General features: G+C 39.5%; 5 protein-coding genes and 1 pseudogene across 5 annotated transcripts; 1 reads left to right on the top strand and 5 right to left on the bottom strand.

The window, feature by feature from the left end:
• Positions 1-26,069: 26,069 nt before the first annotated feature.
• Positions 26,070-28,467, top strand: LOC112197374 (tetraketide alpha-pyrone reductase 2). The gene is made up of 6 exons (XM_024338009.2): positions 26,070-26,299; positions 26,450-26,622; positions 26,934-27,119; positions 27,266-27,428; positions 27,822-28,011; positions 28,128-28,467. Exons 1-6 carry the CDS (start codon positions 26,194-26,196, stop codon positions 28,267-28,269), a joined length of 960 nt encoding a protein of 319 aa, XP_024193777.1. The 5' UTR covers positions 26,070-26,193; the 3' UTR covers positions 28,270-28,467.
• A 1,748-nt stretch (positions 28,468-30,215) lies between these two features.
• LOC112197373 (ethylene-responsive transcription factor ERF118) lies at positions 30,216-32,345 on the bottom strand. Its single transcript, XM_024338008.2, has 2 exons — positions 31,935-32,345; positions 30,216-31,818 (listed from the first exon to the last, which is right to left on the bottom strand). Exon 2 carries the CDS (start codon positions 31,608-31,610, stop codon positions 30,567-30,569), a length of 1,044 nt encoding a protein of 347 aa, XP_024193776.1. The 5' UTR covers positions 31,611-31,818; positions 31,935-32,345; the 3' UTR covers positions 30,216-30,566.
• Positions 32,346-39,482: 7,137 nt separating this feature from the next.
• LOC112199664 lies at positions 39,483-42,773 on the bottom strand. Its single transcript, XM_024340641.2, has 4 exons — positions 42,325-42,773; positions 40,721-42,233; positions 40,363-40,552; positions 39,483-40,278 (listed from the first exon to the last, which is right to left on the bottom strand). The coding sequence occupies exons 2-4, from the start codon at positions 42,003-42,005 to the stop codon at positions 39,483-39,485; spliced, it is 2,271 nt and encodes a 756-aa protein (XP_024196409.1). The 5' UTR covers positions 42,006-42,233; positions 42,325-42,773.
• Positions 42,774-48,784: 6,011 nt separating this feature from the next.
• LOC112197463 (alpha-xylosidase 1) lies at positions 48,785-54,110 on the bottom strand. The gene is made up of 3 exons (XM_024338148.2): positions 53,804-54,110; positions 53,011-53,690; positions 48,785-51,099 (listed from the first exon to the last, which is right to left on the bottom strand). The coding sequence occupies exons 1-3, from the start codon at positions 54,025-54,027 to the stop codon at positions 49,223-49,225; spliced, it is 2,781 nt and encodes a 926-aa protein (XP_024193916.1). The 5' UTR covers positions 54,028-54,110; the 3' UTR covers positions 48,785-49,222.
• Positions 54,111-61,072: 6,962 nt separating this feature from the next.
• LOC112199666 lies at positions 61,073-64,890 on the bottom strand. Its single transcript, XM_040518815.1, has 3 exons — positions 64,718-64,890; positions 61,890-62,265; positions 61,073-61,603 (listed from the first exon to the last, which is right to left on the bottom strand). Exons 2-3 carry the CDS (start codon positions 62,262-62,264, stop codon positions 61,073-61,075), a joined length of 906 nt encoding a protein of 301 aa, XP_040374749.1. The 5' UTR covers position 62,265; positions 64,718-64,890.
• Positions 63,180-68,789, bottom strand: LOC112200798 (annotated as a pseudogene).
• Positions 68,790-71,719: the final 2,930 nt, after the last annotated feature.

Below are 71,719 nucleotides of genomic sequence, written 5' to 3' on the forward strand. Positions count from 1 at the left end.
CCGAACATCATGTAGAATGGTGTTTCGCCAGTGGCGGAAGTTGGGGTGGTCCTGATGGCCCACAACACTTTCTGGGAGTTTCTCCGCCCATAAACCCTTGGCGTCGTTGAGCTTCTTTTTTAGCAGCTTCTTGATTATCTTGTTTGCTGCTTTGACTTGGCCGTTGGTTTGAGGGTGAGCAACAGATGCAAAACTCATCTTGGTGCCAAGATTAGCGGTGAAAGATATGAGTTCCTTGTTGTTGAACTGTGTGTCGTTGTCTGTGATGATTGTGTGGGGGACGCCGTAGCGGCAATAAATGTTCTTCCAGAGGAAGTGAGTTACCTTGGCTGTAGTTATGGCCGTCAGCGGTTCCGCCTCTATCCATTTACTGTTGTAGTCGATGGCGACGATGATGTATTTGAACTGGCCCTTAGCGGTTGGGAATTTCCCAAGCAAGTCCAGGCCCTACGTGGAGTGGATCCATAGGCCAATGATGATCGATAGGGGCTCCGCCGGGGCATAGGGGAGGTCAGCGTATTGTTGACACTTGTGGCAGGATCTGGAAACCTTTTTGGCTTCATCGCCGAGCGTGGGCCAAAAGTAGCCCTGTTGCATTGTGCGATTGGCTAGAGACCTAGTGCCCGAGTGGTTTCCACATTCCCCAGCGTGTATCATGGCAAGAACGATCTTTCCCTCCTCTAGGGTCAGACACCGGAGGTTGGGATGGGTGAACCCCTGGTGGTAAAGCTTGCCATTCTGGATGTTATAGCGGGTTGCCCTCCGCTTAAGTTGCCTTGCCTCGATCTTGTCAGTGGGCAGTGTTCCATTGCGCTTGTACTCTATGATATCATCCATCCAGTTGGGATTGACCTAAATATTGAAGATCTCCGCCAGGGTTTTGGTGATACTTGGCTTGTCAAGGCACTCCACCCTTGTGTCAGCTGGACTTTGGTGTGGTTGAGCGGTTGCTAGTCTTGCCAGTGAATCAGTCTTGGCGTTCTTTTCCCTGGGAATCTGTGTGATGGTGTGAAATTTAAATTTTTTGAGTAGTGTCTTGACGTACCCCAAGTATGTCACTAACTGCTGGTCCTTGGCCTGGAAGCTGTCGTTGACCTGGTTAACGACTAGTTGAGAGTCACTGAATATGTTGACACTGTCAGCTCCTGAATCGATGGCGAGTAGTAAGCCGGCAATGAGCGCTTCATACTCCGCCATGTTGTTTGAGGCTTTGAAATTGAATTTTAACGCGTATTCCACGTTTAGTCCCCCTGGTCCCGTCAAGATGACTCCGGCGCCGCAGGGCTTGGCGCATGTGGAGCCGTCCACGTGGAGGTTCTAGTTTGACTGCTATTGGGGGGCTGGTTCCTCAGCGGTTATTATTTCTGTGCTGGCCTCTTGTGTCCCTAGGTTGGGTTCATCTTGACGCTCGGTGAGCTCAACGATGAAATCTGCCACTGCCTGGCCTTTCATGGCGGTCCTTGGCTTGTAGTCGATGTTGATCTCCCTGAGCTCTATAGCCCACTTGCTGAGGCGCCCAGAGTGCTCAGGGTTTTGCATTACCTGCTTCAGTGGTTGGTTTGTTAAGACATGAATGGTGAGGGCCTGAAAGTATTGGCGGAGGCGTCTAGCGGAGACAATGAGTGTGAGAGCGAGCTTCTCTAGGGGGGTATATCTTGTCTTCGCCCCATTCATGCCTCTGCCGGCGTAGAATACAGGGAGCTCCTCTTGGCCCTCTCGTCGCCTAATGGCGCAGCTTACTGCTGATAGGGATACCGCCAAGTAGATGTACAGTACCTCTCTTGGTACAGGAATGGAAAGAAGTGGGACTGATGCCAAGTATTCCTTCAAGCTCTGGAATGCCGCCTCAAAATCTAGTGTCCAGTCAATTATCTTCTTGTGGGTCCTCTTCAAAACTTTGAAAAATGGGAAGCACCTGTCAGTGAGTCTGGAGATGAACCGAGAGAGGGCGGTTAGTTTGCCCTGGAGGCTCTGAACGTGCACCTTCCACTCCGGAGACTTCATGTTGAGGATGGCCTGCACCTTGTCAGGATTGGCCTCTATGCCTAGTTCACTAATGATGTAGCCCAGAAATTTGCTGGCTGTGACGCCAAAGAAACATTTTTCTGGATTGAGGCGCATGCCATAAGCCAAGAGAATGGCGAATATGATTCTGAGGTTTTCCACGTGTCCGCTGGCCTTGATGCTCTTTACTAACATGTCGTCCACGTATACGTCTATTATCTTGCCAAGATGCTCCGCGAACATGGCATTCATCAGCCGCTGATAAGTTGCACCGGCGTTCTTCAAACCGAAAGGCATGACATTGTAGCAGTATAGGCCCTTGTCGGTGGTGAAGGTCGTCAGGTGCATCTTGATCTGATTATAGCTGGAAAAGGCGTCCATCATGCTGAGCAGCTCGTGTCCAGCGGTTACATCGACCAGTTGATCAATGCAGGGTAGCGGGAAGATATCCTTTGGGCATGCCTTGTTAAGACCCTTGAAGTCGACACACATCCACCACTTTCCGCTGGGCTTCTTGACTATAACCAAGTTGGAAATCCATTGACTTGGTGGATGAACCCAATGTTCTGAAGTTTGGCGACCTCTTCCCCTATTGCACGATATCTCTCTTCATCGAATGCCCTTCGCTGCTGCTTGACAGGATAGAAGGACGATTTTATGCTCAACTTGTGTGTGATAATCTCAGGGGAGATGCTCGGCATGTCAGCGTAGGATCATGCAAAGACGACGGCGTTGTCACTTATAAACTGGGTGAGTTCAGCCGCTATCTCTGGGGCTAGTTGAGCGTCGATGCGGACTGTCCGCTCAGGGTGTTCGTCGGAGATGCTGATATCCTTCAAGGATGTTTCTGGGTTGACAAGCTCTTTTTTGACATACTTCTCGTCATCCCTAGGATCCTCGAAAATACTTTCCGACGGTCCCCTGTTTCCTACCGTTAGGATCTCATGGCGGCTTGTCGACCGCGCCACAGTCTTTGAGTAGCACTCTGGTGCCAGCTGCTGACTTCCTTTCACACATTCCGTCCAGTTGGGTGTGAGGAACTTCATGAGAAGCATGTATCCGGCTATGATGCACTTGAGCTTGTTGAGTGCTGGCCGACCGATGATGGCATTGTAGGAACTGAAGCAGCCGACGATGATGAATTCCGTATGAATCTCCACTGTGAGTGGACTAGCGCCGATAACTAGTCGCATGTAGTCAGAACCGAGTGGTTGTGTGACGTCACCGGAGAAGTTGACCAGCGGCTTATGATCCGGGAGTAATTTTATGTTCCGTTGGAGTTAGTTGTAGCAGCCATTGAAGATGACATTGACAGTGAATCCGCTGTCAACAAGGATCCTTCCCACTGACCACTTGTCGAGTATGGCGTCGACCAAGAATGGATGGTCGTGGGGCAAACGTACTCCGCGCTCCTCCTCCTATGAGAAGGTGATGGGTTCCCAGCCCGACCTTGGGAGCTTAGCGGATCTCTCATAGCGGATGTTGCAAACTTCTTTGGGGTGGTTAGCGCGTGCATAGCTCTTTTTTTCCCTATGAGACATGTTGGTGATTGGAGCTCCGCCATCGATGGTGTTGATTCGGCGCATGAGTTCGATGTTGGCGACCACAGGTGGCGGTTGGCGCACTTTGAATTGTTCCAGCTTACCATCACGGTACAGAGTCTCAATAGCTGTTTTGAGAGCATTGCAATTGTTGGTGTTGTGACCGTTGTCCTCGTGGTATTTGCACCACTTGCTGATATTCTTGGGCTTCCCCACCCTTGGGTATTTTCTTGGTGGTGGTGGCGGAATCTGGTCCTTGCACTAGTCGTATATCTCCTCATATGAGGCTGTGAGGAATGTAAACATTGCGTACCGCTGAGAGGACTCCGTCGGTTTGTTACGGTTATCCCCATGGGATAAGCGGTTGCCCTTGTTGTAATGTTGGTCCTTCTGCCGCTTGCTCTGGTAGTTGCTCTGTTGCCACTCTCTCTTCTTATCAGTTGGCGGCGTAACAGAGGTTTTGTTAGCAGTTTCCTACTGGCTGAAGGAGGGCTGAGCGGACTTTGCCGGTGTTGGCGGCGATGGTGGGGTTTCTCCATATGTGATGAATTCTGCCTGTGCATGGATGACTGCCTCGCCCATGACGTGGTCATACGTGGCATTTGGGTGATTGTAATTGAGGTGGTAGATAAATGGCCCCTTGAGGAGTCCTTGCTTGAAGGCTGCCAACGCCATTGTTTTGTCAAGATCGCGGCACTGAGATGCTGCCGCCCGCCACCTGGTAACAAATGCCTTCAACGCTTCCTCGGCCCCCTGTTTGACGTTGAACAACTGACTTGTGTTGTGATGTCCCGCGACTAGGAGGATGAACCAAGAGAGGAAAGCATTTGATAGTGCCTGGAATGAGTAGATGGATCTCGACGGGCACTCAAAGAACCAACTCATCACCTCACTATCCAATGTTTCGCTGAACAAGTGGCAGAGGGTGGCGTCATCAAATCCCTTGTTGTTAGTGACCTTCTTGAAGGTGTCCATGTGAACGAAGGGGTTGGTCATGCCGTTGTAATGTGACATCTTTGGTGTCTTTGCATATGCTGGTCTGACGGCTTGCAAGATCCTAGCGGTGAATGGTCCTGGTCTAGACGCAAATAGCGGATTTGGGATTGGCGCTGGGGCACCTGCCTCTGCCCGGATTAGCCTTTGCTCTAATTACTACATCCTCTCTAGGATTAAGGCGGTTGTGTCTCCAGCGGGCCCTGCCTGGAGATTCCGCTGAACCAGCTCCCGCCTGGGGACAGGTGGATTGCCCTCGATCCTGGCCCTAGCTGCCGAGCAGTTGGTGTGCGGCTGTGACTCCGCTTCCTGTTCCATCATTAGGCGGGGCAGGGGAGGTAGGCCCATTCCCAATAGTTCTGGTGGGTTCGACAGTACCTGCATTTGTATGATTGGTACGGGTACCAATCCGCCTGTATTGGGTCGACTACGTCTGGTGCTCCGCGATTACTCGCTCTGCGCTAGGTTAGCGTTTGCCTCCAGCGCCCTTTTCAGCTCGTCGAATTTTGACATCAGCGTGGCCACCTGCTTTTGGGCCTCGGCCTTCTCTCTGCGCTCTTGTTCGCTCTCCCTATTTTCCTTGTAGAGGTCCACCAATGCCAGCTCATACATAGCGGCGAGATCCCGGCCTGGTGGGAGACTGCTGCTTGGTCGTGCCTCCGCTGCAGTCTGGGTCAGCGAGACCTGGGATGAGCCCTGGGGTTCCACGCTAGGGTTGACCGAAGTGTTGAATAGTGCTCGGTTAACGTTAACCGCTGGATTAACGTTAGCCGCGGGGTTGGTGGGATGGGGGTTGGCAAATTGATCCGCTTGCTCCTCAGCGTTTCCCCCGCTACCGTTAGTCATGGTGATTGTTGTGGTGGGATGGCCTTTTATTCAAGGATTCCCACAGACAGCGCCAATGTTAATGTTTAAGATTAAGTGGTGACCCAAGTCTTTGTTAACGCTGGTTCCATGGGCGGACCGCTACTTGCAGTGTTCTCAGAGCTTCCGCTACCCGTCAAGTGAAATACAAAGCGGCATCAGAGGGAGACCGCACTGGGCGGTCTTCTCTTCTCTGATGCCTAAGTTAGTCAATGTATTTATGTTGACAGAATAACAGTAGGTAAGTAGTGAATGCTTAATTAATGAGGAGAGATGAGAGAACCTTTTATAAGTGGGGAAGAGGCCGAGCTCTTCCATGTTTTCGATGTGGGACTGATGTGCTTCAGTTCTGAGCTTCCGGAGCTTCTGATGCTATCTTGGCGCGGCGCGTCAGCGGTGATCTAGGGGTGAGCCGGGGCTCAGGCAATAGCCTGCTTAGCTGTGTTTCCGTAGGTCACACAGTTGGAAGTAGTTGGTACCGTTGGCGGTATCATGAGCGTGGCTCATTATAGCTAATTATGCTTGCAAATGCTTATGTAAGTACACAAGGTCTATATTGTCGTCGAGAGTAAAAAAAAAAAAAAAAAAGGGTCTACAACGCACAAGAGAAGCAAGAAACCATTGAAGCAACTCAAGGAGAAGAAGTAAAGTTTGGAGCCCAGAAATGATCGATCACTGGAATCTGGAGATCGATCGTTTGCCTTGTTTTCCACCTTTTTTATTCTTTCTTCTTTCCAAAACTCATGTATTTCTTTTGTGTGTTTTCTAAGATGATGAGTAGCTAATTTCCTCTTAGTTAGGGGCATGCTTTCAGCCCTAAACATTGTGTAACTATGATGTTGGTGTTTATTTAATAAGTTCTTTGAATTTCGGATATTCATTGGTTTATTGTTTGTTCATTGATTAACTTTGTATGTTTATTGATGGTGCACAACATTAGTATGCATGCTAGGTTGTAAGGCTATGAGTGTCTTGTATGATCATCATGTCTACTTGCATTCCAGAGTAGCGAGTGAATGACTTGAGCCCCATTCATATAAACCAACGTCTAGGTTGATTAGCCGAAATTGCCTAGCCTTATTTATAATCTTTTAGACCTTAATGACTTCTAGGTGAGAGCTGTGCGAGAACATCACTCTAGGTTCCATTCTAGAAGCTAAGTTAAGTTGAAAACATCATTCTCTTAACATACCAAGTAAGAAAGATTGATAGGTTAAGTACAACACATCATTGGCTTAGCTTGAGTAAGGATATCCGAATGAATTGAACATGTTAGTAAATACATCATAGGTGTAATTATTCTCTAGTGGTGAGAAGTAGTTCCTAGCTAGTTTTCTCATATTTGATCAAAACCAAAATCCCCAGATTGTTTTCCATTTTCGTTAGTCTTGTGTCCTTCGTTTTCTTCATTTTATTTAGTATAGCAATTCAACTCCAATTACCCCCAAATTTTGTGTGCGTCTTTTTCTGTGTGTCTAGTTAGTGTGTATTTAATTTTATAATTTTGGTTGAGTCTAGATATAGTTTTTATTTTCGTCTTTGTCTAGTGACTGTTTCAAGTTTTCAGAGTCTGTCTTGCAATTGTTGAGCCACAATCCTCTGCGGGAGACACCCTCTTTCCTATACTACCATTGATAACCATTGAGATTGCAGGGGTTTATTTATACACCTATTTTAGGTGTATCAACACTCTTGTGCTGCTCTACTTACACCCATAGTTACTTCAATAAACCCATAACCTATTATTTCAAATGTTGAAATCTTCAACACCCAAATAAAAATCTACAATTAGATGAACCATTTGAAAAAGAAACTTGGTGTTTATTGATGGAGAAATCCTAAGTTAGACAATTGATAAAAATCATCAATAACTATAAAGTGTATATAGAATTGGATTGTATGTGAAAACTAAGGAGATACATTGATTTAGAAAAATCTGATGGGGAGGGAAGGGATGAAGACTGTTGGGTACAGTTATGGGGTTAAAATTGGAATTTAGATAATTATTTTTTACTGTTGGGTATATTTAGAAATTTACTGGGTACATTTAGAAAGACTCATTTGATTACATGGTGACTCAAAAAAAAAGAAATTTTGCTTCACAAACTTCATGTTATATAACCCTATATAAATTGAAATGATGTATATAAGCAGTAAATCCTACTTGAGTGTGTAGGAGTTTTGATGTTTATATCTGTAGATTTTGTTATCAAATTAATAAGATGGCAAACAAATGACTCTAAAATTTAAAAGTTTTACATTTAGAATACCGAAATACATACCTTCATGCATGCTATACTTAGACAACATGCAAAACATATGTTAATCAACTGATAACAAGCCGGCAAATAAATGAGTGAAACTCGAATGTTTCACTTTTAAAGTACCCGACAAGGTACGTTCATTCATCCTATACCAACATGCAAGCCATATATACTTTAATGTAGTCATGACTTATGAATGCTAGTCCTTCTCTCGTACATACGTCTATACGCAAGTTGTGAATCACATTACACCATTAAATCGTGTATTGAAGCAAGTAATAACGTTAGCTAAGATTGTCAAACAGTACATAAACATATTACTTATATATCCAGTTGATCACGACAGAAAAAACTTGAAAGCATCCCACGCTAGTACGAGAGTGCAGAGCTAACTCTGACAGCCTTTTCTTGCAAATCAATTCCTTGCTTTCCCTTCTTGGGCAAGCAATTCCCATGTGCCATTGAAAAACCTAGTCCATAGAAAGAATGAAGCCATGTGTGAACCTGATCAACAACACTATCTATCATGATCATGCGACCATCACGGTCCTCCTCCGTTCTGATTGAGACATGTAACCGATGAGACGAATCATCTCCCAACAGCTAGCTTAATCTAATCCTCCCTAGAAGCTAATTGGTATTGACATCTCCCAACTGCATAGTGGTTATACATTGTATCATACTATCATATATGACACAACCCGCAGCTAGCTAGCGCCCAACCATCTTAGCTCTATCTTCTTACTAAAACCCCAATTACTATACGACTTAGTTTGTAGAGTTGCAACTTCAAATTTGGCTACCTACCCTCAGAGAAAAATATGGAAAGTTTGACTTTCAAGCTGGAATTACGTTAGGGTTTGGCAAATTGTTGGCATACGAGTGTAGTAGATTGAATAACATGGGGAGATAATATCAGCATATTGTTCTGCTGAGGCCCATATTATGAGCGATCAGTAGATGAGCCTGACGGGCCTGTTTATATAAAAGTCTATAAGTGAGAAGGAGCAACTCTATTTTGGTGCCCAAATATCAAGACCAAAGCGTGACAGTCCATCTTCCTAAGGTTTGTCCTCTGTTTCTTTAGTTTCAAACTCTGAGCTTCCATAACTTCTCTGTCAAATACAATATTTGTTGCATTACTTCTGCAACTTATACTCTTTTACACAGAGCTTAGATTTGAGGTGAGCCAGGAGAGGCGACCACCTAATTCCTCCATGATTTTCTTATTAAACTCTTAACAGAGGTTGTAAATGCAATAAATGGCCATAATCATTTGGTGTTGGAGAGTAGTCAGTAGTAAAGAATACTTCAATTCAAAGTTAATTCGATGATTAATATTCATCTTACAATAGGAGTATATATACAAGTACAAATGAGTAGTCTAACTCTAATAGGAAACAATTTTTCCATAATTACAGGATTTTCTATAATTACAAGATATCCTAATTAAATAAGAATCCTAATTACATACTAATTTACAGCGATTCTACACTCCCCTCAAGTTGGTGCATAGATGTCTATCATGCCCAACTTGTCAATCGAGCTGTCGAATATCTTACTGGACACTCCTTTAGTGAGAACATCAGCTAATTGTTCTTCTGAGTTTACAAATGGAAAGCGAATAACCTTTCTGTCAAGATTTTCTTTAATAAAATGACGGTCAACCTCCACATGCTTTGTTCTATCATGCTGAACTGGATTATGTGCAATCTCAATGGCAGCTGTATTATTACAATGCAAATCCATAGACCTTTTTAGCTTGTAACCCAAGTCTTTCAGGACATTACGGATCCATAACATTTCACAGACTCCATGTGTCATACCTCGAAATTCAGCTTCTGCACTTGATTTGGCAACGACTTTTTGCTTTTGCTACGCCAAATGACAAGGTTCCCACCAACAAAAGTAAAGTACCCAGATAAAGAACGTCTGTCAGTTTTATCACCAGCCCAATCTGCATCCGTATATCCAACAACTTCCAATTCATCTTTTTTCTCAAACAGTAACCCTTTACCTAGCGCCATCTTCAAGTACCTCAAAATATGAAAGACTGCATCCATATGCTCTTCACTAGGACAATGCATAAATTGGCTAACAACACTCACAACATAAGCAATATCTGGTCTAGTATGTGAAGGATAAATCAACATTCCTCCAAGACGTTGATAACTCCCTTTATCAGTTGGAACTTGATCAGGATAAATCAACATTCCTCCAAGACGTTGATAACTCCCTTTATCAGTTAGAACTTGATCAGGATAAATAACAAGTTTGTGATTCATCTCAATGGATGTCTCCATTGGTCTGCAGTCCAGCATCCCCATTTTAGCAAGTAAATCAAGGATATACTTCCTTTGTGAAAGCAAAATCCCCTTCTTAGACCTTGCAACGTCAATACCCAAAAAATACTTCAGTTGTCCCAAATCCTTCATTTCAAAATCCTTTGACAGATATTTTGCAATTCATTCATCTCTTTCAGATCATCCCCTGTAACAATCATGTCATCAACATACACAATTGTAGTGCCCCAGAAATTCGTTATTATTTTTTGAGGATTTTTAGGAATCTAAATTGTAATTATTGGACGGATTCGTGGCTCGTGGACGGAGCGGAAGTGTTTCGGATGAATTTTAATTCGAAAAAAATGGTTTTAGGGGGGGTGCGAAGGTTGACTTTTTATACGTTGGGTTTCTCCGAAAACTTCCTTCACGAAAGTTGTAGAGCACGTCGATACGAGTTCTTGGACATGCGGAACTCGAAAATCGGAGTTCATATGAGGAAGCTATGGCCATTGGAAAAAATTTCCATTTTGGTTAAATAGGGAAATTTCCGGAAAAAAATATCAGATTTCCATTTTGGGAAATATTTTCTCTCTCTTCGGTCCCGAGTCCGGTTTTGCCCATCCACTTTCACCGGCTTCGTTCTCCACCGTCCAGCCACCAATCGACCATCCGTTTGATCCATTCTCTTCGCCTCGGTCCCATCTCCAAGTCTGGGAAGTTTCACTGCATGGGTCGGCCCGTGCACAACGCGCAGCAAGGCCAGGAAGTTTGGCGGCGAAGCTGTAAATCTCCTTAATCGGAGTCAGCGATTCCGGCCACCTTTGCCGGTGATTTTTGAGGGCTTTTGGAGCCCAGAGGACGTAGAAGCTTTCTCCTAGGGTGGCTTGCAACCATTCAACTTGTGGAGATCGAATTTTGGAATTTGGGATTCTAGGGTTCATCGGAATTCAGAGTTTTCGAGGTAAATTCTGGCCATATGGCTTTGATTTAGACTTTGTTCTAGTTATGAAAGTTGTAATTGGAGTTGAGATAAAGAACTTTTGTGTTTGGAGTTTTGTCAAATTCTGACTTTAGGCCGGCAGCGGCGCGGCCACTGTGGTGGTGTTTTCCGGCGGCTTTCGGCCACCTCAGGGATAGTTTCTGTCCCTGATTTTGATCTACTCGTCGATACGAGCATTTCGATATACAACACTTAATTTTTGGAGATCGTATGAGCATGTTAGAGTTTTCACGGTTTCGAACCGTTTGATTATTCTATCTGTGAGGATTCGAGTGTTCGATCGACTTGTGAATTTGACATATAGATCGTAGAAGTATTCCGGAGATTTTGGGTGGTCTCGGAGGTGGTTTAGGTACTTGACAAGTTTGTGTTGAGCGAATTGCGGAAATTTTTGCTTATCTTGGTTAGAATGTGAAGACGCAGCGGGATTCAAAGGTGAGTAAATCTCACGATATTCGTTATGAGCCCAATTACCATATTGTCTTGGAGTTATCAAGTTAACTATGACTATGGTTGGTATTAGTGTCATTCCTGAGTGGATGACTACGTGTGTGTGTATATATATATATATATATATATTTACATGAAATATATATGTATTGGTGGCTTCGTTGTGATGTGAACAATAATTGAAATGGGTTCATTATTGCTCGAGAATGGTGAAATTGTGTATTGAGTTGTGATTGTAGAATTTCATGTGTTAAGATACCATGAGTCTAATATGACCGTCTTATGGGATATTTAAGATATGGTAGCTTGTGTAGGAATATTTGTGTAATGAATCGATGACATCAGTGTGATGAATCTTTGTGACGAATCGATGACATCAGTGTGATGAATCTTTGTGATAATTGTCATGTAAAGCTTGTGTAAGAATATCTGTTGATGAATTGATGACATCAGTGTGATGAATCTTTGTGATGATTGCCATGTAAAGCTTGTGTAGGAATATCTGTGTGATGAATTGATGACATCAGTGTGATGAATCTTTGTGATGATTGTCATGTAAAGCTTGTGTAGGAATATCTGTGTAATGAATCAATGACATCAGTGAATCTTTGTGATGATTGTTATCTGTGTGATGACCAGTGAAATCTGTGTGATGAGTTGAACGATTGATATATGTGTGATGACAGGTGAAATCTGTGTGATGAGTTAGAAGATTGCTATATGTGTGATGACCGGTGATATCTGTGTGATGAGTTGAACGATTACTATCTGTGTGATGACCGGTGAAATCTGTGTGATGAGTTGAACGATTGCTATCTGTGTGATGACCGGTGAAATATGTGTGATGAGTTGGACGATTGCTATCTGTGTGATGACCGGTGATATCTGTGTGATGATCAGTTGGATGATTGTTATATGTGTGATGACCGGTGAAATCTGTGTGATGAGTTGAACGATAGCTATCTGTGTGATGACCGGTGATATCTATGTGATGATCAGTTGGCTGATTACTATCTGGGTGATGACCGGTGAAATCTGTGTGATGACTGCTCGGTAGCGGAGTTGAATTGTTATTAAGTTAACAAAGATTGAGAGGACTGCTGTGAGGGTCGGAGCTACCTACTGATGTCAGAGTGTGGGGTTATGATGATTGCTATGACTTGAATTGCTTGTCTTAATGTGACCTCCTAAACTAAAATTGTACGCAGGGGTTACTATGAATTGTTTTGCTTTTTTGAATTGTGATTGCCTTGTTTTCTTCTTGATTTCATTGATTGATGGTTTGATTGATCTTAAAGGCTATAGTGGTGACGATTGTGCTCTGTGTGAGGATAGGAAGGTGATTCATTGTTTTCACCTTGATGTCATGTTGATGACAAGGGCTTCCGGTGGGAAGAAAATGAGTGTGATCTTTGTGACTAGCCGTTGTGCGTTAAAGGATTTTCAAACATTACTTGAGGAGGTTTTGTTTGACTGGAATTTGTGTAATTGGATGCTAGGTTGAGAATCTGAGCATATGGTTTTAGTCACGAATTGACCTACGTAAGCACGTTATGGAAGGTTATGAAACAGATGATTGTAGTTGTGAGTTATGTGCTTATCATTGTTTAGGTTGAGGTGACTTAAGAATGTGATTCTGCTTTGTGGTGTTGAGTTTACTCATACGAGTTTTCATAAGCTTACCGGGTTTGTTGTGTGGCAACCCGGTGCACTATTCAATGGTGTAGGAGTTAATCCTGTAGGTCAGGACAATCGTGGCTGAAGCTGAGATCGCATGCTTACAGTTATACGGTAGGAAGCCAATTTTGTGACTTTACCGTTTGAAAGACTTCCGTTGTAGTAGCTCTGAGGAGCATTTACGTTTTATTTTGTAATAACAATTTAATTCGTAAGTATGTTATATATGATTCTGTGGAGTGGGTCAATATTGACATAGTGGGTTTCAGGGCATCAATATGTACTTGGGTTAAAGGGAAAAGTTTCCAGGTAAATTGTATTGATGACTGAATCACGCATGTATAATTATGGGATTGTATATCGATTTTTATTTGTGTTAAAAATCAGGGGCGTGACAACAATAAGCATGTAATCTTACCATTCTTGTGTTTGATAAACAAGGTATGGTCAGAATTGCTCTGTCTGTACCCAAAGCCTTTCATGGACTTTGAAAATCTTCCAAACCAAGCTCTTGGAGATTGCTTCAGGCCATTCAAAGATTTCTTCAATTTACACACCTTGCTAACGTCACTTGTGTAATTCTTAACACCTGGGGGCACATCCATAGATACTTCTTCCTCCAAATTCCCATTAAGAAATGCATTCTTCACATCAAACTGGTCCAAGGGCCAATCTTTGTTTGCTGCAAGTGAGATTAGAATCCGCACAGTATTGATTTCTGCTACAGGTGCAAAAGTCTCTTCATAATCAATCTCATAGCGTTGTGTATATCCCTTGGCAACCAACCTCGCCTTGTATCTATCAACAGTTCCATCGGCATTAAGCTTCACAGTAAACACCCAACGACATCCTACCGTCTTCTTCCCAACCGACACAGGTACTAACTCCCATGTTGCATTCTTTTGAAGAGCTTCTAATTCTTCATTCATCGCGTTTGTCCATTTTGGATCCGTCAATGCATCCTGCACGTTACTAGGAATAGATACAGTAGATAATTGATCAACAACAAGTGCATATGACCCAAACAACCTATGGTTAGACATGTAATTAGCTACATGGTATTTTGCTTTGGCCTTGATGTCTGGCTCATATTGTTTCTTCGGAATATCTTTGGTAACCCTCTGATTTCCTAGAATCAATATTATCTACCCCAGATAATTCATTCGAAATTAAAGGTACCTAAGGAGGAACATTCGCAGTGGATTCTTCAATTAATGATGTAGAGAGGGGAAAAACTCTAACAGATGAGAACTCTGAATTATATTTTCTTCATTGGGTGCATCACAGTTGGGCTAGTCAATGGGTAATTCGTCAGTTTGTGACGTTTCATATATTCTATGACGCATTGAAGCATCGTTATCACTTAGGGGATGCATGCTGACGTCGTTGTCACTTTGGGGATGCAAGTTGACGTCGTTGTCACTTTGGGGATGCAAGCTGACATCTTGGCGTGATGCGTCTGTCTTGTTCGATAGATCATGACATCGGCTCGGTTCAAGGGATGGTCCTACATCGTATCTGTCCTGGTAAGTTGGGGATCCCACTGGTCCATCACCAATAGATTCAATGTCCCCATATTCTTTTTCTTTTTCGTTTCCTACTATCCCAATTTCAGTCTCGTTGTCAACTGGTGCTGGAGAATTCCCAACTTCAAATCTCGATTCCAATGCTTCAAATTCTTCAAATTCAAATAAATCTCGAGGATTTCCTTCACGACCTCTCTCCCCTTGAAGGGAAGACTCTGAAACTCCCCCTGTATAATAAGGCTCGGATTCACGAAAAGCAAAATCAAGAGAGACATGTATAGTGCCAGTAAGAGGATCATAACATCGAAAAGCCTTCTGGAATTCAACATAACCAACAAATATACACTTACGGGCACGGAGATCAAGCTTGCTGCGTTAAGGCTTGAGAATATGAACATAAGTTGTGCACGCAAACACTCGGGGCTCCAAATTAGGCATAGAAGGAATGGTCAAAAGTGTATGAAGCTTCTGATGAGGATTCTGAAACTCAATCACCCGTGAAGGAGTACGATTGATAAGATATGCTGCTGATTTCATTGCTTCTCTCTAATAGGACATAGGTACATTCATGTCAAACAAGGAAGCACGAACAACTTCCATTAACTACCTGTTCTTCCTTTTTGCTAAACCATTCTGTTGAGGGGTATAAGAATTTGAGGTTTGATGACAAATTCCATGTGACCGGCAAAACTCAATCATAGGGCCATTCACAAACTCTTCACCATTGTCAGACTGAAACACCCTGATGGATTGTTGATACTGAGTTACCACCATTTTGTGAAATTCGGTAAACATTCCAAATACATCACTCTTATTCTTCAGTAATGACACCCATGTCATGCGAGTGCAATCATCAATAAACGTTACAAAATACCGAGTTCCAGAAAGAGAAGAAATTTTCGCAGGACCCCAGACATCAGAGTGAATCTTCATAAAAGGAACATGACTTTTATTAAGACTTGGTGAATATGAAATACGGTGACTCTTGGCTAGTTCACAAATGTCACAATGGAAATCCAAATCACTGACAACTGAAAACAAATGAGGTTGCAGCTTCTTAAGATAACTAAAAGATAGATGACCTAAATGGCGATGCCATAACCATACAGCTTCCTTCGCATTCTCTACCCCGTTGATCTGATTAGCTTGTCCCAAAAGATGCTTCTGTTTCTTTCCAGTCTCTGTCAGATCTAGGTAGTTTAATTTCCCCCTTCTAACACCATAACCAAGAATCTGCCGAGTCAGAATATCCTGAAACACACAGAAAGACGGATAAAAGGTCACAATACATACAAGAGCTAAAATAATTTGACCAACAGACAGGATATTATAAGCTAGTGATAGAACAACTAAGACAGATTCAAGGGTTAAGGTATCAGATAAAGCAATAGAACCTTCTCCGGTGACTGGAGTTGGAGTACTATCAGCAGTAGAGACAACATTTTGAGGGGAACGTCTAAGGTTTTTCACAAGACTAGGGTCATTGGTCAGATGGTCAGATGCACTTGTATCAATTATCCATATACTATTAAAAGTAACCTTACCCTTCATACCTGACCGCGCTACATTAGCGGAGGCATTGTCTAGGTAAACTTCCTCTGTAGTAGCAACAGCGGCCTTGCCCAGATTCTTTCGTGGTTTCTTGGTGAAGTCCCACCAATCAGGGTAACCAATCACTTCATAGCACCGCTCCTTGCTATGTCCTAATTCCCCACATATAATGCACTTTTTGTTTGCAGATGGATTTGGTTTTCCTAAAGGACGGCATGGAGAAGGTCCTGAAAAGCCTGGAGGAGGACCCTGTTTGCGTTAAGCCATAACAGAAAATTCGGTAGTTACTGAATGCCCCATAGCCTGTTTCTCTGATTGCACCATTGAGGAATTCAGGATTTTCGCAGGTTTGGATTTTCTAGAGTTTCAAGATGGATATGAATATTTTGGAAAGAAAAAAAAAAAATCTTTTTCCTAAAAAAGGTAGGGTGATGGTGGTTTGAAATTCATGGATGGTTTGATTTCAACGGTGGTGGTACGCAGTGGTTTGTGGTGTTCTTCGGGATTCAGGATTCAAAGGATGCAGTGCAAGTTCAAAGGATTTAACCTGCTCTGATACCAAGTAGAAAAGAATACTTCAATTCAGGGTTAATTCAATGATTAATATTCATACCACAATGGGGGTATATATACAAGTACAAAGGAGTAGTCTAACTCTAATAGGAAACAATCTTTCCATAATAACATAATTTTCTATAATTACAAGATATCCTAATTAAATAAGAATCCTAATTACATACGATTTACAACGATTTTACGTAGTCCAGTGGCAAGCATCAGTTTTTTCATTAGTTTCGCCTAAAGCCAAAAAAATATTTGGTTCGGGATTGCTTTTGAAGGTGTATTAGAATTTTTTAAGTACAAAAATGGAATTCACAAGTTATTTCGAAATCTCATATTGTCTGAACATGTGTGTTTTTGTGGCAATTCAATAAAATTTATAGACAACTACAAAGGACTACCAGACAACATTTATTTTAACACAAAAGTCCACAACCTTTTCCCTTATACAATTAAGGACACACTCCACTCTCTTTTACCTTTCTATAAGTTTACACAGTATCAGCCAATATTTTTACTTAGAAGTCTTAACACAGTATCAGCCTAAGGACTAACCTGCAACATGCCACAATTTCGCCTAACGACCTCCTATCTAAGCGGCTACTAACAGAGCGGAATCACTGCTGCCTTAGTATGATAGGGGTTTAGTTTCAAAGAAAAACATAACAACTGCTACTGCAAAACTGTTACTGCTAATAAGTGAACAACTGCAAAAAAAAAAAAAAAAATTTGTGACAGTGTACAGGGCAAAAGCTGAATTTATTTATTCAAACATAAATACAGATATATAACCCAGAGCCTCACTCTTGGGTAAACAGCTAAAAGTTGTTTAGCTACTGCTACTCATAACTTATTACAAGTACTTACTTGGAATGCACACTGCATCAAACGACTTACAGGAAACACTGCTACTATGGCTTTCTTACTTCTTGAGAGAATATGATTCTGCTCAGTTTTCTGATGCCTTACAAACTGATCCTAAGGCTCATTTTATAGGGAGTGGAACTCAAACTAGAATTCAAAACATAAAAATGTACAGGACAGCTCCATTATTTTATGCTCTTGTGAGTGCTCTAGATGATTGAGGTCGGACAACGAAAAACAGATTCTGGTGAAATGTTTTTCACCTTCTCTTTTTGAAAAGCAAAAGCATCTTTAGGGAAACTGCCAAAGTTGCTTTCGGTGCTTTTTTCACCTGCTGCTTCACATGTTTTCATCTGTTTTAGAGTTGTAGCCAGGGACAAAAGAGCTGTTTTCCATCCTAGCTTTAGTTCCATTTTCTTCCACGTCAGTATCTTCATACATCTTGTAGTGGTTGTCGTTTCCAATCTTCTCGATCCTCTGAAAACATGCTAACGTGGAGTCTATCTCTTTTCTCTTGAGAGATAGGAAAAGTTCACTGCTAATAACATCAGGATGATCGTATGCAGTAACAATAATTTTTTCTCCTGCTGCCAGGAATGTATTTTCTGTATCTTCTTTGATGATCTTTTTGATATATTCTAGTGCCATGGCCTTCATCCAAGGAATGCTAGAGTTTGGTTGGCCATTGTATCCAACGCATGCAGGGTGAAGATACTTTCCTTGCTTGAATGATTCTCACATAGTGATATGGAGAAATATAATCAACTTCCCCATTGGTCTTCTGAATCCACTCTAGAGGAGTAGATCTGAATTTCAATCTAAGGATACAGTCATTTTTTCTGATGTTTTTGACTGTATTGACTATGAGGGGTGGCAAACCCTTGAGGTCATCATTTGTTTTAGTCCAGAGATTGTGGACAAAACCATTTTCAACAAGCCAAAGCTTGTGTTCTTGAGGATGTTAAGGACGTTCACTCTGAACATTAACTACATATCTTCCAACATAAGGTCTAGGGACAGTGAAGAGAGTTGGGGGCAGACATGATTCAGAATTCTTACTTCCAATAAGATTATGAAATTCGAACCATTCTGATTCTTTTAGTGCTATAATAGGAATTTTAGCAATCTCAGGATCTTCGAGATACTGGATTTTCTCATTCTAGACAACACTCTGCTGTGTATTTTCATGAACTTCTTCAAACTGTGGTCTAGCATTTTCATGAAGTACTTCAGCTAAGGAAAACAGAGTTGGGAACATGATGCCACTGTTTCTTTCCCGAAAGGCGAATAAGAGGTTATCTAAAATTTCCTTCTGATGGTATGCTAGCCTCCTGCCAGTTCTGAACACAGGATAAGCAAAGGTTTTTAGTTCGTAATTAAAAACATTTATAACTCCATTTGGAGTTGATTTGCTTTTTGGCAAAGCAACAGCCTTCAACGGTCTTGATGAGTCTTTACCATCTGCCGTTTGAGACGGGCTAGCCAATCCTTTACCCTGGGATTGATCAGTTGTGGCTAGTCCTTTTGGACCTAGCAGGAACCTTTTGAGGATTTTTTCTTCAGGAACCTTTTAAGGATTTTTTTCTTTAGGATCCTCAACAGTTTCATGTTCTTTCCCAGTTCTTCTGTTTCTGGGATTGCGACCTTCGTCGTCATCTTTTCGGCTGAACATTGCCATTTCTCTGGTTAGGGCGTCTGGAAGATAGTTCTTGTTTCCTGCAATTAACTCAACATTATAATCATATTGGTTAAGAAATAATTGCCAGTTTGCTAATCTTCCTCTATCAGCAGCTTTATCAAGTTTAAAATTTTTTAAATTCTTTACTCTGGTACAATCGGTGCGTACAGTAAAGGGTTTTCCAAGAAAAGCTGGAGAATTTAAAATTGTTTTCTTTACAGCCAAAATTTCTTTTTCTCCTGTAGGATAATTTTGTTCTGCAGGGCTGAACTTGCCACTACAAATTTTGCAGATCTTTTCAATGTTAGTTTCAGGCGTTTTTGCCAGAACAACACCGGACCAGTAATTATCACTATCATTTGTTTGGAGAATGATTTCATCATTTTCCTCTGATTGTTGGAGAGGAGGGAGATTTTTGCATAGAGCTTTTATCTGCTTCACAATTTTTTCATCATCTTCTGTGAAGTTCCATTTTCTTTTTGAACTTGTTTTAGGATATAACATTGCTGTTAGTCCTGAGATTTTGGGAATAAAATCCCTTCCATAGTTGATGACTCCTAAGAATCTCTCTAGACTCTTGACATCAGGAATTTTATCTGGGAATTTCCAGATTTTCTCAAGGATGTGAGGTTGGAGTTTTATCACTCCATTCTTGATGTTTATTCCAAGGAAATCAACTTCATCCAGGATAAAGAAGATTTTCTTTTCTCCTAAGATGATTCCATGCTGAACTATCAGCTTTACAACCTCATAAAGGTGTTTCATAGGTTCTTCTCTGTTTTTAGAGAAGACCAGGATGTCATCAATGTAGACGACGCAGAATTCAGCAACATGTTTGAACATATCATCCATCTTTCTTTGGAAGATTAAAGGGGCTTGTTTTAGGCCAAAGGGCATTACTAACCATTCGTAATGACCTTGTGGTGTTCCGAATGCAGTGAGAGGAACATTATCTGGATGCATCTTGACTTGCCTAAATCCAGACGTTACATCGAATTTTGAAAAGACTTTAGCTTCTCTGAGCTGGTTGATCAGTACTCTTACTTGAGCAATTTGATAACCGTCTTTAGCGGTCTTCTTATTGACATCTCTGTAGTCAATTACCATTCTAGCTTTGCCTCTGATATTTTCTGCATGATTTCTCATGTAGAATGCTAGAGCATGATGAGGGCTAGTGGTTGGTTGAATTAATCTCTTGTTCATGAGATTTTCAATGTCTTTTCTGAATTCTTTTTTATCTTCCTCTTTGTAGTAAGGAATAGCTTTGACATGATAGATAGCATTCATATCATGTAATCTTAATTCACAGACCACTGGGTCTTTTTCCCCGAATTTCTGAGGGTGGACATCGATATTTTGTTCGAGCATTTTCTTGATTTTATCAAGAGTAGAAATTTTCTGAGACTCAAGCTTATTCTGAAAATGCTTGAGGTTATGCTCATGGATGAAACTAGCTTCTTCATTTTCGCTAATTGTTTTTTTTTCTTCTTCTTCTTCAGAAGAATTTTCGATAAGCAACTCTTGTTGTTGCTTGATTTGAAGCACAGGTTCAAATTTGGGCTTGTACTTGTACTGAGGATCACCACTATTCTATTGCGATCTCTGATATTGAGTAGTAAAGTGTGGACCTACTACACTTTTTGCTTGCGTAAGTCTGTCTGCCCAGAACACTCTGTCTCCTTTTCTGAAGCCTATCACTTCTTCATCTTGAATAAATCTTTGTTGGAGAATAAAGTCATTTCCCAACAAGAAATCAGATCCTTGGCCTTCTGCTGCCAAAGAGTGTTGATAGCAAATGTTCCTCCACCAATGGTGATGTGAACATTTCTAGCTACCTTGTTCATGGTTAGGTGGCTTCCATCAAACTGGACAACAGTAGCTATCCTTTTCTTATCTTCTTTCCAGAGTTCTTCTGGAATTGCAAATCTCTTTGCAACTATAAATCCCGATCCATTATCTACAAATGCATGTAGATGATATTTTCTATGATCAGGGAATTTTAATCCAATCTCTATGTAGTTGCTGTATCTACTAGTAGAGACAATTTTCGATTGTTGAAGCTATTTTTCTTGAGCTTGTTCCCGTGGTATGAATGGTTTACATTCGTCTGGAACATTTTCTGGTGGTTCAACCAGTTCTATAGTTGCATCGATTTTTTCTTCATCGATTGTTTCTTCCTTTATCTTCGAGGAAGAGGGTTCCACAGTTTCTTGGAACAAAGTTTCTATTTCTCTCTCCTTTCGTTCAGAAAAATATTCTTCATATTCTTGTTCTACCAATTTGCTAATAAGGCCATTCTTGGTTTTTCTTCTTGCTTCAGCTATGAAGCATTCTTTGTGATAAGTCTTTTTTGACTCTTCACAAAACATAGGAAGTCCATTCTTTTTATGACATAGACAGTAGTCACAAACGAAAGTACCAGGGTTCACCTGATAAGAAGACGTCATTGCTTATGTCTTACTTTCTTCCCAATTTTTGATTCTAAGAACATTCATCTGTCTAGATTCTAAGTATTCTACTTCAGAATCAGATGATCCTCCTTCTTCAGACCAGGCAGAGTAAACTGACCTTTCATCATCTTCTTCATCAGAATAGGCTATTTCGTAACCCTTCATGTTTGCTATTTCTACTATAGGCTCGTATTCTTCAAATAGAGCTTTCGTAGATCTTTTACCCTTTTCTGGGCATTCATTGGCATAGTGTCCTTCAGCTTTGCATAACCAACATCTACAAGTAGCTTTCTTGCTTGGTTGTTTATTCTGATGGTTGGTTTGATGATTCTTCCTTTTCTTGAAGAATCTCTTTTTGGATTTTCATCCTGTTGTTTCTTGAAATTGGAACTTTTCTTAAATTTCCAATCTTTTTTCTTATCACTCGTTCTGAATTTTTTCGAGTAATATTTTTCTTTTCTTTTCTTTTCTTGTGGAACTTGGATTCATGACATCCCCAGTTGGTTGGCATATCCAGTATTCCATAACAGAAATTTTCAACTCCTTTGAGTTGTTTCTTGGCCATTTTGGCTCTAAGATTTGCTTTGCATTGTTCCTTTAGTAATTGCCTGATTCTGTCAACAATTCCCCCAACTGAAAATCTTTCAATTGGTTTTTCAGCTATACTTTCTCTCACACCTGTTCTCCATGGTTCATGGAGTTTTCTGTGCAATAGGTTGACTAGATCAGTATTCTCTAGTTCACCAATCGTACAGTAATATTCTTGAAATTCATTCAAGTATTCTTCAAAATATCTCATGTCACAAATTTTTAGAGCATAGATATTTGATTTGGCTGTTTCTTTAGCCTTTTCACTCAGATTTGAGAGATCTCCACATAATTGATCGTACAGGGGTACTGCAAAATCATACGGAGATTTTGAATTTTTTATCTCTTCTAGCCAGTCTCTTCCTCTGGCAGTCTCTTTGAAAGACAGATAGTACTTTTTGGCTACTCCTGTGAGAGTAGTTTCATAGTACACCTGAAGATCTGGTGCTTCAAATTTCCCAAGGGTAAGAGCAGAGGCCATCATCAGGCTATCTACCCATTGGTCAATAGCTTTTCTTTTATCTAGAACTTTGTCTAGATTTAGCCATATGCCATAGTTTGTAATTGGCACTCTAGGCATATTGTCCTCTGGGACAAATCTTTGAGAATTTTTTTTCCTCCTTTTTGCCAGTAGGGGCTTTCTGTACAGGGAGTTTCAGTTTTCCTTTTCTCGGATGATGAAAGTTTTGGAGCATTCTCCGTCTTCCATTTCTATATCTTAATAATGAAGGATTTTTCTTACCTTTCTTATTTTGAAACTTTTCATTTCTTCGATTAGTTTTTCTAATCGTTCAGTATTTTCGCAGGATTCTGCTTCTTCATAGAGTTTATAGAGCTTTTCTGCTCTAAGTATATTAACTGGTCTGTTTAGATCAGCTTCTAATTCTTCTTCAGTAATAGACTCTGATGGTTCTTCAGAGTATTTAGTACCACTGACACTAGCTTCTCTAGTGTTGTAGCTTCTTCGAAGAAGATTTTTGTTTATCCTGATATTTTCAGGATAAATGTCACTTTTTTTGTGATAGTCAAATTTGAGACTGATATCTCCAGTCTTTCTGCTTTCATATATTGCCGCTTTGACATTTCTGGAGGTTTCTTCAGACCAGTGTTCTAAAAATCGGCCGCCCAGGCCTCCTAGGCTGTACCTAGGCACTGGGCGGCTACCTCCCGACTCGCCTACTGTGTAATCGATGGCTTTGGGCGGTCATAATTTGAACAGGCGCCTGGGCGGGTGTCTGAACGATCTGGGCGGCCTAGGCGGGTGTCTGAACAGCCTGGGCGGCTATAGGTAGGCGCTGGGTGTTTTGCAGAGAGGCCGGCGAATCTGAAGCTACAGTGAATAATGGCGTAGATCTCGACGAGCTCACTGAGTTTTCTTTGAATGCCTAGACGGTGGACGCCGATACATTTTGTTTGATGCAATCTGTCGGTTTTGAATGTTTTATTTGAACGTTCCAGACCATTAAGAACCACCAGTTGGTCGCAGAGGAACTAGATAGTTGTTCCAACTTCCAAGAAGGTTTTGCTGGTGTCCATGTAAATTTGTTGAGTTTGTGTTGAATAGGATTACGAAACCCATCAGGTCATGTTTGACTTGCATTGGTATCCGTTAATAAAATATTTGTTTATATATATAATTATTATATATATATATATATATGTATATGTATATGTATATGTATATATATATATATAAACCTATATATATTGGTATATGTTATAAAAATCAGTTAAAAATAAAAATAAATAAATAAAACCGCATAGGCGCCTCCTAGGCACCCGCCTAGACGCCTAGGCGCTAGTCCCGTGGCTACTGCCCGACTAGCTCCTAACGATTTTTCGAACCTTGCTTCGGACCAGATAATTTCCATTCGATAGGAAAAGTTACGTCATTCCAAGTAACCTTGTGAATCTGTTGTGAATGGTTCTTCTGACTGGTGAGAAATCCAGTAGTAAGACCAGGAATATTTGATATCCTCGTCTTCGGTTCTACTGTGGTACTCATCCGTTTATAGTATATTCTGTATACTATTGCGAGTTCTTGCATATCTTTTTTCATTGATATGCCATCTGTCTTGACTCTCAGTCTTAGACAGTGAGCTGCATCTTTCAAACTGGTTGAGAAGTTTGGGAAGCAATTGAAATATGCTACTTGATTGCATAGGGATGCTTCAAGGGTTCCCAACAGACTAGCTTGAAAATCTGTTAGTCTATTGTCTTGTAAGACACATAGAACTGAACAGTTTATGCCTTCTTGGGCAAGAAGTTTTATGCCAACTTGGACTGCTCCAATATGCATGAATTGATAATTCTTCGTTCTTGCTCGGGCAACTTCTTTAGGAGTGATCATCAAGAGATCTGTTTCTCCTGTTGTAGAGGAGGTTGTAGATTCTAATAGTTTGAAATGGTGGCTATCAAGTAGTTCAAACTTTCCCCTTTTGTAGATTTGTTTAAAATCTAACTTTAGAATTATGGAGTTTTTTACCTTCTGTTCAATTTCGTTGTATTCAAATTCTTCAGCATTTAGCTACCAAAGCACTTGGTAGCTAGAGATGTCAAAATGATGAGCATATTAGTCAAACTAGTAGAAGGTTCTAGAAACATCATGCTTGGTGTAGGATTCTTCTCAGGCTTTTCTAATGGTTTGAATCCATTAGCTTTCTTTGATTTTACTGGAGGCTTTTTCTTATCTTTCAGTATATTTTTCATAGAATCCAGCATTTCTCGCTGTTCATTGATTTTTCTGCCAACACTTGTTAGCTGCTCTTTTTCCCTTTTAGGAAGTTCTTTGATATAATCTATTTTGTGCTCCAATTTTTCTAATTGGGCGATTATATCTAGTACTTTTTCTAGATGATCTTGACATCTAGATACTTCTTGTATCAGATTCTGATGTTTCTCATCAGAAGATTTTAGTAGAGAATTCAACTTCTCTAATAGTAATTCTGACATTGTCCCCATTGGGGATTCCCCTTTTTGAGCTCTTTGCAAGCTCTGATACCAATGATGTGCGGATCTAACCGATGCTCAGATAATCCAGAGGTTTTTGTTGCTCTCGGAGAATATATTCGAGATCTCCGATTGATTTTTCAATTTTGTAAATTCTCTTCTGGACTATGAAGATAATATCCCAATAATCGAGAGTTTCTCTTTTAACCCTTGACCTGTAATCTTTTAGTTTTCTTAGGTTTTCTTTTACTTTAGCTAATTCTTTACTTGTATTTTTGCAGATAGCAATCAATTCTAATCTGTCGATAATCAAAATTATGAATAGTGGAAATAGTTATTTACCTTCGAGTATAGAGGATGAATTCATACTTGCAATATGTTAAGCAAACAAATTCAAAAGCATGGGCCCACTACGCTCCGTCAATTTTATTTTTACTGAAGGAAAAGATTTCAAGCTAAAGAGGAAGTAAAATTCTACTTAAAGACAAAATGTCCTTAAGTGTTTAAAACCAAATGTTGTGGAGTTTTTTGTATTTTGGAATCTTATCAAGAGAGTATATGTAGTTTGTTATAAAATTTAATTACAAGCTTATTGTAGAAAATTTAATAAAATTAAATTGACTGAATTGTGATTTCACAGTATTAAGAGAAAAAAAATAGTGTCATAATGCGGAACACGTGGACCCATTACATAATTCGACCGACTTTTAGGTGGAGATATATGAAAAATATTTTATATGAATCACCGGCCACCTCGTTGTTTGAATGAGCTATCTGCCAAAATTCCTCTCAACTTCAAACCTGAACAATGTTCTGTAAACTAATGAGACAAACGCAAAATGCATAGCACATGACGCTCCATTCTCTTTATTTTGGCTTCACACTTTCACATTTATATGCAACTCTAACAAAGTAAGGAACAGCTTCCTAGCTGGTTAGCAGAGAAAGATGCCTGAATATTGTGTGACTGGAGGTACAGGGTTCATAGCTGCCTACTTGGTGAAGGCTTTGCTAGAAAATGGCCATGTTGTGCGGGCCACTGTGCGAGACCCAGGTAGCTTACCAAAAATTCTATAGTGCTCTGGAGCTTCAATACTCAAGAATGCATACATACTCAAAAAGTTTATGTTAGATTTAATTACAATTACATATGTGACATGGCTATGTAGCTTTTACAAAACCCTTCTCATCTGTTTGACCACAGAGGATTTGGGGAAGGTTGGTTATCTGCGGGAGTTGAATGGAGCCAAGGAAAGGCTTAAGCTGATCAAAGCTGATCTAATGGTGGAAGGAAGCTTTGATGAAGCTATACAAGGCGTGGATGGGGTTTTCCACACCGCATCACCAGTGCTCGTTCCGTACGATAACAATGTTCAGGCAAAGCTACTACTTGACATTGCAACTTCTTATTCAAATCAGATATGTTTTCAATATCATTCCCATTAAATGTTACTCAGTAAAATTGATACTTAAAAAGCTCATGTATCCAGGCTAAAAGGGAAAAACTTTGAATCTTGATATTGCAAGTTTGTAATCCAATCCTATTATGTTTTCAACTTCATACCAATTAAGTGTCTGATGATTCAACAGTGTGCTGAAAGTTGGTTAAACTGTTAAAGTCATGAAATCCAGGAAAAAAACCTTTGAATCTTGAATGAACTTTTTTCTTGTTTTAATTAATGTGGCAGGCGACTTTGATCGATCCTTGTATAAAGGGCACCTTGAATGTGCTGAGTTCCTGTTCGAAGGCACGCGTGAAAAGGGTTGTGCTCACATCTTCTTGTTCTTCAATAAGATACCGTTACGATGCCCAACAGGCCTCTCCTCTCAATGACTCACATTGGAGCGATCCTGAATACTGCAAACGCTTCAATGTAAATCATTTCAAAGCCTTCTGTGTTAAGTAGCATGCTTACATGACAACACAGAGATGTTGTATGCAAGTTGAGATTTTGCCATTCATTATTTTGGATTGTTGCACTAATGTATTGTGGTGATCGAAATTCTTGTTTGCATATAGCTTTGGTATGCCTATGCAAAGACAACAGCGGAAAAAGAGGCGTGGAGAATCGCAGAGGAGAGTGGAATGGATCTAGTGGTGGTGAATCCGTCTTTCGTGGTTGGTCCTCTGCTAGCACCACAACCTTCAAGCACAATACTGATGATACTGGCAATACTTAAAGGTTAGGTTTCCCTCATCAGCAGAATAATTTCAAGTTATTGTCATGGGAGGGAGTTGCCTTCTATGCACTTTAAACTTTGGCAAAAGTACTTCAATTCTTAGTGGCACTTCTCTCATCATATTTATAGCATATAGAAGGTGTAAGGTAATTATATCAGTTTGTGCAAAAGAGAATAACAAGGAGAATTATCTTTGGAAAAGTGAAAATCCATTCATTTTGGCTCTCATGCATAAGAAAGGATTAACTAATTAACCAAAAACTTGCATAGTTTGTTATTTAAGTGCTCTCTTTTGCACCAATGGCACAAAAAGAATGAGTCTTAATTGGTTGTATGTCGAAGATCCTATTTCGACTAAGAAGTAAACTCTCATAGCTTTACATTTTATATATTAGGTTTAAGAGGGGAATACCCAAATACAACAGTAGGATTTGTGCACATAGATGATGTGGTAGCTACACACATTCTGGCAATGGAGGAAAGAAAAGCATCAGGCAGGCTTATATGTTCAAGTTCGGTAGCGCACTGGTCGCAGATCATTGAGATGCTCAAAGCCAAATATCCATCTTATTCATATGAAAGCAAGTAAGTAGAAAATGCAGAACAAGCAAGTTTTCAGTAAATACCTGTGTGTTTAGCTTCGTCATTCATGAAAGCTATGTTTTCACTTAAATATTAACTATGGCAATACTGTATTGTAGGTGTAGCAGCAAGGAAGGAGACAATAACCCACATAGCATGGACACCACTAAAATTGCTCAACTGGGTTTTCCTCCTTTCAAAACGCTCGAAAAAATGTTTGATGACTGCATCACAAGTTTTCAAGAGAAAGGGTTTCTGTGAATTGATCCCACAAATTGCAGCAAACTTCTCCTAGTTTAATCCGTCTCTATTAATAAGGGTGTTATGTTCTCCTCATCTTTACCCTCTTTCTGTCATATTTTCCCCTACCTTTTTCAAATTTACTTTTTCCCTTTATACTTGGTTAAAGTCATCCCTTCAAGGCTTCAATAGTAAAACCAGTGATAATTTTTTTTTAAAGAATAGCATCATTCGACTCATGAGCACGGCATATGATGTACACAGTAACCCCTAGACACGACAGAAAAAATGTACTACCCAAGCACACTTTTTCTACATGAAACCTGCTGGATCTCGACAATAAAACTAACCTAAAACTCGAAATCTAACGCAGTAAAACTTGTAATAATGAGTCCTATGAAACAGTTCTTAGTTGATTAGGACCTTGAGATTATCATATAGCTGTGAGCTGAAAATGGTATATTTTCCGATTAAAGAACGACTCTCCTTTCAATAGAATCAAACAACAATGATAGAACCCAATCCTATCACCCACTTGATCTCAAGCTCCCTCTGATTGGGGAGTGTGATAGATAATACATTAATATGTAGAAGGGAATGTAGCTGAGTCATTCATATTATTATAATTAGACATAATTATGTTTATTCAGCTTAAAGCATTGTCATAAATTATGCAGGTACGTGATAAGCACCAGTTATTTGTTGGCCTTTCAGTTAACACACGATCACTACAGTAAACTTCTTTTTGTTCAACGTTCCTAATCAAAATCAATCATTTCCAGACGTTCCACTTATTCAAAAGTGATGGGAAAAAGAGGGATCAAAAAAGGGGGATCATTCTTCTTTTGTTGAGAAAATGATATGACAAAAACAAAGAGTAATGGAGAGCAAGTCAACCAAGCAATTACCCACAATTTAGTTAGCCTTAATGATTTGATTAAGCTGTATAATGCGATTCAGTGACTCACAAGTCACAACGCATTGGTTGAGTCAGCTTTTGAGGCTAAACACGATAACACAACTTATTGGGTGAAAACCTAACTCTGTCATCGAAACTGAACTGCACTAGAATAGAATTTGACTTGGTAAAGCCTAAACCTCTAGGAAATCCGAGAATATAATTGTTGCGGCCCTTGTGGCTTCACGAATCTTTTCCATAGTGGCAGAAAAACACGAACTTAGATCACCGTAAGATCACTCACTCATCACTGTTTGATTTTATTTAATTTTTTTTTTTTTCATTTTTAAGATCAATTTTCGTGAGATATTTTATCAGACTCTACACAGTGACGAGAAATGTACAAGTTACCAGATTTGCCAAGACTCACCAGAGGCATTATTAGAGGGCTATCTACCCAAGTCGAAATTAGTAGTAGCAGTGTCACATGATGTCGGAAGATCCATCGCTAAAACTCAAACACGTGCCGAAGAAGGAAACAGACGCATGGAAGCATTGTCACCAAACACCCTTCAGTTAGGTCACTAGAGCCACTAAATGAGGAGCACAGGCGGATGAGATGGGAGTCATGAGTATGAGCACGGGCAGATGGAATGGAATACAGCTAGCCCAGCTCATCAACAAGGATCCTTTTATACTGCCTCTGGTTGAAGATACGCTTTGTTTGGCAAAAGAAACCCCATCCAGGCCCCCCCTTCTGGTGCAACCCTTCGGTACGTTTTGGAAGAAGGAATGGAACCCAAGGCCTCTCAGAGCCAGCCAGCACCAGTGAGTATGAGAGAAGAGTCACAGTCACACTTGGTGCCAGAGAATTTAGTATTGAAAAGACTGGAGAATAAAGAGAGGCACGAGGTCTGTGCTCCTTCACCAGACAGCGATTCACAAAAGGGCCATGAACAACTTGGAGAGCAGCACATCATAAATGAAAACCAATGTAGTTGGTGAAATCTTGTACATCAAATTCACACAGCATTTCAAATTGAAGCTTGAAATTAAAGATGGGCGAAGCTGAGAAAATTAACTGCAATAACTCATTTCATACTTGCTACATCACCGGGGGAAGGAAGAGATAAAGAGAACATGTGCAGAGACTCTCATCTAGATCCAGATAAGCATAAACCCTTTGGAAAGCTCTAATAGCACAAGAAAACCCAAGGGACTTATACTTAAACCCTACAATGCTGCTGCTGCTGCACATGCCTCTAATCTCGCTTGAACAAACAAATTAATAAATAAACTCTCACATAAACCACTCTCTCAAGAACCCAAGTTAAGAGTTCATGGGATTCACCTACAGGCTTTAAAAACGATAACTTAAATGATAATAACAGAGATTAAACTAGATATCTAGCTGCAAAACTTATTGGCATTGTATGTTGGAGGTTTCAGTCATCCAGCAAGCAAAGTCCTCCTTGCCAAGATCCCCAAAGTCACAATCAGGAAGATTGCTGGGCTCATTTCCTTCAAAGCCACCAATATGGACATCATCAATGCTACCAAAATCGTTGAAAAACTGCCCAATTTCATCCAGAAGAAGCGAGTCGATCTCCGCTTGAAAGCTTACTGGTTCAATCCCATCAAAGTTGAGCTCCGGCCCAAATGGCTGCTCGTCCATGAATCCCAAGTCGTTGGGAATTGGCAGCTCCCCGAGGGCATTAGTCCCAACATCTTCAGTCTCCATATCACCACCATTCTCCAAATCACCACCACTGCGAATGTTGTTGGAAGCACAGGTCTCAACATCCAGAACTGAAGCCGGAGACCTTTGGGAGTAGACGCAGTCAGATTCCTCCTCGGATGAAACAGCAGGTTGTTGGGTGTTGTTGACCGACCGAGAGACGACGGCAGAACAAGAGGTGGTGGTGGTGTTGCTTTTCTCAGAGCTGACCTCTGAAGCTGTGGCCAAAGAGAGCATCTTTTCGAAGTAGAGCCTCCTTTCCTCGTAGGCCTTGGAAGCATCCTCAGCAGTGTTGTAGGTTCCCAACCAGACCCTAGTCTTGCTGAAAGGGTCACGAATTTCAGCCGCCCATTTGCCCCATTTTCTTTGCCTCACACCTCGAAAGGGCGAATTGGATGATTTTTTCGAGGTTTTAGCCAAAACCCCCAACTTGGGTTTAGGCGTTGGGGTTTTGACTCCATTGTTGGAAGAACCCTCGGGCTCAACAACAAGCTTAGATGGGCGCGTGAAATTAAACGGAAGAGTGATTTCCTTCACCATGCGTTTGTGAAGTTTTCTATCAATTCCTTCATCTTCGGAAGATGAGTCATCAGTAGCATCAGGATCGGAGCAGATTATCCGAACCTTCCTCACCATCTTGGGCTCTTCAGCAGGAAACAGCTGTTCCCTCTTAGACTTCTTGAAACTATTCCGTTGATTCAGCCGTGGATTACGAGGCTCCGGCATTTTCGAAACTGGTTAAAAGATAACACTCTCCAAAACCCCCCAAAATTTTTATCCAGAAAAAAAAAAATTAAAAAAAAAAAGGGATCAAAATTGGTGATGAGATTCAAGATCAGGGCGGTATCAGGTAAGATCCACTCTCAAGAATAAGAAGAGGAAAGAAAATCGCTTTATATGAAAAGGCTGAAAGCTTTGTAATCCAGAACAATCCCTGCAAAATCAAAACACAAAACCCAGAATTTTAAAAAAAAAAAATACATGAGATTTATCACAAAAAATGAAAAACCCACAAGGGTTTAAGCCAGAAATCAAATCAAAATAACATACCTTATGGGTTTCAAACTCATCGAAACCGGCGGATACACGAGGCTGAATCTCTGCCAGAACCAGCAGAAGAGCATACAGCAGATAGCAGAACAAGCCTTTGAGCAAGAAGAAGAATTTGAAGATAAAATCCAGAGCTGCTGCAACAGAGCCCCAATCAACACCAAATCAAAACAAGCCGACATAAAATCTCTCTAATCAGCCTCCTTTAATCTCTTCTCTCCGTTCCTCAGAGCACCCCAAAACCCTCTCTCTCTCTCTCTATGTTCTTCTCTTCAATACTCCTACTCTGTTTTAGAGATAGAGAAGGCAAAGAAAAAGGGAAGCTTGTTAAAGGGCAGTGATGGCTTAGATATAGAGTGGTAGGTCAAAAGCAAGACGCAAAAGAAGGGGATCACAAATCTATGGCCACGATTGTCCCTCCCCCAAAACGTGACAGTGAGTGGTTAAATAGTTATTATCGATTTTACAGTCGGTGACGACGACCGCCTTGCCCCATTAAACAAACCAAAAACACAGTACATAACCCAACGCAAATCTCCATAGAAGAAGCTTCACAGAAAAATTCAAGAAATTTAATTTAATTTAAGAAATAAATAAATAAAATAATTTAGGATACCTGCGTTTGCTTTCTCGCCCAATATTCTATTCAGTCTCTGTTGCTATCCTCAGTCTCTCTGACTCTCTGCGCCTGCCAACGCCATACATGTACACCTTTTTCCCTAGCGGTCAAAACTGAGAGGTGTAAATAAATATTACCTAGTTCCGTCCTTGCGTGGAAATATTATGAAAGGTGCTGATGAGCTGGCATGGGCCTGGATGTGGGGGAAGGGCGGCCCGTTCATGGTGCATGACCATACCATCTAACATTCATGCATATCATGCCAGCTGTCTAGTTTGTTACTCCCAGGGTTCCGTGCCACACTCGCACTTTCACAACTCTGCTGCACACACGCCAATCCGACGGCTGACACTGCGCGTGTAAACACGCGCTCTAGAGGGGCGTGTTTGGGAATTCAGAAACGCAGCGCCACGAGTCTGCAATAGCTTTCAGATTGGGGAGTGGAGCGAGTACTCCGCAGAAAATCAGGATTAATTAGACAAAATATTTAGTGATTTTCCAAATTTATAAATTTCCAATATAATATTTCCATATATTACGAGATAGCATTTATATATTTTCCCGGAATGAGAAAAAGGTTTGGTGCTATAAAAAGTCAGTCTCATAAAAAGTTTCCTGTGAAAGGAAATAAATTTTTCTGTTTTTGGGAGAGTTATTATTATTATTTTTTTTTTTTTGAGAAAATCAGGACGGTGATTATTTTGTGTGATATCAGTAAATATGCACTGTTGGATTTTAGCGAGAATAAAACATGGGTGAGATGTGAACTTGAGAGCCAAGACAACTGAAATTAATATGCATATATGGGAACGAAGATTTTGTCCTCATTTTATAAGCCTTCAATACCACATTAATGACCTAAAAAACATTGACGGTAAAAATACAAAAAATAAAAACAGTGTTTTTTTAATCAAATTAGAAGGCTTTTCATCAAAGAAATACTCGTAAACCTATATCATCTTTAATATGCAGGTAGTCAGTTACGAGTGAATATAATTATTATCCACTTATAGTTGATATTTTCAAAGCCTCAAAAAAAATCAAAATACAATATCTTTAATGTGCAGTTAGTCAGTTACGAGTGAATATAATTATTATCCACTTACAGTTGATATTTTCAAAGCCTTAAAAAAATCATAATACAATATAAATCTATAACGGCCTCATTAAAGCATTTACAACAGTTTCATTAAGATAAAATGCATACAGAGTAATAAAGTTATGGTTCAAAATAGTCTACGGTTACAACATTTTATGTCAGTGAAAATCGAACTCATGACCTTTACAGTGTTAGAATTATAACCGAACCCATCACTTTTACAGTGTTGGAATTATAATCGAATTCATGACCTTTACAGTGTTAAAATTATAGCTTACCAATAGGTCTACGGTTACAACATTGATAAATGAGCCAATGAAGGTCATCTTTCATCTTGGACTGTCATTTACTTTAGTATTTATAAGACTGATTGAAAATTCTTAATTTAATAAACCGATTTTCTAACGTATGATTTACAGAATTGGTGATGGAGATTGATTTGAATGAAGTTATCACTTCAAACGAGAATTTTTCATGTTTACGTAGTTTAGTGAAACATATGAAGGTCCTAATGTTAGTGACACATATGAAGGTCCTAATGTTAGTGACACAAGAAGATTAAATTCAATGTGGTACTGTAATCAACAGACCAATAGTGCCACTCAAAATTGACAGTTGACCCGATTTTAGGGGCGATCCTTTTTTGGCTATACATATGAGGCAAAAAAAATGTTAATAGATCGGTTTATTGGTTTTTGAGACAATATATCATTTTATTACTTATCCATGGCTAGAAGACACGTTACATAAATTATTGTCTCATACCCAAAAAAACATAGATGACACAAGCAGCCAAATAAATTGACCAGTAACCCTCATTGCAAAGAAAATGAGCTCACTTATTCAGGCCTAAAAACAAAAGGACTCAAACCCTCACAACCTAACTCTTCTTTATAGTAAATCTAGTCTCCTCCTCAATTGGTGTATAGCCGACAAAGACCAGACCAGATCCAGTTGCAAGTAAAAAAATTAAACTAAATTGGGACAAAGCCCACTAGATCCACCAGAAAAAGGCATAGAGAAAAAAGTAGAAAATAAATTTTGCTAAACCAATCAGCAGCTCAATCATGGTCCAAAGGAGAACCTAACCCGAGGTCGAAGCCCAACAAGGCCCAAACCTATCTCCACCCCGTGCAACATGTAAGGCCGAGCAGTAGCCACAACTCCATTAAGATAAAATGCAGCAGCCACAACTCCACAACTCCATCGTTGCCCTTACAGGAAACTCACTTCTCATCGCCGCCGCCGCCCAAGTAAACGAATATACATGCCCACCAGACTCGAGCCGATCGGGTATGGGACTCCCAATACACCCCACCACTTACTAGATGCCAACGATTCTTCCACAACCTCCAACCACCATCCATGTAATTCTGCTGCGACTTGCAATGTCTCCAAAGAGGATCGAAAAAGGGTGAACTCTAGTGAACCAATGTTAGTTTCTTCCTCGTCCAGAAACCCAAGAACTATCACTGAACTCTGTAAACAACCACCAGTCCAGCAGCACCGCAACATCAATGCTACCAAAGGCCAGCACTGACGTTGGGCCACCGCCAGACGAGCGTTGTTCAAACGCTAGAGAAGATGCTAAGGTAGGAAACAACTATGGCTATAGAGAAGACGCTAGGGTTTTCTGGAAGATTGTAAGTTTACGAAGCTGATATAGATCGGTATATTGGTAAGGGTAGTCTCTGCGTGGTTATTGACTTATCATAAATGGCCATTGGTACAGTTCAATCAACAATTATGGTCCGCACAAAATTACATAAATTGTCATTGCTAGCTAATATGAATTGCTCAAATCATAGTAATTGTATTAATGCAATTATACAAATAGGTTGCACATTCCATACTTTTAGAATCCAGTTGATAACCAAATTTTTGATTTGGATTGTATTAAGGGTGTGCCTATTGCCACCCTATAATTTTCTTTGTTCACCACTTCACCCTACTTGCTCACTATACCCTACATTTTAATTTTAATTATTAGATTTACTTATCTAACCTATTTCTCTTTCCAATAATATCCTCCATCATAGGACATATCAAATTAAAAAAGAAATTTTGTTTAATGAAAATTTCTCATTTAATTTATATCAATTGAAAACGTACTAAAATATATTAAAGTTTTCCCGATAAAAAAAAATATATATTAAAGTTTTCTAATAAAATCATAATTTGATTTATTTCTATTTTTTTAATTTTTCCATTCAGTTTCAATGTTTGTTTATTTCAATCTATATAAAAAAATTAGTAAGTGCTACTATGAGCAATGAAGAAAATATTGATTTTTTTTTTCGTGTTTCAAATTTTACTTTCGGTGTTCATAAAGGTATTGCAAAGATTTTGATGAAGTCAACACTAATGGTTTTATAAATTGAATAACAAATTAACGATGAGGAGGCAAAAAAGGACCAAAAAAAATAGTAATAAATTGAAATTTGGGTGAAAAAGATGAAAATTAATATTATCAGATGAGAAATTAAGTAGTTTTGTATTTAACTAATTAGTTATGTATTTAGTTTTCCTTACATATTTGAATTTTAGAAAATTAGTATACCTATTAGTCATTTTGCATTTGAGCAATATAGTATTTTAATAATTTAATATTTGTAGGGTGAACAAAGAAAATAATAGGGTGGCAATAGCTGCACCCTTGTATTAATCAACATTAGAAAGTAAATGAAAATTCCTTTCAGAACAAAAAAATTAAATGAAAATTTTCATTAAAAATATGAGACGGTAGTGACGCAACAACTTGACTTTTTACTACTTCATCTTGTTAAGGGAAAATTCTACAATGTATTAACGTATGAAATGCATACAATTGCCTTAAAAGTGGTAAAATGAGTCCTCAAAATAGTAATATTAGTCCTTAAAGTAGTAACATGAGCCTTTAAAGTGGTAAATTTTTGTAGTTACCGCATGAGTCCTCAAAATAGTAATATTAGTCCTTAAAGTGGTAACATGAGTCCTTAAAGTGGTAAATTTTCTTAGTTTACTATATGAGTCTTGAAAATAGTAATATTAGTCCTCAAAGTGATAACATGAGTCCTTAGAGGGGTAAAAATAGTTGATGTATGAGAAATATTAACATACCATAGCTTTATCCCTTGTTAAGAGGATAATTAGCTCAACGCAAATGAAACATATGAAAGTATCTCCGTTGTAATACTTGTCAAACTTCTCCATTGTAATATTGAAGCACATGACAATTTCTTCATATTCCCTAAAATATGTATATAACATTGTGAAATTTAACATAACACTGCGAACGATAATTGTTATTATTTTTCAATAGATTCTCCTGAAAAGAACGCGCTGCATGAGCTTTAATTATGGGGTCGGTGGCGGTGATGATGGCTTCAAGTGGACTGCATTGATCTGGTTTCTAGGTAAAGTCAGACATGGGTTCGAGTTTGCTTGATTACAGTGGTTGGGGTTGTTTGTTGGCAGCTTTGGGATGCAGCAACGACGAAGACTATGGCAGTGTTGGAAGAGGCAACATTGGGCTGCAGTGCATGACAGAAATGAAGATTTGGGTTGGTTGCTAGAGTTTGGGTGGAACTGTTCTTGGGCTATTCTCATATGGGCCTGGTTGTTTTAGGCTTGGATTATGTTAGTAGCTTGTTTACTTTCATAGCTCCCTAAGCTTATTTATGAAGCTACGCACTTTTCGTTCTTCTAACAAATATTTTAGAATAGTACTGAAAAAGGATTCAAGCTATTATCTACGGGGAAATTCTACAGTACTTGCATGTATGTGATACACTCATTTACATATTTGACGACAATTTTGTTGTCATTGTGGTAAATAGAGTTATTTTTTTGGGTAATTTTAGTTCTATTAGAGGTAATTACTCCACCTACAATATTTTTACAAGTTTATGAACAAATTGTTGTCGATGTGGTAACTTGGTTCAATTAAATGTAAATGTGTAAAAAAAATGTGATAACTTTGTTGTCAATGTTGTAAATTTGGTTCAACTAAATTGTAATTTTGGTTCAATTAGATGTAAATGAGTGTATGATAAACATCCAAGTACTCTAGACAACCCCATTATCTACGTATTTGATGTCTAATTAGTAAACATATTTCTATGTACCATGACTTCTTGTTATGTTTGTAGATAGCAGCGAAAGGTGTATTGGTTATTTTGACTTGTGATGAATGAAATTGCTACCCAATTTGGGCTTGATTAAAAAAAAAAAACGTGACGAACAATATTATGTATTTGTGAAATCTCATTTACAATTCGCTCTTGCAATAACTTTGTAAATGAAATTTTACGTTATTCAAATATTTTTTTTTTTTGGTTTGGTATGTTATTCAAGCATGTGTAAAGTTTGATTTTTTTGTTAAATTTTCCCAATTTTAAATTTGATTTTTTTTCCTTCTTTGTTAACTGATAGAAAACACTAAAAAATGCATTATTAATAACCATATCTACTAGGGTTTCATTCTAGTGGCTAGCGATGGTGGCAGTCTTCCTCCGCTTCGAGTATAGAATGCTCCGCCTGGCATATTGCAGCTTCTCCCTCGTGGGTGCACACGGGGTTATAGTGACTTTGGCGGGTGAAGAAGCTGTGATTGTTTGGATGTAGTCTTGGTTTGATTTTTGGCGGGTCGGTGATAGCACTAAACGTGGATCTTGGTTGATCAATTCACAAGTTTCTTGGACTCGATTTTCAGTGGTTCTTGTGCAATGGAGTAACAGTTCAAACATTGATTTCGATGGTTTACATGGTTTGCTAGTGATGTCGGCCACCTAAGTTCTATATTAGTAGTCTTCTACTTTAGTCGCCAATGATGCTTGTTGGGATAGGCGACCCCTCGACATGGTGGTGGGGCTGAAGGGCTATGCCTCGACTACCTATTAGATTAGGCTTTTGGGCCGAGTCGCAGGGATAGGTTGTAGGTTTGGCTTACCCAGTTTGTGTGTTGGGCCACTTTGGAGGGTATCTTGCCACCCTCATGCATTACTTAGTCGTTTTGGTGATGTCGATTTTCAGTTAGATTTTCTAGATTGGCATTTTCGAGGAGTCCATGACAACTTCAACTCTTGATCAAGATTTTCTACGGGATTTGGTAATTAAATGAGATTTGTTGTTGCTATTTTGAGTTCTCTTTTATGAGTTTTGTATATTTTCATCATACCATAATTGAGTGCTAAGGCGGGCTAGTGAATAGAAGATAGATGATTTTGCCTTGATAAAGCGAGGAGTTCCTAATAATCTACGACTCGTTGCAAAGAGATAATACTTCGCTGCCCGCATATGGGTAGCACTTCCTAACCATCATGACTCATAGTTCAATATTTGTCCATTTTCTCTTCCCCCATCTACTATATATTCCACTTCTTCACACAATAGTGGCATCTTCTTCAAGGATTCAACTAGGTTTAACACATAAGCTATAAGGACCTTGTTGTTGTCACAGTACTTGAAGCTTTTAGCTGCCCTGAGCTTTGAGTACATAGTATATCTTAGCAACAATAACTCTTCTCTTCCACACCTTCCTCGATCTTGTTGTTCTCTCTCTTCTTCCAAGGATGTAACCTCCTCGCAGAGCTGTCTCAAACTTTTCGGAGGCCCTGTGCGAAAGTTCAAAATGAGGCCCTCAAAGCTTCAATCTTATATGAAATTTATACTTGAACAAACTCACAATATAAAATCAAATAATCATAAAGGGATGATCAATATCATTGGATGAGCCTACAAAAGAGGCTAAATATTCAATACAAACGTGAAGTTTGCAACAAAAATTAATTACAAAAAGATGCTTGATCTGACCCTCAAAATAACACATTCTAGTAGTGTTGATTGATATTCATTTGAAAATCCATCTCCTTGCCTTCTTCCCTGCAAACTGATCAATTAGCTTATCACAATTGATTTTTCCAAGATATTCATTCTCAATCGAAATCAAAGCAAGTCCATTTAGCCTTTCTTGTGACATAGTTGATCGCAAATAAGACTTCAATAACTTTAACTTGGAAAAACTCCTCTCAGCTGAAGCAACAGTAACAGGCACAGTTAACAATATTCGATATGCAAGTCTAACAACTGGGCAGGTATTCCTTTCCAGTAAGAAATTCAATATATCACTAGCTGTCATCTTCTGTTTGGGTAATATCTCCCTTAAGAGTTTTAGCTCTCTAAACATGTCTTCCCCATCAACATCTGAACTCTCTCCATATCTCAAAACAGTCTCAAGATGAATACAAGCAGCTTTCAAATCATTATCATTTAAGGAATTCAAAGTTTCAGAAGTGAATAAAAATCCAAAGATATCATCATAACGTTGGTATTGTTCAAACCTTCTATTTAATGACCCCTTAGCTTGATCTATAATATATAAGAAATAATGTAGTCTAAAAGATTCCTCACTTGAAGATGATGGAGATGGCTTACTGCCGCTTTCATCAAAAAATCTTTTTCTTTGAATTTGACGCTTTTCAGGAAAAACAGGATCAACATCTAATGCAGCAGCAATTTCTTTAGCAGTAATTATTGCATCTGTGAAGCCAGTTTCTCTAAACTTATCAAGCCAAGCAATTAGACCTTTTACTTCAGCTATAGCAACACTAATTTGCATATCATGAGACTGCAGCACTTTGCTAACCCTATTAAAAGCAAACTAAATTTCATACCAAATCACCATGCTTAGCAAAAACTCAAGGTCTCCCAGATCATTAGCTGCTATTGACTTTGCACCACTTTTAATTTTGGGATCCTTGTCAATTTCTGCCAATTGAAGTAATGCTTCTCTTATTTCAACGGCGTTGAATCGTAGAGGCTTAACACTTTCAATACGACTCTCCCAACGCGTAGTGGATAATGATTTGAGAGTGAATCCTTTTAGGTTGTCCTTCAAAACCTGCCATCGCTTTGTAGAACCTGCAAACAAGGTATAAAGACGTTGTAATATTCCAAAAAAATCCACTGCTTTCCCACAAGAATTTGCCACATCATAAAGAGTTAAGTTTAAACAATGACAACCACACGGAGTGTATAATGCCCTAGGATTGATATCTAACAATTTTTTTTGCACCCCTTGGTGTTTGCCTTTCATATTTGACCCATTGTCATATCCTTGTCCCCTCACATTGTTAATATCAAGATCCAATGATTGTACCACAGCCTGCAGCTCTTCAAATAGTCCCTGACCAGAAGTGTCATGTACATTTAATAACTCCACAAAGAACTCTTCAATTTGTATTGGACTCTTTGAAGCATTCACACATCTAAGTATCAATGACATCTGCTCTTGGTGACTAATATCTGGTGTGCGATCAAGAATAACAGAGAAATATTCAGCATCTTTAATTTTTTTTATGATTTCAGCTTTGATTTCAATAGCTATCATATGCAGCAACTCATTCTGAATGTTATGACCAAGATAGTGATGATGAATTTCAGAACTATTTATGCGTCTACAATGCTCCTCCATCACTTCTTCACATTCTGCCACCGTTTCAACTAGACCCAAAAAGTGTCCATTATCAGGTTCATAAAGCCTCTCATTAGTTCCACGGAAAGCTAAGTTATTTTTAGCAAGAAATTTGACAATTGCAATTATTCTTTTCAGCACATTCCTCCAGTGTTCTTTCTCTTTCCTAATCTGGTCTTGAAAAGCTTTATCAATGGTTTCATGCCTCTGCAATCTAAGACGCAAATCAGTCCAAGTATTTGCATTAATGAGATGATCAGTGCTCATTTCATGCTCCTTAAGTCTTTTACTAAGGTGATCCCAATCATTGTACCCATCATTTGGTAACTGACCTCGCATTGGCCCCCTCTTAAACAACTTGCAACAAAAACAAAAAACCTTATCAAGCTCCCTTGAGTACACTAGCCACTCTTTATCATATTTCTCTCCATTTCCTAAAAACCGAGTGTAGAATTTTGAACTGAAACGTCTATTGAACTTGTCTGGAGGACCATTTTCTATTGAAAGATCTCTAAGAGGACCCTTCTCTACCAACAAATCTATCAACTTTTTATCCAAACTATCCCAATTTCTTGGGTCAAAAATATTCACAGAAGCATCATTCACATTATCATTATGTCCTGTACCATTTTCATTTTCATCATGACCCAAATTATCAGCAACTACATTACCATCAGTGGGCTCTTCCACATTATCTTCCCTATCAATATGCTCTTCCACATTATCCTCCCCATCAGTGTGCTCTTCTGCATCTTCATTAACTAAATGTCCACCCAAATCTTCTGGTTCCCTAGTAATGAACCTATCAAGACTTCCCCTTAAAGAGTTAACCAACTCTACATCTTTTTTCTTTTTTAAGCGTTTTGCATATCCGGATAAATATTTTCTTTTAGGAGGCATGCTTCTAAATTTTAGCAAATCAATTCAAGCAACATGACCAACATCCCCAGACAATTCAAACAAAATGAGCCAAATCAGCCAATCAATTTGAAGGAGAGAACCTGATTCCCTGAACTCAAAGTATAGTCTGAGACTCTGAGTTTGTTCACTGCTTGACTTCTCCAATTTTCTCAATTCCAGAATCCCACAAAATTGCTAGAAAGGCCTACTGGCTTACACCTTTGCAATCTGGAAACCAAATCAAACCATTAGGAATAACGCATCAAAGAATCATTACGGGGCCGAGTAGATAACGCAGCAAACATTGGTTCAATCATACCTGAGACGGCACCGTTCATCTTCATCTCAACCTTTCCGGAGAATTTGAACTTCAGCAGAAATGAGAAATCAAAAGAGTAAAGTTCTTCACCGGAATCACCGATAGATTCTTCATTTCTTCACTTGATTAATTTTCCTTTACAAAACCCACATCTTCTTCAGTTCTTCTCACTCTTTCAGGCTTTTAAACCCAAACCCAAATCGTCCGAGTCGACTGGCTCAGTGGCTCGTCGTCCTCCCCAAGATCGTCGACTCGTTCACCGTCACCAACCTCACTGGCACCTGGTTCCGTGGTTCGTTGGCTTCGACGTCTTCAACGGTCCTGAGGTCGAACGGCCGATGAGAAACTGAGAAATTGAGAATTGAGGAGAGCTGAGAGGAGAGACAAAACGCGGAAAAAAAAGAGGGGATAAGGTTCAGTTGTGCCACACATTTCATATTATCTTCAGTTTTTAATGTCTATTTATTTAAATATAAAACTATTTAAAAAAAAAAAAAAGGGCCCTCTAGATGAAAAGACCTCTCAAGGAAGTCGTGAACGTCTGAACGAAGCAAAAGAGGTTCTGCCATTCTAGGGCCCCCTATTTTATATTATTTACAGTTTTTAATATTTATTAATATATACATAAAACGCATAAAAAAAAAATTGGGGCCCTCTGAATTAGGGGCCCTGTGCTGTCGCTCACTATGCACACCTTTAGAGCCGGCACTGCCTCCTCGATGACCACCACATCATTCCGAGCACTCACCTCCAACCCTCTGTGAGCCTTCACTCTCTCAAGTTGGTGTGATTACAAGGGAAGAACTAGAACTATAGGGAAGAAGAGAAGGGTTATCAAATTTTACAAAGAGAAATGGGACAAGTGTTAGGTTGTGAGTTATACACATTAGCGGTGGTTAGGAAGTGCAACCCACATATGGGTAGCGAAGTATTATCCGCTATAAAGCTAGCTTCAGAGTGATCTTAATGAATAACATTCGTTAAGTTTAGAGTTTGACCATTTAAAAGTTTAATTTGTTTTTTTAAATGAGATCACACGATATCTTCAAAGATTTCCTAGGTCCAAAGACTAATCCGTGCGTAGGGTCATGTTAAAGCGCTTCCTCCCCCCTGGCCACTAAGAATAAATTGTGATTTAAACTCCAATCAATGTTGGCGAGATTCGCACCCGGGTGTGAGGGTTCCACATTTGGAGGTAGGGATAGGCATTTGAACCCGAAATCCCGAACCCGAACCCGAACCTATCCCATCGCATCTCGTGCGATATGGGATGGGATCATTAATCTTTTTTAGTAATCGGGATGGTCCCGTCCCATCCCGAATACTTCGGGATTAGATTGGGATTGTAATTTCAATCCCGATCTCATCACATCCCATCCCGAAATAATTATATTTATAATTTAAATTTAAATTTTAATATGTGTCAATTTTTGATAGGTTGTTTGTGATAATTTTTAATATTTATATTTGCCAATTACTCAATCTTCTTGACTTATTTGAACTTATTTCAAGTTTTGTAAAGCCATAAGGTTTGGATTGATGGTTTTTGTATGGATATTGATCATATATGTTGCTATTTGATTATTTTGAACTTTGAATGATCATTATGATTTGATACTAAGTTGAATTATACATATTATATTTAGATAATTTAAAAATGGGACGATCCCAAATGAACCCGAAACCAAAAGGGATGAGACGAGACGGGATCAATTTTCAAAAAAGTAATCTCGTCCCGTCCCGTTGTAAAATTGGGTTTGGGATCATGGTCATCCCAGCCCATCCCGTCTCATGCCCACCCCTATCTAGAGGCTTTTACTAACTCGACCACTTGTGGTGGTTACAACAAGTTCAAGTTTGATGTATGTACTATTTTATGAATTTAATTAATGAAAAATTGTATGATCAATACGAAAAAATGGTAAATATCACAAATGGTCACTGAACTTTGACATGTTCGACACTTTGGTTACTGACATTTCAGAAATATCACATTGGTCACTCAATTTTCATATTGTTATTTACTTTAGTCATTGCCGTTAAATCACTTATTACACACCGTTAAGATTAAGGATAATTTTGTCAAACCAGGGAAAACAAGTTTAAACTTCAAAAAACCACCAAAATGGCAAAACCCACATCTCTGACCTGTTTACTCACCAACAAGACCCGATCAAATCTCATCCTTCAAGCCACCAAAAGATGTTACTCTGGTAACATTAGCTTCATCACAAAGCCGCATCGATCTCTAGCTTTTGAATCTTCAACCAAGCTTCGACGAAGGAAAATCAAGTGAAAGAAAGTTTTAATTTGGTGGTTCCGATTGTTTTTCTGCATTTTTCGGTCACTATGATTACCATTGACAAGGAACCAGCCAGCCATCTTCATCCCTCTCGTCCTGATGTACATGATTCAAGCCTCAGATTGGTCTACTTCGCTATGATTTGATTAAGTTTCTTATTTATTTGCATTTCTCATTGTTTCTCTTGATATGTTTCCTGGGTTTCATTCAAGGAAGTATGTTTACCAATTAGTCGTAAGAGAGGAGGTAGCAAGGTTACTGAGGTAGAGATCCAACCTCACTCTCCTGTCACCTTACCTATTCCTATATAAAGAGTTTTCATGTACAATCGAAAATGTCCACCTGGTCAGTTACTGACCAAGAAAATAATGTCCAACCACCTTTGGATGTAAATCCAATGGCAGAGAGAATTATTATTAAGTTGAGGTGTTTTATTTTCCACCCTTGGATGTAAATCTAAGGGTTATTGAGTATAAATTCTTTGGTCAACAACTGACCAGGTAAACACTACTGCATGTACAATTTCAAATACTGAAGGTATTCAAGCTTGCCAAGCCCAGACACTAGAGTCAAAACCCAAGAGAAAAAAGGCAAGTGGTAAGAAGATTGGACAGAGCCCGTATCACCATTTCCAAAGATGAAGCAAATTTTTTCTCATGGAAATCTACCTTCCCTCATAATCAAGCACACTTTTTTGTTTTTTTTTTTTATCATGGGAAATGATCTTATTAAAAGTCAGCAGATTTCATTTCAACCTTTTCTACATCGAGATCATGATTGAAGCTCGGTGAGTTTTTTTTTTTGTCTTTTTCTTTAATGATTTGACAAAACTACCCTTAATGTTAACTATGTGTAATAAGTGTTTTAATGGTTGTGACTAAAGTGAATAACGGAATGAAAGTTGAGTGACTAATGTGATATATTTAAAATATCAGTGACCAAAGTGTTTAACAGGTCAAAGGTCGGTGACCATTTATGATATTTGGCAAAAAAAAAAAACGGTTAGAAAATACTTGTAAATTGGTTTAGTTAGTCAATTGCATTATATTAAGGTTTTTTTTTTTTTAGAACAGAAAATATCCATTAATCAATAAAGTTTACACTGGGTGGACATGAACCTAAACCCCAAAAAACCGCGGTTACAGAGACCATCAGGCCAAAGGGCCCAAACTCTAACCACCAAATGCCCATTTCCAAGGCTACTTTGAGCATTTAAACCCGAAAATTCCAATAAAACCATATAATCAACCGCAAAGAAGGCAACGTCCTCTTCAACACCGTGTCCGAAGGTACTAGACCACGTGTAAAGGATCGCATACCAGCAAATTGACAACAAAAGTAAACAAGAGTTGAACACAATTGTCCTCGTCCTCGGGAATGACACCATTTACATGGCAGACCACCTCCTATCTCAACAGAGTAGGAGACCAACCCTAGCTCAGAAGAGTAAGGACTTATTAAACCTGACCAAACCAAACAGAAAACCCTAATTAAAACACAACTAAAACCAAAACAAAAAGAAACCAAGCCACACCAGCAAGGCCCAACAACAGGGGCCCCGCCCAACACCCCCTTCCCCGAGTAGCAATCCACCAATGCAGAAACCCAATCCCGCCGCCGGCAAGCACCATCAACACCACCCCACGGCCTCGCCGCTTCCTGGTACCGCCGCTCCACCTTGCCAGTATGCATACCGATTCTACACCCAATTGACAACACCAGAATCACGACAGAACATATCCAAACGTGGATCCCTTCTGCCACAAGTTGCCCACATCCACCATAACCCAGATCGCTCCTTCGATGATGCCATCTCCCACCGCCGGCCAGAAGCAAGTTGCTGCATCCCCACAACCTCCATCGTTGCGGATCCGAGAGGGGCAGATCGAGAGATCCACCCAATTCGAAGTCAAGAACCCACCCTCTTCCCCTGGACCGCGACTCTGCCCTGAAAGCTTGCGACTAACCAGCAACAACATCCCCTCCCGGGTCGGAACGCAACGGCAATCACCGATAGCGCTCAGCCGAGAAAGAAACGAAAAACTCCGGATTTTCCTTTTCGTCTGCGCGCGTGGGGCGCGTTCCCTCTCTAGCTTAATTAGACTTCTCAACACCCTTTTCATTATATTAAGGTCTCAACCCTCACGCTCTTGCTGAAACGCGTGGAGTGTGCCGGAGGTGTAAAAATACGTCGGCGCGTGCTCTATTCCCCAATCAAAGGAAACCAAACTGCAGAGGGAATTATTATGAGGCCGACCTCATCATAACCTAATCTCCCTTTTTTCTCATATTCCTATTAGACACGCGCTATCCGCGGGCCCCCACGACCTGTTCTTCTTTGGTGAGATTTTCTCACACCCTGCACGTGACCGTGTTTGCTTCGAAATTCGGGAGAAAGCAAAGAAAAAAAAAAGTCACGTGTCCCGTCTCCCAAGGCAGCCACAGGCTACAGTAGCAGTAGGTAACGGTCTCATATCCATCACTCCCTCTATTGACTAAGAGTCAAGGACCATAAGGGACTTGATCGTACGGCTCAAAATCATGTGGTTAAAGTGAATGCCGTGATGATGGTCATGGTCATGGGCATGATTGATGCATCAAAGTTGACCAAAGACTAAGGGGGATGTCAGAGGAGGCCCTAGTGGGTTACGCTAATTGCTATGAGTGGACCGGAGTGGGCGGCTTTAGCTTCAGTTTCCCGCCAAAAGGGTGCACACCAACCGTCATTCTCCCGCCAAAACACCGCTTTTCCCGGTCTCTCTTCGAACCACAATCCGACACGAAGACATAGAGGTGACAACGTCCTGCACCGGTGCCGTCAGTGTTCTTAGGTGGGCCTCGGCCCGCAATTTCGTGTAAAGTGACTATTAGAGCAGTGTGTATATGCTGGTACATGGAATGTAATACTGTGTAGAATACAGTAGCGAGTGAGTAGTGACGTAGTGTCTACTTTTTGTGAAGATTGATTGACCATCAACTATTAAACTTGAGTACATAGATGAAGCTGGAAATAAAACCGCGATTCTAAGTGCATCGTATGATTCTAATCACGTTAGATAAATATACAAGTAGATAGGGTGAAACAGTGATATAAAATCTCAACTTCTTCTAGATATAGCTAGGACGGTATCAAATTACGGAGTAAACAAAATAAGTATAATAAAAATAGTTTTGAGTTTTAAAAAGACATGAGAATTGCAAAGAAAAAAAATTATATACATGTTGCCATAAAAACTTAAAATTTAGATTGTTAGCGGTACATGTGGTTCCCGATCATAAAAGTATGTCAGAGTGTGTAATCTCAATTCATAGAATGAGAGTGCAGCACTAAAAGTATATTACACTGATAAGCCATATTACGTTAAACCATCTTCCTAGAAATAGTAATCGAAATATGTATGTACGATCATACTGTAATTGTGGTCAAATCTGTCTTATCACTATGTATGTATCATAAACCTTCCAGGATATACTTAATCGGAAACTACATGCTAAAGGAAGGTTCATTATACGTACATTGTGTTAGGCTTTTAATAAATTGCACCCGACCAGATTTGCAAGGCTCCTTAACTTTTTTAGCTGATGAGAAATTCAAGCCAAAGTGAGAGAAGAGGTTTAAAAAGGAACTGAGAGTGGTTGAGGATTCAGATTAAATTGGTGAGCATTGAAAGACTTGACCAATATTGCTTGCTGCTACAGTAGTCCAAATTCACTACAACTTTCAATGTGGGACTTAATTGATATCAAACTTGACTTGTGTACTTGGTGAACTCTTCATAATCACATGCTGCTTCCAGAAACAGAATTGATTACAGATTGGACTTTTATATTCCAACCAAAATATACGACGAATGGTTGTATAATGCTCTGAAACATGGTAAAATTTCAGCTAGGTAGGTAAGCTGCATTATTTAATGACAAGAAATACGCACATAACGTCACTTTCTGAATTGAAGAGTGCAGTGATGACAATCATCACTAAAATTCGGGGAGAGATTGCTGAACATGGAGCTGCGTAATTTGCCAAGTAAGAGAAAGACATATTTGCTGAGGTTGGAAGGGTCAGATATTTCATATTTGCGAGAAACAAAGCTAATCCCTGAGTTTTAGTAATTTGTGTAGCCGCAAAAGAAATGGACTTGGATTGGTCAGCATATCAAACAGGTCCAAACATTAAGGTAGCTTTGATGATTACATCAATTTCTTTTTACATTTCCATTTGAGCCCAAAAGCCGCCAGAAGAATAAGACAAAGAGATGAATCAACCTGGAATAAAGCAGTAACTAGTAAATAAGCAAGTAGAAAAGTTGACAACAGTCTCTTCTTCACTTTCCCTTGAACAGACTTGAAATTTGCCTTATTCCATACATGCTAGCAGCTACAACAATGGAAGACTCTCTAAAGCTCACTTTGTTGGCTTCTTTTACATGGAAAAGGATGAGCATATCCTTGGCTCATCTCCTCACCATCAAAAACCCACAATAATAAACACGAAACGAACAACACCCTCGCTGCTAACAGCTTCAGAAAATGAAAAAAAAAAAAAAAACGTAATCAAGAGATCTAAACTAACAGAAGAGGCTCATTCTCTAGCTCTCAACCTTTGGCACTCATTTTCCAGGACATGGCAAAGTTCTTCCCCACAGGAAGTGATAGACCACTGACCTGGACCATTACAATCTTGGTCTTGTTCTCTCCATCTTCCACCTCCTCTTGGTACTCCTGCTCCAATGTGCTCAGCTCTATCTTCGAAACACTAGTCACTGTGGTTCCATCAACCTCAAGAGCTGATGCTCCTCCAGTTCCATCCAATCCCAGCACGCTCACCTTCTCAACAATCAAACCTTGGTCTAGAGCAAATTTTCCCTCCTGAACTTCTGACCATACTTTCACATATCCTTGACTTACAGTTGCATAGAGATCAACATATGTGGAGTAGCCACTTCCGAGTTTCATTTCTGGGAGCTCATCGTCATCAATGAAAATGTTCCCCTTCGCTGTTGCATTGCTTGCCCCAGCTGGGAAGGTTACTACGAGGCTAAAAGGAGTCTTTCTCGCTTCTTTAGACACGGTTCCACCCTGCTGCATTGGTAGAATAATGTTCTGATACAAATGTACATTAACCACATGCAAAGGTGCATCAAGTGTAACATACTGTCCCTTTGAATTAACAGCCTGTGTCATATCAAATAAACTGTACCAGCTTCCAGGGGGAAACAATGCCTTAACCTCAGATTTTCCTTCCTCAACAACTGGAGAGATCAGAAGACCACTCCCTAGCAAGAATTGAGTACTCAAGCCATAGCATTCAGTATATGTTGGGAATGAGAAGAAAAGTGGCCTTGCAATTGGAGCTCCACTGATATGAGCTAAATAGGTCAAAGTGTAGAGATAAGGAAGGAGCTTATACCTCATACCAAGAGCATTTCTAGCAGACTCAGCTACCGACTCCCACTGATAAAGCTCTTGCCTTGGGGAAGCAAAGTTTGCATGATCCCTTGAAAAGGGGTAGAAAGCACCTACTTCAATCCAACGATTGCAAAGCTCCTCAGTGGGTGCTGGATAGAAGCCACATATATCTGCGCCAACCATCGGCACCCCAAATATTCCAAAATTGAGGACAGTAGAGATTGATATCTTCAAATCCTCCCAAGTTCCCTTATTATCACCTGTCCAATGTGCAGCATACTTGCCTGAACCAACATAAGTGGAGCGGGTTAATATGAACGGCCTCTTGCCTGCAATCCCTTGAAGACCTTGATGAGTTGCAATGGTTTGGGAAAAACCATACAGACTGTGAGCATCGTACTCCAAAACGCCATTGTAATGATATGCACTAGTGGCAATGGTTTTGAACCCTAAGGGGACTTGCAACCCTGAAGCATTTATCTTGTAAGGTGGATCATCCCATCTCGTCTTTGTAATGTTCTTACAATCCAAGCAACATATCCAGCCAGGTATACCAGGAGTAGGGCACGTCGTCCCCTTTGGAATTGTGCATTTCCCAGAACAGAAATTTGAAGCCTCGTTCATGTCAATCCATAACCCATCAACAGGGACAAGTTCATGAAAGCGCTTGATCTCATCACTCCACCATGAAACAGTTTTTGGATTGAGAAAGTCAGGGAAGTTTACAGCCCCTGGCCAAACCTGGGCCAAGTAAGGTTCATTATCATACTTGATGAAGACATCATTAGCAAGACCTCTTTGGTACACACCATACGTGCTATTAACACCAATTCCAGGATCGACAATGACAACGTACTTCATGCCAATCTTATGAATTTTGTCTAGGAATGCCAGAAGCTTTGGCCGGGGGAAGTTCATGGCGCTGAGAGTGAAGTCTTTGCGCACATCCATGTGATCATCATCAGTCCACATGACATCTAGAGGGATTTGAGCCTTTTCATAATTAGCAACAACATCTTCAACCACTGATAAATTGTGGTAACCCCATCTGCATTGGTGGAATCCTGTACAATTAAAACGACACAGATCAATGAAAATGGCTTGGAAAATAATAACCGTCAAGGGGACATACAATCACAGGACACTAAATTGATAGGAGCTAATAGCAGAATGAAAATATTGTTGAACCAGATAAGGAAAACCACCAGTGCACTGGGGCATATGTTGAAGATTAGCAAAAAAAAAAAAAAACAAAGAGCATAAAAGATGCACATAGCATGCACATAGCAGAGTGAAAACCAATAAATAGAAAAAAAGAACTCGGTCTGATTAAGTCATAAAAGAAAAGTTGGAAAAGAGAATTATATAATTAAGAGAAGAGCAATATGACAAAACTCAAAAGAATCAGGTAAGAGAGAGAAAAAGAGATGAATATATTTGATTGATAAAAAGCAAATGTTGTCCTATTTGAAGCAATCTCATGTAATTGTTGCAGGAATTGGGCATACTGTTTTTCTCAGATATTATCAATTCTTTCCAGTACACTAGTAACACATGTCATTTGCCACCATAGTCAACATTTAACAATGTCTAGCAGATCAAGCTAGCAAAATTTACATTTCCTTCAAATTGTCTCAATTCTTTACTGTATCACTCAAAACAGAAACACAAGAAACCAGCAAATAGTCCAAAAGAGTAAAACGACACTGGTGTCATATGAGGCAACAAAAGGTTTTCAAAAGGGCACCGTGTACTAGCATAAATTCCAACTTCTTCTCACCAACTTGGCAAAAACTAATAATGCAAGGGAGACAACAGAACCAAGGACAGTCACCATGCAAGCCATGGCTTGTGAGGGTCAGAATTAATTTTTGACTTGTGACACAAAATACTCCCACATAAATAAGTAATTCATTCATAAGACAAAACCGTATTCACCGACTGTATCCAACAAACAAGAATAGAACAGATCAACTAGCCTCTAAACCATCAGTTAGTTGTGAGGCTATGGAAGAAGCATTATTATTAAATGCTTGCGCTAAAATAGGCAAAAGGAACCACTTTCATAAACTCGGACTTTATAAATTTCTTCCCAGGACATGACAATAGTTGTAAAGTATGAGGGATAATACTAACACGCTGTAGAATGACCAACAACCAAAGACGGTTGTCATTTTCAAAGGGCATGGCAGTGATGTATGGAGATCAGAGAGCATTAAGTTCTGACTGGAATGGCTTTCAACATTACCATCAACAGACCCTTCTAGCAAACACCACAGCGTTTTGATAGAACTTGGAGATAGAGAACTCAATAACCACCTCATATAGAAAAGAGATGATAACAAGTTATTCAGAAGTGAAAAAGATGGCAAGGATACAAAAATGGCTGGAAGAAAAAAACAGAAATCTGTGACGGTGAGGGAGATGATTAAAAATTCTAACTTTACGTAGGATTATGTCTCTAATATGGACTAGAAAGTTACTTTTCATCACTAAACAAGGAAAAGTAACAAAAAGTTGCTTCTGCAGAGATAGGTGTAAAGAAATGCAGGAAAGGACTAAAACCAAAAAATGGACCAGACCATCCCACCAACCGAGATTATAAAAGATAAAGCTAATCTTGTTGTCTATACTCGATTACTCATTACTATTCTGATATTGTTTAGAGTTTAGACTAGAGAATCATGGTCACACGCACACAAGGCATATCATATATTAGGGGATAAATTAAACATTAAAGAAACAACTAATTCCTATAAAATCATCAACTTGAATTAAAATTTATAGAAACAGAGACAGGAGCAAAAAATTTGCAAATTGGGACCACTTAGATAGCATATTATATGTCAAAACAAGACTCTTGATTCTGCAGAAGAACAATAATCCCAAATTCCTAATCCAAATCCGAGCCAGAACAAACATTAATGAAATAAACCAGGAACAACATCAAGGGGATAAGAAATAGAAAAACATACCTAGAGACCAGTAAGGCATTGGAGCTGGTCTGCCAATGAAAGAAGTGTACTGGTCAACCACAGCCAGTGGACTAGTCCCAGAAAAGAAGTAGAAATCAAAGACACCCCCAATGGCCTTATATGTCAAAGAATTGCCTCTGTAAAACACATCCATGCCATTACTGTTGAGCAACAGAACAGCATGAGCATAAGCCTCACCACCCACATTCCTCAGATCCATGTAAACTGGGTGGGAGCCATACAAATCAGTGTTGAGATTGATAGCAGAGACATCAGTGGTGTAGAGGGTATAAGGTTCATTTGGGAAGAGCTTGATCCCATGGGGCTGGGAGTTCTCTCCCAACCCATAGAGGGATGCATCTTTGGGAAGTTTTGTGGAGATCTCAAGATACTGGTCCTTGAACACCATCTCCCCATAAGGGTCTGAAGAATCAGAGCTGGTGTTGAACAGTACTTGCTTGTCTGACTTTCGCTTCACCGCAAACCCGAACGGGTCTGCGGTGTAGCTGAAGACGAGCTCCGAGCTTGAGTACTCGGAGACTGTTATGGGATCCTTTGACCTCCCAATGGTCTGCTTCAGCGACGGAGGCTGCTCTCTGGGTAAGAGGTTGTACGGCACCTCCCACCGCTGCTTCTGAGCATCAGTAATGTGGACCCTCAGCCGTTGATCCGTCTCGTGCCTGTAGCAATCAAAACATCAAACGGTGTCAGTGAGGTGCTCGAAAGAGCATGGATACTCGGCACATGAGATTGTCTAGTGTTTTTTTTTTTTTTTTTTCTTGGTTTTACGTACTTGACAAAGAGCTGTAAGAGTGGGATGTCGGGGCCGTAGGTTTTGGACTTCTGTTTGAGCTGGAGGTGGCCGAGAATACCGCCGTCGGGGGTTTCTTCAATGGAGATGAGACGGTAGCCTTTGCCGATGATCTTGGGGTTGGTGTAAGAGTTTGCACCGGAGGAACAGAGAAGTAAAACTAGTAGAAGGGAGCAGAGGCATAGTGTGGTGGTAGAAGACCACATTGTTACTACTATAGCCTTCTACTACTACCACCACTACTATTACTACCCCTGAGTGAGTTTCGGAGAGTGAGGAATGGGAGACTGTTGGGACTGGATGGGGTTTATATAAAATGGAGAAGAGTGATACAGACCAGTAGAGTGAGTCATGATACATGTGATTGATGATGGTGTGTGGGCCACCGATTGGAGGGTACCACGGCCGCACTGGACCCTAGCTCGGTTGTCTTTGCTTTGATCGCGGTAGACTTGGGTTAGGCTTAACTTTTTATGCTACTCCGGCAAATATTGAAATTCCGGAAAATTGGTAGATTAGTTTATCGACTTGATTGTGTTCTCTTGCGGCTGCCACAATCGCGCTGGACTCAATCGCAGTCACTTGCTTAAGTGTTGTAAACTTGATTAGGGGTGTTCTAATGCAAGAATTGTTGGACTAGTTCATTATACGGAAGCCAGAATCCTAGATGTATACTTACCATGAATAATTGATTTTCTTAGAAAAAGAGAAAGTAACAAAGGTTTTCTGCTTTTTGTGATGCTTTTGTTATGACTGTGTTTTAATTCACCACCTAAAATCCCATACTAAAGTAAATATTTTAAAGACCGCATATGGCATATGAATGGAATCTTAATACAACTAGGCTAGCTTCGAAGTCTCCTTATTCATTTTCGGATAAATAAGTTGATATGAACTATAATATTAATCTGATGGAAAAGGCCAAGGGATATGGAGTTACATAGAAAACTTTTTAGAACGTTGGAAATGAAAACAGCGCAGCGTCTGCTATTTTCTGGTACAGAAGTGTGAGAATGGCATGCATGGTTTTGGTGTTATCGATCTGAGCTTTCATTTTTCTTGAAATCTAGGAAAGCAAAACGTTATTTGAAGAAAGAGCCTTAGAGGGTTGGACAGATGTAGCAAGGAGACTCCCAAATGCAGCGCACTCAGAATGATTGATGAAATTAATAATTAGGCTGCTTGAGTGACGAAGTGGAAGTTGAAGGCCAAAAATGACGAAATCAAAACCCTGATTTTGTTGATATATGTTCCGATGACCAACACTTCAAAGTTTTCCATGCCTCATATACATTTTTTTTCGGCCTAGTATAGAGAAAGTAGTATTAATGTAGAAATTCAGATCTTCTTTTTGACAAAATTAATTTTTATTATCACTCTTATTTCACAAAATGTTGAACCATATATGAAAACTGCACATGAACCTCAAGTCTTTCGCTAACTTAATTTGCAAATTGAATCTTTGTGTGATTGTTATATGTTAAGAATAAAATAATGAAAAAACTAATAAATCAAGTAAATATTGAAATCATTTGAAAACGTAATGACTACAAAATCAAAATGTAAGTGTACACCTCATGCATTACATAAGGATATGATTTTCATGAAGATCCTCTTACTCCGTCTGCCTGCTTAATTACCGGCTCTTGCTTTAGTGACTTCTTAGTTTATATGATTTCTTTCCATTTCAAAATTATAAAATTTTCCAATTGCCTATGAATTAGTTTCAATGACCAATAGAGAAAACTCAACCACCCCATTCCACCACATTATTTGAAGGATCAAGTGTTCTCTTCGTCCTTGTCTCATTTCGCTCTCACTCGAATGAGTCGAATCCAAAGTCGCTTGTAAGAGATAAAAATCTCAAATCCAGCTACCTCATCGCTTAAAATTGAAAAGATCTAGCTAGCTAGCTATATGGTCAAGAAATAAAATTCAGAAAGTCGTCAAACATATATCTATAAATTAAGCATCAAAACGTGACAGGGTGGTCCCTTGTGTATGTGGGTTGGGCGATGAAAAAAGTCCTAAACAAATATACATGCTGAGAATTCCATGCGAAAACCTGTAAGATAAGATGAAAATCCAAGCCATGATTGTGTCTCATATCACATCTTAACCTCTATGCACGACTGTAAAGATTAGTATAGTTCATTTCTATAATTGCATTTGGCTTTATGCTTTGATTTAATTAAGAAACAAAAAGAATGGTGAACAATAGAATTGGGTAGCTCGAATATCAAAAAAAGGAATCAAACGAAGCAGGTAATTTGGACTTTGGATGCTTGTTTTTGGATCACTCGCTCAACTAAGTAACTTGGCATTTACCACAAATTTGTTTCTACAATTCGGATAAGGCCATGAACTATTTTGTTTCTTTATCAAATATAACAGCAGCAACAAAAGTTATTTTATGCATATAAGCAAGACCTTAATTCAAAAGTGCATTTTATATGGACTTAAACTGAAGATTATATACTGTTGTTGTGATAACTAGGTGCTGGTAATTGAATTAATAGTTTTTTTTTGCTTTCTTTTCTTATGTTTGTAAAGGATATTTGTAGTCGATCGTTTCCAAGTGGGTGTGGACTCCAAAAGCATACATGTGAACTAAACTCGGCCCTTTTTGAATGAAAGTCTTATTGAGAAGCCAGTCTCTATCATATTGAGAAGTACATATATATTGATCTTTAGAGAGATGAGAATGTGTAATGATGCATGTTACTTCATTTATTCTAAAAGGGGGAAATCCAAATTAAGGGGAAATGCTCATTTACCCAATTTTAGCTTAAAATTTGTCCACTTGCTCCACTAACAGTTTTTTAACCCCATTTACCCAAAACACTGTAAGGGATTATTTCCCCTTTACCCAATTAATTCTTTTTTTATTCTTTTTATTTATTTTTGGGACTTTTTTACCCTCTCCTTCTTTCTCACTTAGAGGGAGAAGTCATCCTCCACCTTGCCGGACTTCGGTGACCAGTGGCCGGCCGCCGACTCAGGTGACCGGAATCCGGCGGCAAGTGACCGGAATTCGGAATCCGGCTACCGGACTGGTGTCGGGATTCCGGTGTCTGAATTTATTGCCCCTAATAATACCCAGTAACCATACTATTGCCCCCCAGTAATGTTATTATTGCCCCCCAATACTCATATTATTGCCTCTCAAAAATCATATTGTTGCCTCCAATAATCATATTATTTCCTTCCAGTGAATTGTATAAACTCCCAAAACCAAAATGAATACACTACAGACACAATTGATCATATTATTGCCCCCCAGTAATCATATTATTGCCCCCCAATACTCATATAATTGCCTCTCAATAATCATATTATTGCCTCCAATAATCATATTATTTCCGTCTAGTGAATTGTATAAACTCTCAAAACTAAAATGAATACACTACAGACACAATTGATCATATTATTGCCCCCCAGTAATCATATTATTGCCCCCCAATACTCATATTATTGCCTCCCAATACTCTTACTTTTATACGTTATCAGCCAATAGCCAAGAAAAAAAACTCTAGTTTACTAGTTTCTGTCAAAAAAAAAAAAACCCTAAGAAGGAAAAAAATTTGTTTTGGCCGCCGGCCTCACTGCACCCAGCCAAGAGAAATTGATCTCCACACTGAACAGCAGGACCAGAGCAATTGATCTCCGCGCTGCCTTTGAGACCAGATATCGACCTCAACGACGACTCATCTGCACCCAGATCAGATTCGTCAGCCCCCCACCGTCGCAGCACCCAGATCGGCGACGACGTAGCAGCCCAGCCCCCGGCCCCCTACCGTCGTAAGAGCTTGATCTCCATAGCCGCTTGGTTCTGTTCTTCAATCGAACTGGACTCGAGGACGCCGATTTTCGAGGCTGACGGTGGTCGCTGAGTCGTCTTAGCCTGGAAGGAAGAGAGAGAGAGAGAGAGAGAGAGACTGGAGGTGGAGATCGGGCGGAGAGAGAGAGAGTCTGGGAATGAGAGAGAGACTGATAGGAGAGGGATGGGTTTTAATTTAATTAATAGGGGCTAAAATGTCAATAGATGTTAGATCGGGTAAATGTGGTTAAATAACTCTTAGTGGAGTAAGTGGACAATTTTTAAGCTGAAATTAGGTAAGTGGTCACAGCCTCCTAAATTAATTTACTAATAATTTTCTACGATGTGTTGAACTTTAATTTTTGAGCGTATTGAAATATCATCATATTGAGCGTATTGAAATATCATCATATTTACTCGGCAGAAATATCACTTTGGTCATCGAACTATGGCTTGCTCGACACTTTGGTCATCCAACTTTTAAAAACTTCATTTTGGTCATCGAACTTTATCATCGCATATCACTTTGGTCATTCCGTTTGTTTTTTCTGTTAACTCCAAGAGTATTTTGGAGATTTAAAGTTTTACTCGCCATTTTTTTAACTTAATCCAACTTTTTCCGTCTAAACATAAAACTCCATCCAATTTTGCCAACTTTTCCCTCCTTTTATAATTCCTTGATTTATTAAATCAATATTTTTCTTCCTCTTATATTCCCTCCCTTTGAATCATTCTCTGACTTGATTATTTTTCTCTGTTGTATGCTTTGATTACTGATGATGAATGCATGAATAAAAGGAGGGAAAAGTTGGCAAAATTGGATGAAGTTTTATGTTTAGGCGGGGAAAATTGGATTAAGTTATAAAAATGATGGGTAAAACATTTCATCTCCAAAATACCCCTAGAATTAACAGAGAAAACGGAGAAAATTGACGGAATGACCAAAGTGATATACGGTGATATAGTTCGATGACCAAAATGAAGTTTTTAAAAGTTGGATGACCAAAGTGTCGAACGAGCCATAGTTCGATGACCAAAGTGATATTTCTCCCTATTTACTCTTTATCAACTAAACTTGTTATTGAATTATTTTCTAATGTATTAATTGAAATCGCGGATTTGATGTAAATCCTGATGGTGATGCCTTAAATCATAAGATAAACAATGATTATAGTACTCTGATGAAAAATTATACACTAACTACAACAAAAATGCAGTGAGCTTATAGTTTATGTTACTTTATGAGTATCGATCTATGAACTAAATCTCGAAAAACATGCATGGGAGTCACTATCGAGTAAAAGTTGTGATTGTACTTATTTAGTAAATTGCTTCTATCACTTGCAAAAGACGACATGGGATTTGCATATGGATCCCTTAGTACTCGCAGAAAAACCGTCATGGACAGAAGTCTTTGAAAACGTACTTATTACTGTATTTCCATTTTTCCTCGAGCTCAATGAAACCCCAGAATCTGATGTCTGTGTACTTTAAATATATATAACAGACTAACAACACAATCTAGCTATAACGAACAAGCTTCTCCTTGGATGCTAACCTTAGAAATAGTCGGTGTTAATTATCTGAAGAGATCGAGATAAAGAAATTAAAACTTAATTGAATATATCTAGGGTTTGCAGGAATCAAGCTTAAAAATCAGATACAGACATACATTTATGGCGGGAGCAAGCGTGGTGGGTACGTGAAGACAAATATCAACTTTGGATTGTCCATGCATGGTTCCCCCATACTCGTGTCTTGTTCGTTCATTACTCGTTTAATAAGATTGTAAGACCAAGACCACATGCATAGACCATCGCGCTTAGTTATTAAACTTAAGTAAGTGCACTACTAATTACCCTCCTCCTCTGTTTAACCACATGAGGTTTTTATATTAATTAGTTTGCTTTCTGCAGAATCCTTTGCGCATCAAATAGACTGAATTAAGGTATCGTTGTCTGAGAAAGCCGAAGAGATCGAACACCACCACGTGAAGACAATTCTGGGAAAATCTTCACCCTAAATTGTGATCAATCTTCGGGCCCAATATATCTCAGAAAATCCAAGGTTGAAGAAGATGGAGGGGCCTCAAAATCCAAATCTGGACACTAGCCAAGCGAATCACGGCTGTGAAAGATGGACAAAGTAAATTGGCGTTATGTCCTGTACAACTTCTAATCAGTAACAACCACAGTGTCCATCATATATAGCATTGTAATATTGATCTTTCTTATCCCACACCGAAAGATATTCCAAGATGCTTGATGCCGATTTTGGGCACAGCAAAAAGCACCAGTAGTTAGTTCTTCTCGAGCATGGATTAAACTGGTCCTTCTTTGAAATGAACAAGAGTTACATCTCCTACTGACCACGATTGTTAAATGGCCGGTCCCAAACCTACCAATGGTCCATCACAATTTACAGCATGCAAATACGATTAGCCCATGACGATAATCTTTCTGGACCCCTAACACACCATACTCATCACCGGTCAGTGTTCCAAAATCCGCATGCACTGTTTGGGTCTTGGACCCGGACCCCCAAGTTGAAAAGAGAAAGAAAAGAAAAAGAAATTGCAAACTATTTTTTTGACAAATCGAATTAAGCTGAAAACTTGAAATGCTGTAATTCTGTAAAAGAGTTCATTCCATACAACGTTTAACAGAGATGTAAAAGTATCGACCTTTAACTAAAAGGGTGGTGACGGAGAACAAATAGCCCTCTAGCTCTCAAGCTTTTGTACCGATTTTCCATGACACGGCAAAGTTTTTACCCAAGGAAGTGACAAACCACAAACCTCTACCATTACACTCTTGGTCTTCTTCTTTTCTTTTTTGATATCTTCTAGAGTTATAGGTACGTATGCTCCGTTGCACTCAACTTTATGTCTCAAAACACTTTTCACTGAGTTTCCATTAACCTCAAGGCCGCGTTTGGATCGCGGAATGGAAAGGAAGGAAATCAATTCCTTCCTCTTTCCATGGGCATGGGAAATAGCAATTCCCATGAATTTTCCTTTCGAGTGTTTGGTATAAGCTTAGAATGTAATCAGAATACACCTATCAATTTTCCAATAATACCCTCATATTAATTGTAGTAAACTTAGAACAATCATAAGGACATATGTAGCAGCTGCTGTGTCATTTGGCTTCAGTACAAAATAAAGGGCAAACAATTTGGTAAATGTCTACCCAACTTGAATCGGATTGACCCAGAACCAAAGATTTTAACGAAAGGTACTTGAACAAAACAGCATAAGAGATACATGTTCTAATGTCACAGCATAATTACATATTCAGATTCATAAGTAGCTTCCAACAGAAGGTTCTGCAAAATATAACCAAAAGCAGAGCCATTATCTGATCATCCAAACGCCAAAAGAAAACAAAAGCAGATTTTATCAGTAACATCAGTCTTGAGCATCAACTTCTCTACTGGTTCAGAAGCTTGTACCTCTTCAAATTGTCAGGTAAGCTAAACAAGAGCTCAATTTTGGAGTCATCGCCAATAATTATAGCAGCAGCCTCAAGCACATCATAATCATTCAAACCTTCAATTTTCATAAGCTCTTCGACAAGTTTACCTCTTTTTGTAGATGCTGCATGGTCATTCAAAAGTACTTCTTTCATAGTCTCCAAGTGTGTCTTGGTCACATCCACAAAGGAGAGAAGTGTGCTAGCCATGTCTCCCAAGCATTGAGCATAAGCGTCCCTTGCTCGCTTTCTAGTCCGAGTTGAATTAGAAGCAGAGGAAGTTGTACGAGTAGCAGGTGTAGGAACAATATTTTCAGCTTCTGCAGGTCCTTCAAGATCAACAAATTCATTATCATTATTCACATTTTCATCAGCTTCTGCAGGTCCTTCAGCTCCTAACCCATTGGCTCTATCTCTCCCAAAAGCTTCCACCAAACTATCATAATGAATGAATGGTTTAAGTCTTAGTCCTTTGGCTTCCTTGTGAACCTGTCATATACAACATAACTAGTAATGAAGATTAAATGTTAACCAAACTACAGCTTCATTGTGAACCTAGCAGTTGCATACATAAATTAGATATGAAGATTAAATGTTAACCAAATTGCAGCTTCATTGTGAACCTAGCAGTTGCATACATAAACTAGATATGAAGATTAAATGTTAACCAAACTGTCAAATTAAATGAATGGTTCAAGATGAAATTAGCTACTGTAAACCAAAAGGAATGAGATATTAGATATTAGAACATGCATTTAAATTTAACCAAACTTACCTTAACCCAATCGTCATAAACTTGTTTTTCACAAACAACCATTTTATTTTCATGGTCCCATGAGAAGCCACTGGAGTTAGCAATCATGTCAGAGATTGCAAGTGTTTGTTTCTTTAGTGTCTTAACACGAGACTCAATGTGGGGATTCGCCTTTAATCCACAATTTGGTAGCTTTTGCTCTATAATTTTTTCTAGTTGTCCCAAATATCCTGCCTTGAATCCATTGTCAACCTTCCATACCCCAGAAACACAAAGTTCAGTCAAAGCCTCAACTAGAGCTACATCTTCAATAGGGGTCCAGGTGTGTGATGGTTGCTTCTCTTTATTTCTTCCACTTCTAGCAGTTGAGGATCTTGAGTTTGCTTGCAAATCCATCCTACATTTTCAGAATTCTCGTCTACTTATCAGTAACACTTCATATAGAATTAATAAGCTGAAACCAAAGCAGTGGCAGAACAACAACATGTCACTTTAACAGAACAGTTGCATACATTACAGTAACCTTGGGTTTTAGACTACATTTCTGACATCAGATCATTTATATACATCTTACAGAGGAGCAGTAAAGAATAGCAGAACAAAACAGACACCATTTTGAGAACAAAAGCTGCAAATAAAAAAAGCAGTTGCATAACTGATAAATAAAAAGCACCAAATTGTGCAGCTCCAAAAGAAGAATGAAAAGATGCAAACAAAAATAGCAGTTGCATAAATGATAAATAAAAAGCACCAAATTGTGCAGCTCCAAACCAAGAATGAAAAGCTGCAGTACAAAATAGCAGTTGCATAACTGATAAATAAAAAACACCAAATTGTGCAGCTTCAAACCAAGAATGAAAAGCTGCAAGTACAAAATAGCAGTTGCATACAAAATAAATAAAAAGCACCAAATTGTGCAGCTCCAAACCAAGAAAGTAAAGCTGCAAACAAAATAGCAGTTGCATACAACATAGCCTACCCAACTTCACAACAAAAGCTGCAAACAAAATAAACTCTCCAGCTCTTCTTCTTTTAGTCGAATGATGAACTCTCCAGCCAAGTTTTTCATCTTCTGCTCCTAGTTCCTCTCCATTCATTGAACATTTGTGTTGCCAACTCTCTTCTCCAATCATTCCATTGTTCTGATGAGTCGATAAAATTGATTATATCATCATCATCATCATCATCTTGGTTATTCATAGTGGCATTCAGTTCATTTTCTAAGGGATCAATTGCCATTTCCCTTCTTATAAGGTTGTGCAGCAAGCAACATGCTATTACAATTCGGCATTGCGTCTTCACTGGAAAAAATTAAGGGCTCCTTAGAATTGCCCATCGCATCTTAAGTAACCCAAAACATCTCTCTATCACATTCCTCGCAGAAGAATGCTTCATATTAAAAAATTCTTCGGGGGTGGTAGGTTGATATCCTTCTCTCCAATCATTTAAATGGTATCTCTGGCCTCTATATGGAGCAAGAAACCCCTCCCCATTTGGATACCCAGCATCAACAAGGTAGTAATATCCTATCGAATGAAGTGAAAAATATAATTACTTTGATGAAAAATTAATATACAGCTCCTAACCAATTATGTAATGACATAAAAAAGTTATTTTCAGTTCATCTCACCATGGGGAACTCGGAAACCATGTCTCCTACTAATGGCATCATGTAGTACTCGTGAATCTGCAGCCGAACCCTCCCAACCAGGTAACACATAAATGAATTGCATATCTTGGGAGCATACTCCCAAGACATTAGTAGCAATTTCATTCTTCCTACTTCGGTACCTAGGCTTGTCCGCTTCTGGCACATGTACTCTAATATATGTCCCATCTAGCGCCCCGAGATAATTCTACAATAATAAACAACTTAGAATGTATATTCTTCATTAATTTCATAGTGTAATAACAAATAGCAGAATGTTGTGTACCTTAAACCATTTCCACTTCTCATCAGATGAGTTTTCTGGAACAAGTTCTGGTGTTTTTAACAATTGTCCTTGTAGACATAGGACTGCTCTTAATACCGTGTTAAAATATCTGCTAAAACGCAAAAATATATCTTGTATGATTCTGTTCTTTTCATGGTGCGCAAGAATATGCAAGAACATAGCCACCATTTCATCTACAGATACATTTCTTGTGTCTCTTAATTTACCAGATGTGCGTAACATAGAGCATAATAAGCTAAATGTATGCCTATCCATGCGGAGACTGTTTATGCATCTTACATCGCTTGCATACACCATTCGTTGAACATTTCCAATTCTTGACAAAGCATCATAAAAAGATGGTAATTTCAATATATACTTCCGATAATGTCTTTCTGCAATGATATACATCATAATGTATATCATCACGACAAAGTTAAGCAAATCCTTAATATTGTCCAGCATTAGAAGAATCCTTTTTGTCTTCGACAACTTTCTACGAGCCATAACTGCCACCAAATTCTCTAGTTACTGCCTATTTTGTTCAAGTATAACTAAAAAAAAAAAAGTGATTACAGATGCCCCAAACAAAGGACAAATCAATAACAAACAATATGTATATATATATAGTTATACACACACCAAACGCATAGATGAAATCTGTAAACCGAAAGCAGATGAATCAATAACCAAAACCAAAAGCACAGATGAAATCACAAATGAAATCAATAACCAAAAGTAGATGACTCAATAACCAAAACCACAGATCCAATCACAAATGAAATTAAAACCAAACCCACAGATGAAATCAAAAACAAAACCACAGATCAAATCACAAATGAAATCAAAACCAAAACCACAAATGATTTGATCTCACACTGCATGTTGTGTGTGTGTGGGTGTGTGTGTGTATACTTGGAAGCTGCTACGGGAGGAAGATGGGAAGATGATAAGCAGATTTAATCTTGGAAGCTGCTGTGCGAGGAAGATGATAACAAGATGAATGGTTTCGTGTGTGCTTCACTGGTTCGTGATATGAGTGCTATCTGACACAGTGTTTGGAAATGACTCAAACTCTCCAAAACACACGCCTGACACAGAGCTCGATGGTATTGCAGATCAAACCAGCAAATTTCAATTTTAAGCGAGGATAGTTTAGTCATTTTATTAGGATGGAAAGTGAATCCTGGGGTGGGTGGGCGGGAAGCAATTTCCCCCGCAATTTCCTTTCCTTTGGGAGTCAGTTTCCCTTCCTTTGCAATCCCAAACACTGGAAAGGAATGAATTTCCTTTCCTAAGGCTCTGATTCTGGGAACCAAACACAGCCCAAGAGCTGGTGATCCACCACTTCCATCTATTCCCAACACAGTGGTCAAGTGACCAACTGACCAACCTTTGTCTAAAACAAACTTGTCCTCTTGAACTTCTGACCACACTTTCACATTCCGTGATTTAGAGTTGCAAAGATCGAAATCAATGTATGTGGAGTTGCTGTTTACAAGTTTCATTTCTGGAAGCTCGTTGTTGTCAAGGAACAAGTTACCCTCGGCTTTTGCATTGTTTGCCCCAGCCGGCAAGGTTATGAGTTATGACGAGAGGCTAAAAGGGATTGTTCTAGCTGCTTTAGATAACACTCCACCCTGCTGCATTGGTAGAATGGTATTCTGATACAAATGCACGTTGATTACCTGCAAAGGCGCATCAAGTGTAACATATTTCCCCTGTTTTGATACAATGACCTGTCTCATATCAAACAAACTGTACCATGTTCCAGGGGGAAAGAATGCTTTAACTGTTGAATTTCCTTTCTCAAGAACTGGAGATACCATAAGACTGCTACCTAGCAAGAATTGCGTACTCAATCCATAGCATTCACTCATTCAGTAAATGATGGGAATGAGAAGAAAAGTGGCCTTGCAATGGGGATCCAGTGACATGAGCTTCGTACCTCAGTATGTACTGATAAGGGAGGAGCTTATACCTCATACCTAGCTCAATGTGATACTCAATCCTAGCTCAACTCGAGCAGAGATAGCTACCGAATCCCATTGATAAAGCACTTGACTCGGGGACTGCTTGAATGCATGATTCCTTGAAAAGGGCTAGAATGTGCTTAGTTCAATTCAACGATTGCAAAGCCCTTCAGTAGGTGCTGGATAGAACCCACATATATCTGCGCCAACCATCGGCACCCCTAATATTTCAAAATTGAGCATGTTGGGGATTTGAGTACTTCAGGTCATCCCAAGTACCCTTGTTATCACCAGTCCAATGTGCAGCATACTTGCATGAACCAACATAAGTGGAGCGGGATAGTACAAAGGGCCGCTTGCCATCAAGGCCTACAAGAGCCTTCTGAGTTGCAATGGTTTCGGAGATGCCATACAGATTGTGAGCATTGTACTCTAAAATGCCATTATAGTGATATGCACTAGCGGCTATGATTCTGGTCCCTATGGGCGCCTGCACTCCTTAAGCATTGATTTTGGAAGTGGATCATCCCATCTCGACTTTGTAAGGTTTTTGCTGTCCAAGCAGCTTATATAGTCAGGAACTATCCCATTCGAACACAGCTTGCCCTCTCAAATCTTGCACTTATCAGAACAGAAACCTGCAGCCTTGTTCAAGTCAATCCATAAGCCAACAATAGGGACAAGTTCATGAAAGAGGCAGAACTCATCACCCCGCCATGACACAGTTTTGGGGTTGAGGTAGTCCGGGAGGTTACAGGCCCTGGTGCAACTTGGGTCAAGAAGGGTTCACCCTCATGCTTTATAAAAACATCATTAGCAATGCCAATACCTCTTTGCTATACACCGTAACTGGGATTAACAGCATTTCCAGGATCAATAATGACAAGGCCATGCTATGTATTTTGTTTACAAATGCCAAAAGCTTTGTCCGAGGGTAGTTCCTGGGGTTGAGTTTCTGTCCATGTGATCATCATCATTCCAAATGACATCTAATGGAATTGGAGCCTTTTGATAGTTCTCAACTATGTCTTCAACCACTGATAAGTTTTGGTAACCCCATCTGGATTGGTGAAATCCTGCAAAGGATGAAGTGAGAGAAAAATTAAAATGGTTTATCACAGTCCTGATCCCCTGATCAGCTACTGACCATGGATGATTTGGTCACTAACCATCCAATCTCATCTAAGATCTCATCACTTAGCTGTCAACCGTCCGATCTCAATCGAACGGTCATTGACCAAATCATCCCTGGTCAGCTAGTGACCAGAGGAACGGGATCGTGGTTCATCATATACTCACAGATTCATTACAAAAGCAGTTTGAATGAGTTTTTAATGTGCTTAGGTGAATAGGCAAAATCATCGTCCCTGACACAATGCCAGTACAAGAACTATACCACTAATACCAGTATCTGACAAAGACGAAGTATTATCAGTTTCTTGTGAACTGAAATATGGAAAAGGAACCAGTGCACTTGCACAAGTTACAAATTTTAACCCACCAACCTAACATTAAAGTCCCTACAGGCAAAGATGGCGTATCTCATAAGGCATGGCAGTGACCAGACGATGTTTGAATGGTCTCCTTTCACCCAACCCCAGCACCACCAGTCCACCATGTGCCAATGCAAAGGAACTATCAGACTAATTAAATTTCTTATTTAAACAAATATATCAACTGATAAGAGATATCTCAAAAGTACATGCACCACCAAATCAAAAAACAGAAAAACAAAATTTGTACTGACCACAGAAATGCTCAGATGAACCGACACGCCTCGATACCCAAAATCCCAAATTCAAGCATAAGGCAATGGAGCATTATCATTAAATGACTTGTGAGCTAAAAGCCTATAACAGGTAACAGGCAGCAATGCACTATAAGCATCCATCAAGCAAGAAACCTATTAGCAACATCACAACAAGAAGATAGATTTTGGAAATGGAATTTTTTATTTCCACCTTTTACATAGAGAATCCGATACTATCCCACTCCCTATGCCATAGTTCAGTTCCTTAAACTTCAATAATTCCTATTGAGACATTGGATATTAAAGTATTGCTTAACCACAATAGACATATATATGGCTCAATATCATCAAGAATAAGACCTATAACCTATTCCTAAATGTCAATCTATAGTCAAAACTGAGCAAAAACAAATAATGGAACACAAACATGGAGGATTAAAGGAGGGTTAAAGTAGAGCTTACCAAAAGTCAGTAAGGCATTGGAGCTGGTCTGCCAATAAGTGAAGTGTACTAACCAACAACCTCCAATGGAGTAGTCCCAGCAAAGAAGTAGAAATCAAACACACCCCAAATAACCTTATATGTCAAAGAATCACCACTGTAAAACACATCCATGCCATTAATGTTGAGCAACAGAACAGCATGAGCATAAGCCTCACCACCCACATTCCTGAGATCCATATAAACTGGGTGGGAGCCATACAATTGATACAAATCAGTGTTGAGATTGAAAGCTGCAATATCCGCGGTGAACAGAGTATGAGGATCCTTAGGATGGAGCCTGAACCCATGTTTCTGTGTGCTCTCTCCAATGCCATATAGGGATGCATCTTTGGGCAACTTGGTGGAGATTTCAATGTACTGGTGCTTAAAAACCATTGCACCAAATGGGTCTGAAGGATCAGAGCTGGAATTGAAGAAAACTTGGTCATCTGATTTTCTCTTGACAGCAAACCCAAATGGGTCTGTGGTGTAACTGAAGACTAACTTAGAGCCAGAATGCTCTGAAGCTTTGATCTTTGTTGACCTTGCAGTGATTTGTTTAGGTTTTCGAGGCTGTTCTCTAGGTAGGAGATTGTACGGAACCTCCCACCTCTGTTTCTCAGCATCAGTTATGTGCACCCTCAAACGGTCCTGCGTTTCATGCCTGTAAAATCACGAAATATCAAATGCACCACACAGAATCATTTTACAATTCTGTATTTTCTTTTTTACCTCTTTGAAAATAAAATGTAGCGTCTCCTAAGTCAAACCAAACTCCCATAAATTGGAAAATTTTTCAAGTCTTCGAATTTGGAAAAAGAAAAGAAAAAATGTGTATCCATCAATGAGATCCTTGTATAAATACTCCGTCAAATTGTGAGAAATAGTAAGAAAATGGATTGAAATTATATCCGGCCAATAATATGGTCATTGAAAAATGTTATAAGAATAGTACTTTTATTATAAAAGTGTCATCCAATATTCATACTTTGAAACATCTTCGTTTTTAAATCTAAAAGTTTATTGAGTGCAATTTTCTTCTGAAAACTCTCCTAAATATGAATAATGTCTAAAACTCGTGAATATGTTCGCATCGGATATCGATCTATATATATATTTTTTAAATAAGGTTTGAAACTCAATCAAGCTGAGACGCTCAACCCACGCCCACATTATTGGAATTAAATTTTTTTCAGATGTTACTCCTAATTCCCGAAAAAAAGTACCATGGTCCTCAAATAAAACATATTTAATTTTTTTTTTAAAATCAAATAAAACATCTTAAATAGTAACAAAAGTTTCATTAAACCAATGACACGAATAGGCTAGAAAGAAAAATATTAGCAAAACGGCAACTTTGATTGCTTTAGGCCGATTAGGGTTCCCTACGGCGGCGTTGGCACTAGTGAGGAGATGGCTTTTCGCATACTTGCTTGGAATTGCAGAGGGATTGTAGGAAACTCCAGGCGATGAGCTCTGATCGATTTGATCCGGCAGGAGAAACCAAAGATTCTTTTTCTCTCGGAGACTCTTTGCGATACAAAACAACTGGACACTCTACGAGTCAAGGTAGGGTTTGATAACTGTTTGGGTTGGCCTAAAGATGATGAGAATTCAAGGGGAGTGGCTTTCTTATGGATGAATGATGTACCGGTGAGGATTAGGAATTATTCTTCAAGGCATGTTGACGTAGCCATTGGGGTAAGAGGAGCACCGGATGAATGGCGTTTAACAGGCATATATGGGTATGCTCAGACCGCTGATAGGCATGAAACATGGAATTTGATGCGCCAATTGGCATCTCAATCCTCCTTGCCCTGGCTTATTGTGGGGGATTTCAATGAAATTGTTGACAACTCAGAGAAAACGGGTGGAGTCCCTCGAAGGCATGTGCAGATACAAGGTTTCCGTGAGGCAATGATGGATTGTTCTCTGCTTGATATGGGTTTCTTTGGAAGCCCTTACACATGGTCAGACTACCAGACGAAGGAAAGGTTAGATCGGAGCTTATGGAATGTGGAGCTAAGGAATCTGTTCCCATCTTCACGTACAACTCACTTGCCGCCAAGTTCCTCTGATCACAGTCCTCTATTGGTTGAGGTAAGTGAAACTCCTATTCCGCAAACTGGGCGTAGAAAACCACTATTTCGTTTTGAACAATATTGGGCAACACATCAAGAGTGTGAATCAGTGATCAAACGTGGTTGGCAGTATGCTTCTGAGGGAGATCCAATGAGTCAGATCTGCCAACGTATTAAGCAAACAAGTCGTGAACTAACAGGTTGGCAGAAACAGACCTTTATGTTTCGTCAGATCGAGATGAAGGCAGTGAGGACGAGGCTGGATGAGTTACTACGACAGCCATTTAACGCAGCTGATTATGCTGAGAAGCAGACATTGCATGCCCGGTTTCAGGAATTGTTAACTCAAGAGGAGACTGTTTGGATACAGAGATCTAGGGCATTGTGGTTGAAAGGAGGAGACCGTAATACCGCCTACTTTCACAGACGAGCCTCAAATCGGAAGCACAGGAATCGAATTGTGGGTTTGTTTGACACTAATGATCAGTGGGTGCATGAACCAAAGGGGATTGAGAGAGTAGTAAGCACGTACTATCAGCAGTTGTTTCATACAGAGGGAGTTAATATGCAAGCTATGAATCTGATTTTGGATACTGTGCAGCCTAAGGTATCTCCTGCTATGAATCAAACTTTGTTGGCCCCTTATTCTAATGACGAAATCAAGCAAGCCTTGTTTCACATGCATCCTTCAAAGTCCCCAGGACCAGATGGTATGTCGCCTTTCTTCTTTCAAAAATATTGGAGTACAGTTGGACCTGATGTGTGTACCGCAGTGCGCTCCTTTCTCTATTCCGGAGTGATGATCAAGGATGTTAACTTTACTCATATCACACTCATTCCAAAGGTGAAAGATCCGAAACATATGACTGATCTTCGACCTATAGCACTCTGTAATGTTCTTTATAGAATATGTTCAAAGGTATTGGCAAACAGATTGAAGCAGTTGTTAGGGGATATAATATCGCCATTGCAGAGCGCCTTTGTACCAGGTCGCTTGATTTCTGATAACACTTTGGTAGCTACTGAGGTGGCCCATCACTTGCACAATAATCGCAGGGGAGGTGATGGTCATTTTTCTCTTAAGTTGGATATCAGTAAAGCTTATGATCGACTAGAATGGTCTTTCTTGCAGGCCATGTTGTTAAAATTGGGCTTTGATGAGGAATGGGTTAATTTGATTATGACGAGTATTCGGACAGTTAGGTACTCCTTCCTGTTAAATGGAGAAGTTCATGGATATATTCGGCCTACTCGAGGTATTAGACAAGGTGATCCATTATCGCCTTACCTGTTTATACTCTGTGCTGAAGGTCTTTCCTCTTTGATTGAGCATTTTGTCCAGAACCAGTGGATTAGTGGGATTGAATTGGCACCATCTGCACCCAAACTACACCATCTGCTATTTGCAGATGACAATTTTTTATTCGGAACAGCTACCGAAGAAGAATGTCAACAGTTTCGAAATATCTTATATACATATGAATTAGCCTCGGGACAGAAGATTAATCTGCAGAAAAGTGAGGTCGCTTTCAGTAAGAATGTTGAGATGGTTAAGCAGAATTATTTGGCCAACTTGTTAGGTGTTCAGAGGGTCGATAAACATGAGCGTTACTTGGGGTTACCTACATAT

Source organism: Rosa chinensis, chromosome 4 (genome assembly GCF_002994745.2).
Source record: "Rosa chinensis cultivar Old Blush chromosome 4, RchiOBHm-V2, whole genome shotgun sequence".
Classification (NCBI taxonomy): Eukaryota; Viridiplantae; Streptophyta; class Magnoliopsida; order Rosales; family Rosaceae; genus Rosa; species Rosa chinensis.

What these genes read in the sequence shown, in the direction of transcription:
- LOC112197374 (XM_024338009.2), top strand. Translation starts at nt 26,194, where the DNA reads ATGCCTGAATATTGTGTGACTGGAGGTACAGGGTTCATAGCTGCCTAC. An exon ending in CGTACGATAACAATGTTCAG is followed by an intron (nt 26,623 to 26,933) that starts GCAAAGCTACTA and finishes TTAATGTGGCAG; the next exon opens with GCGACTTTGATCGATCCTTG. An exon ending in TCTTATTCATATGAAAGCAA is followed by an intron (nt 28,012 to 28,127) that starts GTAAGTAGAAAA and finishes ACTGTATTGTAG; the next exon opens with GTGTAGCAGCAAGGAAGGAG.
- LOC112197373 (XM_024338008.2), bottom strand. Translation starts at nt 31,610, where the DNA reads ATGCCGGAGCCTCGTAATCCACGGCTGAATCAACGGAATAGTTTCAAG.
- LOC112199664 (XM_024340641.2), bottom strand. Translation starts at nt 42,005, where the DNA reads ATGCCTCCTAAAAGAAAATATTTATCCGGATATGCAAAACGCTTAAAA. An exon ending in CAATGGGTCAAATATGAAAG is followed by an intron (nt 40,553 to 40,720) that starts GCAAACACCAAG and finishes CCTTGTTTGCAG; the next exon opens with GTTCTACAAAGCGATGGCAG. An exon ending in AAAATTAAAAGTGGTGCAAA is followed by an intron (nt 40,279 to 40,362) that starts GTCAATAGCAGC and finishes TGCTTTTAATAG; the next exon opens with GGTTAGCAAAGTGCTGCAGT.
- LOC112197463 (XM_024338148.2), bottom strand. Translation starts at nt 54,027, where the DNA reads ATGTGGTCTTCTACCACCACACTATGCCTCTGCTCCCTTCTACTAGTT. An exon ending in CTCTTACAGCTCTTTGTCAA is followed by an intron (nt 53,691 to 53,803) that starts GTACGTAAAACC and finishes TGATTGCTACAG; the next exon opens with GCACGAGACGGATCAACGGC. An exon ending in AATGCCTTACTGGTCTCTAG is followed by an intron (nt 51,100 to 53,010) that starts GTATGTTTTTCT and finishes TTAATTGTACAG; the next exon opens with GATTCCACCAATGCAGATGG.
- LOC112199666 (XM_040518815.1), bottom strand. Translation starts at nt 62,264, where the DNA reads ATGGATTTGCAAGCAAACTCAAGATCCTCAACTGCTAGAAGTGGAAGA. An exon ending in TTTATGACGATTGGGTTAAG is followed by an intron (nt 61,604 to 61,889) that starts GTAAGTTTGGTT and finishes TGTATATGACAG; the next exon opens with GTTCACAAGGAAGCCAAAGG.